At 46.5% G+C, this 71,058-nt stretch overlaps 6 protein-coding genes and 1 long non-coding RNA gene across 7 annotated transcripts; 6 read left to right on the top strand and 1 right to left on the bottom strand.

Annotated features, from left to right (window-relative positions):
- The first annotated feature begins 1,148 nt into the window (after nucleotides 1–1,148).
- LOC307093286 lies at nucleotides 1,149–3,291 on the top strand. The gene is made up of 2 exons (XR_013812950.1): nucleotides 1,149–1,310; nucleotides 2,673–3,291. It is a non-coding gene; the product is annotated as an uncharacterized lncRNA (long non-coding RNA).
- A 17,749-nt stretch (nucleotides 3,292–21,040) lies between these two features.
- SPRR4 (small proline rich protein 4) lies at nucleotides 21,041–21,292 on the top strand (the record flags this gene model as incomplete). The annotated part of the gene is made up of 1 exon (XM_079761261.1): nucleotides 21,041–21,292. One exon carries the CDS (start codon nucleotides 21,041–21,043, stop codon nucleotides 21,290–21,292), a length of 252 nt encoding a protein of 83 aa, XP_079617387.1.
- An 8,806-nt stretch (nucleotides 21,293–30,098) lies between these two features.
- LOC307093283 (uncharacterized protein) lies at nucleotides 30,099–30,461 on the top strand (the record flags this gene model as incomplete). The annotated part of the gene is made up of 1 exon (XM_079761259.1): nucleotides 30,099–30,461. The coding sequence occupies one exon, from the start codon at nucleotides 30,099–30,101 to the stop codon at nucleotides 30,459–30,461; it is 363 nt and encodes a 120-aa protein (XP_079617385.1).
- A 4,789-nt stretch (nucleotides 30,462–35,250) lies between these two features.
- LOC307093281 (uncharacterized protein) lies at nucleotides 35,251–35,760 on the top strand (the record flags this gene model as incomplete). Its single annotated transcript, XM_079761257.1, has 1 exon — nucleotides 35,251–35,760. The coding sequence occupies one exon, from the start codon at nucleotides 35,251–35,253 to the stop codon at nucleotides 35,758–35,760; it is 510 nt and encodes a 169-aa protein (XP_079617383.1).
- An 8,696-nt stretch (nucleotides 35,761–44,456) lies between these two features.
- LOC307093282 (uncharacterized protein) lies at nucleotides 44,457–44,867 on the top strand (the record flags this gene model as incomplete). The annotated part of the gene is made up of 1 exon (XM_079761258.1): nucleotides 44,457–44,867. One exon carries the CDS (start codon nucleotides 44,457–44,459, stop codon nucleotides 44,865–44,867), a length of 411 nt encoding a protein of 136 aa, XP_079617384.1.
- Nucleotides 44,868–48,689: 3,822 nt separating this feature from the next.
- On the bottom strand, nucleotides 48,690–49,013 carry LOC307093742 (uncharacterized protein; the record flags this gene model as incomplete). Its single annotated transcript, XM_079762033.1, has 2 exons — nucleotides 48,690–48,860; nucleotides 48,966–49,013. 2 exons carry the CDS (start codon nucleotides 49,011–49,013, stop codon nucleotides 48,690–48,692), a joined length of 219 nt encoding a protein of 72 aa, XP_079618159.1.
- A 21,108-nt stretch (nucleotides 49,014–70,121) lies between these two features.
- LELP1 (late cornified envelope like proline rich 1) lies at nucleotides 70,122–70,460 on the top strand (the record flags this gene model as incomplete). The annotated part of the gene is made up of 1 exon (XM_079761260.1): nucleotides 70,122–70,460. The coding sequence occupies one exon, from the start codon at nucleotides 70,122–70,124 to the stop codon at nucleotides 70,458–70,460; it is 339 nt and encodes a 112-aa protein (XP_079617386.1).
- Between the last annotated feature and the right edge of the window lie 598 nt (nucleotides 70,461–71,058).

Here is a 71,058-nt window from a genome sequence, read left to right as displayed (position 1 = left end):
CACACTCCAGGCAAAGCAACCCCTGCCTTATAAAGCTTATTTTCCAATGGGAGAGAGAGGAAATGGACAAGTGACCAAATGCAAACAAAGGCCCTCAATTGTTCTTGCTGATACGAAGTGAACCAGAAGATTACCCTGTAGATGGGATAGTCTGTGCCTTCCTGCTGATGCTGAGGCACAAAGAGCCAGGGGCACGGGAGTGGCAAGCCCCAAGGTGGGGAGCACTGGGCTTCTCCTGGGAACTGAGGGCCCTCGGCGAGGGTCTCTAACACCACAGCAATGAGTTTGGACTATATTTCGATATGCTGAGTCACCACCAATATCAGGGAGGGGCACACTGCAGTACCTAAACTGTAACATGACTTAAGCTCTTTTTAGAGAACGGTGTGGAGAAAGTAATAGATGATTTCATTTTAGCTTCATACCTTTATGCATTTCCACAAAAATTCTAGAAAGTGGTTGATTTAGCATCATAAAAAGCAGTCTTCATTTGATATATTGTCTATTGAATGCCTGTTTTCTTGCCTAGAGTGGCTCATCTTCTGGAATTTCTATGAGTTTTTACTCTTGGGAGGTTTTGAATCTACAGTCTTGGACGTGGGGTCTAGAAAGCCATGGCATGTAGCAGGAGACTCCTAGAAGCTTTCTGTTTGTCCCTGTTTGGCCTAAAGCCCTCTCCTCTGAAGACAGGGTTTATTTCCTGACAGCATAGAGCTATAGATAGGCCCTGAGAGTAGATGGGCTGTGGGCTAATTGCCAAGAGAATCACAAGGAAACCCATCTCTTCAAGAGAAGTGATTGTTCCCACCTTTACACCACATACCCTGTGTGGATGTTCCAGAGAGAAACATAACTTTCCATTTCTTGTCCTTAGAAATGAACCTCAGTCTAATATGAGGATAAACCCAGTCAGCAGGTAGAGAAATTGAGATTCAGAGATGCTTGGCTGGGGTCACAAAACAATAGGAAAAGGGGGCCTGGTTCCTGAGCTGCCTCCCTCACCTCCCTGTGCCCAGGTCATGAGTGAGGCAGTGGTGCCTGAGCCCCCAGAGCCCTCTGGCCAGGCAGGAGCTATGTTTGTCTGTGAATAGGGTCCCTGGATGTTTGTGTGTGTTTTTTTTTTAACTTCAAGTGCCTGTGATAAATCAGGGAGGGGCTGGAGGACTTTGACCAACTTCAGTGGTGGAATGAGTTTATCATCTTGAACCTATGAAGTCAGCAATTCTGGGACCAGTATAAAGGGTGCCCTGGCCCCTGCTCAGCTCAACATTCCACTAGAAGGCCGGCCAGCCATCCTTCCTGTGGGCCTGGTAAGTGTGAGCCAATGGAACCAGGGTTGGAACCAGGGGCCTCTAGCAGGCAGAGCATCATGGGGGGAATGCCAGGGTGGGTGCAGGTATCCACATGGAAAGGATTCAGCTGCAGTGCCTGTGCTTCTAGAAGGGCTCCAGTCACTGTGCTGAGGGATAGGTGTCATGGGGTGGAGAAAGAACAGACAACAATCCCCTCCCATTCTCTCTTCGCTTGGGACCATATTTTGGAATGTGTGTGTGTGTGTGTGTGTGTGTGTGTGTGTGTGTGTGTGAGAGAGAGAGAGAGAGAGAGAGAGAGAGAGAGAGAGAGAGAGAAAGGGAGACAGAGGGAGGGGGCAGTGAGATGGGGATGCAGCATGAATATGGCCAAATTGTTTCCTAAAATTGTTTGATTTAGATTGACTGTGACTTTGCCTCTCTTGTGTGGGCAGAGGCTTCAGGGAAATGCTTGTAACTCTTGGCAAAGGAAGTGGGGGCTGTGCCTGGGAGATGAGGACCTGTGGCAAGGAAGTTCACATTCCATCTCATCTATCAGCTATACTGAGAACTGACCTTATGTCCCCATAAACACTTGGGGCTGTTGGAGTGTGTGTGTGTGTGTGTGTGTGTGTGTGTGTGTGTGTGTGTGTGTGTGTAAGATAGACAGAGGGTTGTGGAAAGAGGAAGACAGAGTGTATGTTCACGAAAGCCAAGGAATAATACCGTGCCAATGGCCAGATGAGCATTTGGTTTCATTGGTGGCTTCTATGTTGCCTATTCCTCTTCTGCCCTCTGGTTGTAGAAGCGATGCTTTCTTGAGGTAGCTGAATGCATTGCTTCTCCACAAAAAGTCTGTTCTGTAAGGTCGGAGCTCATGCCTAGAAGGATTGATGGCTTTAACACAAAACTCATGAGTTTGCTGATGGCCACACTATGCAGGCATCACTCCAGTGTCCTTCGGGTTTAATTTCTCCAGCTAATCCCAGTCAGACAATCTTCCTTCTCTTCCCTCCCTCCCTCCCTCCCTCCCTCCCTCCCTCCCTCCCTCCCTCCCTCCCTTCCTTCCTTCCTTCCTTCCTTCCTTCCTTCCTTCCTTCCTTCCTTCCTTCCTTCCTTCCTTTTTTCCTTCCTTTCTCCCTTCCTTCTTTCCTTCCTTCTATTCTTTACTTGTCTCAGAAAGAGCTGAAATACTTTACATTTAGCTACAAATTATATTCACACACACACACACACACACACACACACACACACACACACCCCTCAAATTAGGAAGGTGATCAGGGGGCAAAGGAAAAGCAGAGCAGGACATGAACTTAGCAGGAGGTTTACCTGGGCCCGGAGGCTTTTAGGGTTCCTCATTTTTTGTCTTTCTTCTTCTAGGTGCACGTGCAGCTCAGAATGTCTCAGCAGAATCAGTGCTGCCCCCCACCCCAGCAGTGCTACCCCGCACCCATGCAGTGCTGCCCCGCACCCATGCAGTGCTGCCCCCCACCCCAGCAGTGCTACCCCGCACCCATGCAGTGCTGCCTCCCACCCATGCAGTGCTACCTTGCACCCCAGCAGTGCTATCCTGCACCCCTGCAGTGCTGCCCCCCACCCCAGCAGTGCTACCCTGCACCCCTGCAGTGCTACACCTCACCCCAGAAAAACTAAGGCTGCACATGTGACCAGAGGCCAAGCGCCCAGGAAAAGCAGAGAGCAAGAAATCAAGCACCTCCCTCCAACAGCCAGATGTCAGCTGCACTCACCTGCAGCCAAGCTCCAAAAAAGGCAGCACCAGGATGACAGCTTCCTCGATCTCTACCACTTATTAATTGGCAGCGGCAATTTCCATCCCAGACAAGGATCTGGTCCTAACCCGTGGAATCGTCTTTGCTGACATGTACCTACATCGTCCTGTCGGCTTTTGGAAACCTGGCTAGCCTGCCTGGATACCTTACCCTCTCACTGTTCCCTTCTGCTCCTGTTTTCCAAACAATTAAATGTAATTCCTCTGGCACTAATGTCTGATTATTTTGGTGTTTGACAATTTTACATTCCTGCAGATGTTGTATTTTGCTCCTCAAACCTGAATCTCCAGCCAAGGGCTATATAGTGGAGGAGAAAGACTGAAGCAAATCAATTGTAATTAGAGAACACACTCCATGGGATTATGGGCCAAAAGGAATTGAGGATAGGGGCTTACACATTCACCCACAAGTAAAAGACCAAAGTTTCTTCAAGTTAACCAAATGTATACTTAGAAGACAGTCTATGCAACATTGCTTAATCAACACCCACATATATACCAGCAATAATTGACCAAAATCACAGTTCAGTTGGGAATTCTCCTGGCCTATTCCCTCACACCCACCAGCCTTTAATTTCATTTCCCTACATTTATGAGGGACTGAAGTAGCTAGATAATCCATACCCACAAGTAATCCAAACTGCTTGTTTCTTATGGCTTCAACAACCCCCCAACTCACCTCCACCCGTCTCCACCAAACCTTTCTCTTAAAAAATAGTCTACAAATTAGGGCATCTGAACCTCCTTTCCTACTTCTGTTTCCCCTTTCATGCCTTGGCTCTAGGGGAGCCACTGAGAATCAGCAGAAGAACCCAAAATGAGTCAGCAGGGAAAATAACATAAACGAAATGACTGGTTTATCTCCAACATGTATTACAGGCCCTGGAGAATATAGCATTAGCTAAAAACCAAAGCTTTTAGCATTACTTCCCTGGATGAAATTTCTTCTTCCTCCACCAGACCTTCTTCAACACCTTTGAGTTAGGCTCCATCCATCCATCCATTAATTAGTCAATCTATTCAATCCATCAACACATCAGTGCACCCTTAGTAAGCACCTTCCCCTCCCATTTGCTCAGAATATGATGGGTGCTATCAATGGAACCAGAGGGTAATATGCCAAGTGAAATGTTAGAGGAAACAAATACTGTATGATTTTACTTACATGTGGAATCTACAGAAGAAAACAAATGAACAAAGAAAACAAAACAGACTCCTAGAGAACAAACCAATGGGTGCTAGACCTGAGGAGTTGGAAGGATGGGTGAAAAGGGGGAAAGGGATTAAGAAGCCCAGGAACACAGCATTGACGCCTAACTGCTCCCCTGCTGGCCCAATTGCCCCTAACTGCCCTCCCCTGCTGGCCTGGTCACCCCCAATGCCCTCTCCTGCAGGTCTAGTCCCCCCCCACCTGCTCTCCCCCGAAGGCCTGGTCCCCCCCAACTGCCTTCCCCTGCAGATCTGGCCCCCCCTAACTGTCCTCCCCTGCAGTCCTGGTCCCCCCCAATTTTCCTCCCCTACAGGTCTGGGTTCCCCCTAACTGTCCTCCCCTATAGGCCTGGTCACCCCCAACTGCCCTCCCCTGCCGGCCATCTTGTGGTGGCCATCTTGTGTTCACATGGGGGCAGCCATCTTTGACCACATGGGGGTGGCCATCTTGTGTGTTGGAGTGATAGTCAATTTGCGTATTGCTCTTTTATTAGATAGGATCTTCTTTAATAAGAACAAAACAATCACAGTAACAGAGTATGATTAATATTTCTTCAATTATACTTGGTCCCCAATATTCAATTTCTGCCCCCTCACACATAATTTTTGCACAGCACAGGGATACACCCTCATACATGTTCACACACTGATAAAAATCACACATATAGCGTTGATAGTCAAAGTAAAGTCTACAGCTTTGGAGATTGGCATTGGGCATGAGAGCAGAAGCTGGAACAGCATCCTAGAGGCCCCTGCTGTAACAGGCACCACCCCCAGTTTCCTGAGGGCATTGGAGAATGAACTGGGCATCCAGGGTGGTGGCAGGGCCACTGGAGGGCAGGGGAGTGGGTGTGGTGGCTATTTGCCATCTGTTGCTGAGGCAAATCAATTGTAATTCAGAAGTAGTTTTCATGGTTGAAGCATAGATTCAGCAACACCAGTGCATACCTTTGCGTACCTGCTGAATGTCAGCCCTGTGCACACTCACTCTTGCACACCCATGCATGCATCCACACTCACATTCATATTCCCACATAGATACATTCACGAACTCTCACATGAGGTCACAACTCACCACACACTACACATAATCACATACACTCAATCATACTCAAACACATGTTCACACACACTCAGACACCTGAACACATAAACACAGACACTATCTTTGTCGCTGAAGTGCATGGCCCCTGAGCAGAGTCCAGCCTCTGTTCTCAAGTCCAGTGGCCTGTCCTGTCACCTTTACCCAGCTGCCAGATTACAGTGTGGATATCTAATCATCGACCTTGAGTGCATTTCCACAGGACAGAGTTCCAAAGATGAAGGGTGTGGTGCCAAGGGCTTGGAAGGAGGGTGCCTTCCTCCAAGAATAGAGTTATAGGACATATGTCATGCTTTCAACAATAAAGAAATGTTTATAAAAAGAATAGAGCTATATATTCCAAGTAAAGAAAGACCGTGGAAGGGTGTGTGTGTGTAGGAAAAGAATACCCAACTGTCTTGGAGCCTAAGAGACCTGGGTTCAATCCCCTCTTCCTTACCTTAATTGAGTAACCTTGGCCAACTTAATTAACTTTTCTAAGCTATAAAATGTGAATAATAAAGCTTCACAATCAGAATTAGAAGCTCAAACAGACAGACAGTGGGAGTCTGCCCATCCTCGTCCCCTCCTTCACAAGTCCCCTGGGAAAGTGAAGGCACCTCTGTCACTGGGTAGGGGCACTCACCCTGTTCTGCCTCAGGGGTTCCCCAGTTGGTGATGGCTTGCACAGAGAGGCTCCAGCTCTAGCCACCAGGAATCCGATGAATGGGGCTTGAATGGGGCTTGGGCTGTGGGTGTTAATGAATAATTGTCTAGCTCATAGGATACTCTTCTGAGGGGTGCCTATACAGCAATCTCTTCAGTTTTATACTATTAGTTCCATGTCCCCAGATGGGCTTTCTTTGCTCTACTAAATAAGACCCTGCTTTCCAACATTACCCATCAGCCAGCCAGCTAACCTGGTGTGGCCCAGTTCGCTTGGCTATGCCTTCTCCTGCTTGTTTTTAAATGTGGCCTGGATGCCTGATGTTCCTGGGGGGATCATGGACAGATGCCTGGCACTGAAACAGCCACCTTGGCCTGTGCCCATGTCTTCTCCCGACTCACGATGGTGCCACCTGTGTCCCTGTGTGCATTCCAGGGCTGCTATTGTTGGGGGTTCTCTCCAGGGCAGAGAACAGTCATTATTGACAGCGACTTCTGGCTCCTTGGAATTGATCTTAGGCCCCTGTCTTCTGGAATGATCACCCCAGCCAGCAGGTATTAGACTGTGGCTGCTTCCATCTCACTCTTCAATGAAAGCAAAAGGAAACCATTCTCTCTGTCCTCAGCTCTCCAGGCAGCCCTTTGGCTGGAGACTCCTTGGGCCCCAAGGGCTGAGGAACAAGGTCACCTTCAATGGGTTAGAAGGCATCATATCTCCGAATAAAGTGCACTAGACAGAGAGGTTCTGCCTCCCACGTGATCCAGGAGACAACATGGCGCTTGCTGGTTCTTTATCAGCTCCCTTCATCTCCTGACTCAGTCTGAGGTGACTCACTGTGATCTTTATTTAATCTCTTCTTCAAACTGGTCACAGTCACGCAAAAACCCTTAAAGAGATAAGGATGCAATGGGGACAACCTGGTCCCAGACATTTTGTATGGATTCTTTGAAAAGACCAGAGGAAGCCTAGCTAAAATCAATGTCTGTATTTTAATATTCTTCAATCTTAGCACTAACGTGTTTCCCTACACAGAACCCAAATACACACATAGTCTACATCTAGGGTTATTTATAAACAACAAACAAACAAACAAACAAATATTTACATACATATACCAGGTGTACCGGTTAATAATGCACATTTTTTTCAATAGATGGAGTTACACATATGTTGATATATATGCGATTTGATATATATGCTATTTTGTTGTATTGACAACAAGCTTCAAAACTTCATATGTCAAATTTTTGTAAGGTGTTAACATCATAGATATTTTTATACTTAAAAATGTCAAATTTCGTGCCAAAGAAAGAGCATTTGCAGGAAGTCTTAATTCATTACTTTATTTTGAAGAAAAGTGCTGCTGAATACTTTGGGAAGCTTATGGTGAACCTGCTCCATCTCAAGATATTTGTGAATGCTGGTTTAAATGCTTTAAAAGTGATGATTTCGATGTGAAAGACAAAGAACGTCCAGGTCAACCGAAAAAGTTTGAAGACCAACAATTACAAGCATTAATGGATGAAGATGCCGGTCAAACTCATAAACAACTTGCAGAAAGATTACACGTTGCTCAGCAAACAATTTCCGATCGTTTACAAGCAATGGGGAAAATTTTAAAGGAAGGAAAATGGGTGCCACATCAACTGAACAAAAGACAGATGGAAAACCGAAAAGTAATCAGTAAAATGTTGCTTCAATGGCACAAAAGAAAGTATTTTTGCATCGAATTGTGACTGCCAATGAAAAGTGGATTTATTTTGAGAATCCCAAATGCACAAAATCATGGGTTGATCCAGGTCAACCATCAACATCGACTGCAAGGCCAAATCGCTTCAGAAAGAAGACAATGCTCTGGGTTTGGTGGGATCAGGAAGGTGTGGTGTGTTATGAGCTCCTAAAACCAGGTGAAACCATTAATACTGATCGCTACCTACAACAAATAATTGATTTGAACCAAACTTTGATCATAAAACGACCAGAATGGGCCAGAAGACACAGCAAAGTAATTTTGCTTCATGATGACGCACCATCACACACGTCAAAACCAATTAAAGACACATTAAAAGATCTTGCCTGGGAAGTATGAAGCCACCCACTATATTCACCAGACCTTGCTCCTTCAGATTACCACTTGTTCCAATCCATGGCACATGCACTTTCTGAGCAGCACTTCAAAACATACGAAGAAGTGAAAAAAATTGGGTCTCTGAATGGTCTGCCTCAAAACAAGAAAAGTTCTATTGGGGTGGTATCCACAAATTACCTGAAAGATGGGGGAAATGTGTAGCTAGCAATAGACATTACTTTGAATAAAGCACTTTTGATGTTTCTCTGGAAATTACTGTGTTTTCTTTGATTACAAAATCTGCATTATTATCTAACCAGTTAATAATGCAGATTAACTATTAACTGGTTAATAATGCAGATTAACTATCAACCGGTTGATAATGCAGATTAACTATCAACCGGTAGATAATGCAGATTAATTATCAGCTGTTTAAAAGTGGGGATTTTGTAATCAAAGAAAACACGGCAATTTCAAGAGAAACATCAAAAGTTCTTTCTTCAAACTAATGTCCATTGCTAGCAACCCAGGCATGTGCTCTGACCAGGAATTGAACAATGACCTCCTGGTTCTTAGGTCAATGCTCAACCACTGAGCCACACCAGCCGGGCTAGAGTAGTGATTCTTCAAGGGAAGAGATGGCAGGGGCCTAGCTTCGGGGGTCCAGAAGCTTTTTGTGAACCCCCAGGGGAGATTTCAATGTCCTGTGGCTTCCTTAGTGGCTACACTCAGCTGGCCCGGACATGACCACCTGGTCACTTGTTTTATGCCCCACTCACTGCCAGTTTGTTTAGCAGACACAGGACCTGGCCCAGGTGGGTCCTCCATAGCTGTATTGCAGAAGGACCTGCATGTGCGGACTCCTCTGGGGCTCTGAGGAAGTGGTTTCACACTCACTTGGTGGGGTCAGTCTCCAGCAGAGGCCTGCTCCCTGAAGACCATTTGTCTGCTCAGCAACCCCTCATCTTGCAGTCTGCTGACTTGCTGAAAGAACCGCGTTCTGTTGCCCTTATGTCTGAGCCCTGCCTGTGCACATGCCCTGTGCTGGCAGGATGCAGTGGAGAGCACAGAGAGCATGCAGTTTGTGTAGAGGCCGCCAGAGGCAGCACAGAGTTCTGTCTTAGAACCCAGCTGATGTGGGCTTGAATTCTGGCCCAACCACTTACCAACTACAGAACTTTGGCCAAGGCACTTAACCTCTCTGGGTTTCAGTTTCCTCATTTGCTAAATGGAGGTGGTGCTCCCCCTTCTGGAGGAATGGAGGCCACAATACAGAGATTTACATTTTATGTCTGAGCTGTTCAGTAAATGGAAGCCATGCAGCGAGAGCTTCTATTGCTCCGAGTCCAGGTCGGCTCTCCTGAATGCCACTGTGTCCTTTCCCACGGCCCACCCTCTGTATGACTGACTCAAACCACTGTATCTACATGGAACCCCATTGCCATCTACTACTGTCAAGGGGACCTTGGGAAGGCATTGGCTCCAATAGAGAAGCTGCTGCTCCCTCCCTCCAGGTTAGGTCCCGTCCAGCTTGAGATGGCGTTGGAATGAGAAGAGTACCGGCGGAGGCCCTTAAATCCTCTGCCTGTGAGGTGAGGTGAGGGATCACTGGGTTCTCCTGGGGCCAGCGGGTTGGTACCAACCTCTGAGGGAGGGACTCTCCTGCAATTGAAAACTGCTGCACTGGCTTGGCAGGCCCAGCAGGTGGCACTCTGCCCCAACTACTCAGGGGCTGTTGTGGGTTGTGGTTTGGCTCAAGGTCCAGTGGCCAGAGTGAGAAAAGAGATGGTTTATTTAGCTTCCCAACCACAGACAGAAAGTCATTTGTAGGAAAATATCGGTTGCCTGCAAACAGATGGTCCTTGCTGGGTGCTGTGCAGACCCACATTGCCTTCTCCATTTCCCTTCCCCTCCTCCTACATCCCACCTCTGGGTACAGGCACACACACACCCGCACAAGCCCATACACAGGGGCACGTACACACACCTGAGTCACTCTCTGGGCTACCAGTTAGTAGACAAGGGATTTAAGCAGTTCTTTCCGCTTTGGCCAGAATCAAGCAGAACTGAGAGTGGCATCTCCTTGGGAGAAGGAAGTCAGGGGGGGCTAAGTCATGCCTCAGTAACCAATAAGTCCCACATCTCAGTGACATAAAACAATAAAGGCTTGTTTCCTGCTTCCCTTACCTGCACCAAGGGTCAGCTGCAGTCCTGCCGCGCGTTAATTTAAATTCAGGACGCTGGGTGTCAGTGCAGGCCGACCTGGAACAGGGCCCGTCTCATGGCAGAGAGGAAAAAGAGCGCGCTGGACCAGGGCTCTTCACATTCACATTTTATGGGCAAAGCAAGTCATGGGCCAGAGCTGCCGTCATCAACAGGGCAGGGAAGGGTACTCCCTGGAGGAGAGGGTCACAGGCAGCAAAGGCTTTAGGAACGTAGCACCATCTGCCTCACCCACCTAAGAGAGTCTTGGAAAGCTACCCCCCGGAATTATTAATCCAAGCGTTGTCTTCTTTTGGACTGTGAGTCTCATCCCAGAAAACCCAACCAACCTTTATCAAGTTCTATATGCAAAGGACTGCTAAGGCCCGTAGGAGGAGGAACAACCACAGGAAGAAAAGCACGGGATGCAAACAAAGCACACAGAGGCCCTCTTTGACCGAGGCCAACAGAGAGCGAGGAAACCCACCAGGAAGGGGGAGCCCAGTGCTGTGGAGGCACCCGGGCTCAGCTTCAGCAGAGGATGTGGGTGCCCCTGACGGCCACACATTGGGAGATGCCCTGCACTGGCCATATGCTTGGTCTGTCTGCACTCGCACTCATTGCATATCTGCGATGGACAAGGTACAATAAATACTACTACATACAGGCATCAAAGAAAGGCAGGGGATGCCCTGCCCTCAAGGAGCTCCCAGTTAACAGAGGGACAGACGGTGGATATCTAGCCCACATCAGCAGATTCAGTCCTAGGACAGGGGTTTCCCAGGCAGGCATGAACACTGAATGCTGCCTCGTGACACCAAATGAGGGCTGTTCAGAAAAGAAATGAGCTAGTTCCCGAAGTTCTAAGACTCATCAGGCACAGCTGAGGGGCAGGTCACTTCTCAGAGGGAGTAGCTTGTTGGCAGGAGGAGAATGATAAAAACAGCACATTATTTAAAAAAACAAAAACACCTGTGACTAGTCATCATGGCTTATGGTTGGAGCAGTACAGGATGGTGGGATTACTGGGAAGAGACTAGAAGTTTTCTCAAAAGAGAGCCTGAGTGTGGAGGGCCTTTTAAACCCTGTCAGCAATCTTGGACTTGATCCCGAGGCCTGTGGAGAATCACAGAAGGGTTTGGGCATGGAGTGGCTTGGTTACTATGGATACAAGGCATCCTCTGGCCCCTTTACTTCTCATCAAGCTGAGGCAATGGCTGTGGCAGGGTGATGTATTTGTATATCAGTCTGTTGAGAGTAGATAGAGGCCAATCACAGCACTGAGCCCTAGGAGCCCTGGCCCAACCTGGGGGTCTCAGTCTTCACCTGCATAGTCTGAGGCTGGGTCTCACAGCCCTTGCCTGCTGCCTCTGCAGCCACTTCCCCAAGGAAGATCTTTGTGGTCAGAGAACAGAGCATTGACTGGACAAACTGGCCCAACTTGTGGTATCTGCTAATTTTTCTGTTTGCTTTAGTTCCCTATCTCAGCCACCATCACAGAGGCCCCTTTCTCTGACCTGAGGGACAGCTATGAGTCCCAGCTCACCACCCCCAGGGCCCAAGGCTCAGGGATCGACCACCTCCCCGGTGGGTAGTGACATAAATGAAAATGTTCTCTTTCCCCAACCATCTTCTTCTAGGAAGAGAGCTACTGTTTCATCGTGCCTATCTCTGGCTGGTCTTTGCTTGAGGTTACATCTACTGAGCTCAGTTGACCAGGAATGGTGATCACAGAGGACTCCTAGAAGAAGAAAGAAAGTTAGTAAATACTTGTCCAGCTCATAAGATACTCTTCTTAGGGGTGCTTACACAGAGCAATCTCTGTTTCATACCATTAGTCCCATGTCCCCAATTGGGCTTCCTTTGCTCTACTAAACCAGACCCTGCTTCCCAAAATTACCCATCAGCCAGCCAGCTAACCAGTCAGTCAGTCAGTTGGTCAACCACTAAACCAGTCAGTCAGTCGTTTAGAAAACTAACCAATCAGTCAGCTTGTTTGTCAGCTCATTTCTTATTTACACATTCACTTACTCCTTCCTTCTTTCACTCACTCTCTGACTCACTCACTCAGCAACATCCTTTAGTAATTGGACCACCCACTCACTGATTAGCTAGTCTATCAGCTGGCCAAACACCAATTTTTACCAGGGTGTAAGTTCTGTCCTGAACATCCTTCCTGCCCTTAGGAATCTAGCAGTTTGGGTACAAAGACACACACACACACACACACACACACACACACACACACACACCGGTACCAAGGCCTCCTCTATGGGTAATGGTTGATTTCAACACAGGTCTTCAAGTTTGAGAAATATAAAGACTGTGGGTGTGGTTGGGATAAACTGGAAGAGCTAATTGGAGAGGGCAAGCATCAACCTGAACTTGAAAAGATGGATTAGCTCAGAAAAAAATCTTTGTACTTCATTGGTTCTGATTGTAAAGCCAAAATGTCTAACAGTAGGTTTACCATTCAATTCAACTCATTCATTTATAAATCATTCACCATTTGCTTTTGTTTGTTTGTTTGTTTTCACATTTTTTGTTGTTTAAAGTATTACATATGTCTCCTTTTTTTTTAATTTAAAAAATCAGATCATGTGTTTTATTAGGTAAAATTTTCTTGAAAAAAGTCTGTTTTAAAAAAATGTATGTCTTTAGCCATTTCTGCTGGTGATATGTCTCCTTTTTCCCTGAATAACCTCCACACCCCCCCCACCACCACTCTCAACCCCCGGGACAAGCCCCCACTGCCCCAGAGTCTGTGTCCATTGTTTATGCTAATATGCATGCATACAAGTCCTTTGGTTGATCTCTAACCACCCCCCTCACCTCCCCTGCCTCTCTCTGAGGTTGGATGGTCTGTTCAGTGTTACCTGGTCTCTGGATCTATTTTTGTTCATCAGTTTATGTTGTTCATTATATCCCACATATGAGTGAGATCATGTGATATTTATCTTTATCTGACTGGCTTATTTTGCTTAGCATAATGCTCTCCAGTTCCATCCACACTGTTGCAAATGGTAAAGGTTCCTTCTTTTTTATAGCAGCATAATATTCCATTGTATAGATGTACCACAGTTTTTAATCCACTCATCTGCTGATGGGCACTTAGGCTGTTTCCAAATCTTAGCTATTGTAAATTGTGCTGCTTTGAACATAGGGGTGCATATATCCTTTCTGATTGGTGTTTCTAGTTTCTTGGAATATATTCCTAGAAGTGGGATTACTGGGTCAAATGGGAGTTCCATTTTTAACTTTTTGAGGAAACTCATACTGTTCTCCACAGTGGCTGCACCAGTCTGCATTCCCACCAACAGTGCAAGAGGGTTCCTTTTTCTCCGCATCTTCGCCAGCACTTGTCATTTGTTGATTTGTTGATGATAGCCTTTCTGACAGGTGTGAGATGGTACCTCATTGTTGTTTTGATTTGCATCTCTCGGATGATTAGTGACTTTGAGCATGTTTTCATATGTCTCTCAGCCTTCTGTATGTCCTCTTTCAAAAAGTGTCTACTTAGGTCCTTTGCCCATTTTTTTATTGGATTGTTTATCTTCCTTTTGTTAAGTTGTATGAGTTCCCTGTAGATTTTGGAGATTAAATCCTTATCTGAGTTAGCATTGGCAAATATTCTTCCATGCAGTGGGCTTTCTTGTTGTTTTGTTGATGGTTTCTTTTGCTGTGCAGAGATTTTTATTTTGATGTAGTCCCATTTGTTTATTTTCTCCTTAGTTTCCATTGTTCTAGGAGCTGTATCAGTAAAGATATTGCTACAAAATATTTTGTGCCTATGGAGTCTTCTAAGATTTTTATGGTTTCCCATCTTACATTTAAGTCCTTTAACCATTTTGAGTTTATTTTTGTGTATGGTGTAAGTTGGTGATCTAGTTTCATTTTTTTTTTTTTGCATGTATCTGACCAATTTTCCCAGCACCATTTATTGAAGAGACTATCACGACTCCATTGTATGCTCTTGCCCCCTTTGTCAAATATTAATTGAACATAAGGGGTTGGGTCTATTTCTGGGTTCTCTGTTCTATTCCATTGGTCTATATGTCTGTTCTTGTGCCAGTACCAGGCAGTTTTGAGAACCGTGGCTTTGCAATATAGCTTGATATCTGGTATTGTGATCCCTCCAACTTTGTTTCACCCATTTGTTTTTGCATTCATTTGTTCATATTGATTGAATGGATACAATATATCTTTGGCTAGTATAGCTGGATAAATGATAAGCACATGAATATATATGATGAAGGTTTAAAAGCTCCTACCATCATGAAACTTACATTTAATGCTAAAATAAATAAATAAATAGATATTTTATCATTTATATGTATATCAAGTTAAAAGTTATATGAACAGTTATTCAAATAGGTGTAAATAAAAACTGTGGGTGTTCTGCAGAAGAGAAAAGTCTATTGAGAAAGACCAACAAAAGAGATCATGGAGAAAGTAACATTTAAAATGATTCCTCAAGATTGCTTTGAGCCTTGGTTGGTGTTGTTCAGTGGGTAGAGGGTAGGCCTTTGCACTGAAGAGTTGTGGGTTCCATTCCTGGTCACGGGCAAGTACCTGGATTACAGGTTCAATTCCCAGTCCTGGTCACGGAATCGAACACACACAACACTTGTTGTGGAGGCAAATATTTGATGTGCTTCTCTTCTCTTCTCTTCTCTTCTCTTCTCTTCTCTTCTCTTCTCTTCTCTTCTCTTCTCTTCTCTTCTCTTCTCTTCTCTTCTCTTCTCCTCTCCTCTCCTCTCCTCTCCTCTCCTCTCCTCTCCTCTCCTCTCCTCTCCTCTCCTCTTCTCTCTCTCTCTCTCTCCCTTCCACTCTTTCTTAAAAAAGTCAATGGAAAAAATATCCTCGAATGAGGATCAATGACAACAAAAAATATTACCTTGAATTTCACTGGGAAATTTGGGAATAGAGGACCATCATTGATGGAATGATTTGAGGAAAGAAAACATGAGGTGAGTTTTGGGAACAGTTCATACCCTCTCTTCTTCTTCAAGTGCTTCATCATTATTCTCACAGGAAACCTCAGCACATCACTCCCTGCTTTAGGCTAAACCAGGGAAGGCGACTACCTACACACCTTTGGCCACTCAGCTCTCCCATAGTAGATGTCTCTAATCAATTATAGTGCTCTCTCTGGTTGAGCTTGAACTCAACCTCAGTGCTTTCAGCTCACTGTGACTACCACTCAAACAAAACTCAACAGCCTTCCCAGATCTAATCATACATTTACAGAATGTTAGCACTTAATGGGAGCTTACAGAAAATTTTAGCCAATTTCCTCATATCAGAGAAGAGGAAAATTGAGGCCCAGAAAAGTTAAGGGTTATGCTCAAGTTCTGACAGCCAGTGAGGGCCGAGTATCAGGCGAGCTTTTTGCCCCTGGCTCCTTCCCTATGTCTCTAACTGAACTTGCCATGTAGAGGAAAGGGTGACTATACTTCAGTGCCACTTGGCTTCCAAAAGGATGACCTTGGCTATCTTCCCGGAGAGGGATGCTTTGCCCACTCACCCCCTCTTCTTCCATAGTCAGTTTTCAACTTCCACTGGTGACAATCTATGGATGTCCTGTTGGAGTTAGCCTCTCACCAGGTGCAGGACTTTATTTCCCCCTTTATAAAACTCCCAGGACTGTTGAGGGTCTTCTAGAAACATATCATAGAGGGTCGAGGGGTGAAGAAGGAGATACATTAATCACATATTTCTGGAGACTCATCATCTCACTCCTCTCGCCATGGGTCTGCTTTTAATGCCATTATACAAAATACCTAACATTAGCATCTGAGCATCTTGTTTACAAACAGCTAAATTACAGGGTGAAGTGATTCACGTTGCAAATGGATTTCCCAAACTAAGAAAAGGTCATAAGTCCTCTTTAATGTAGCGTCCTCTGAAGGGTTTGCTGATAGAATAAGTAATTGGTGAAGGAAGAAACCTGAAACTAAAATGTACTAAGCCATGTCTGCTGGTTATGCTCAACCAGAAATGAAGCAAATCTGACATGATTGTGATTTTTAAAACAAGATGTAATTTGCCCAGATTTAAATTTTTTATTTTACTGGGTAAGCAGCTCAAATACAGGAATTTTGGCAGCCCCAACCCTCCCTAGTTCTCTTTGCCACGGACCATCCTAAAAGCCTCTCACGAGTAACTCAGAGCTCTCCTTTTTGTCTTTTCTTGTATCATTCTTAAAAATAGCATAATAAACATATTTCATGTGTCTCCAGATGGAGCCATCAACAACCCTTTTCCCCTGCCCCCAATGCCCAGAGAAAAGGTGCTCTGGTGGGGATGTGACTAGATGGGGAGATAGGTGATTCTTCCCATTGTCTCTGGCAGGGTCCCCTCCCAATGTCAGGTCTCTGTTACCCAGTCACCCCATTGTTACTATGTAGGGTGGGGCTGGGGTTTCTCAAGCTTTGATTCACCCTCAGAAATGAGTCTTGCCTGTTCCCTCCCTTCCCTGATGGAGTCACAGGAACACACCTGCTCTCAGGTGTCTGCTTCCTAGGGAGGGGACGATGCAGAGCCTGGCCTTCTGGTTTTAATACACCATGGCCCTCTGAGGATGAGAGAGCAGATGCAAGACTCAAGATGGCCAGGTGACAGTCCTGAGGCTAGGCTGGGCGGTGGGGGTGGGAGCAGGGACTAGAGTCACCATTCCATACCTGCAGGAGTTGTTTACATGTGGTGATTGACTCCAGGAGTGCCAGGAAGTCTCCCTGCCCCCCTTCACCCTTCTTTTAAAGAACAGTCCACTCTGTCTGGAAATCAGTCATTACAGATTTAAGAGACTTGGATCTATGGAAGAAACAATTAGCTTTCTTCATAGAGTATTGTGAAAACTGTATATGGAGGTGTTTTATGAGGTTTAATGACTAATAAAAATGCACCTGTGCCTGACAGTGTGAGGACCAGGGATCCGTTCGGGTCTCTTAGAGCAGGGAGGGAAGACAAGCTTGGTAGGAAAGAGAGTACCTGAGTGCCAGGGAGGAGGGAAGGAGGGAGACTTGTACAAGAGATGGGAACCACTAGAACCAACTCCTTAATTTTGTCATTAACTTAACCTCTGTTAAGAAGCAGTCCAGTGGTTCAGTCACTTCAGCTAACTGAAAATAGCTGTGAAGTCAGGAGACCAATGAGCCAACCCTGGCTTTGACATTAGCCTCTCTGTGACCTTGAGCAGAGCATATCTCCATTCCAACTCTCAGTTTCCCCCTCTATAAAATGGGGATAATGTGGCCAACAGGAAAGCTGAGTGCCAGCTTTGGAAAGTTGAATGTGTTGGATGCAGACCAACTTGATGTTGTCTTAGATATTTATGACCTACAGGACACTGCCCCTTCAAGGCCAGCCATGTTTAGGTCTCTATCCCAGCCACCCCTGGAGTATCCTCTGAGATGATAGTTGTGTTATAAGCCAAGTTGTATCACTAGCTAGAATTCTTAAAATTAAACAGGGGTTGTTTACTGATCAAGTAAGAGGCCAATGAGCAGATTGGGAAGAATAAAGACTCGAGTGTATTCCAGAGAAGCTATGAGATGACTGAAATATGAGGGGACGGCACCATCTATTCACTCATACCCAGCACACCTACACTCATGCATTCTAGAGGCCAGGCACGTGAAAATGCCTTGATTTATGTCCACACCAGATCTGTCTTGCTGCATATTTTCTTTTTGGAGATTCTGCATGAGGATGAACATAATGGTGTGGGAGCATGGAAGTGAGGGGCACAGGCAGAGAGGGTGTTCATCTCCAAGATGGAATGGAGAGCCTGGAATCTGGAACCATTCTTAAAGGTGATAGGCCTGGGAGGAGGTATAAGAGGAGGCATGGCCTGGAAGGGGAATTAAGGCTTAACTTCAAAGGTTTAACTGACCCTGAAAAATGAGCAATATCCGGTCTATATATGACAGAAAGCTCAGGCAAGATCATCAGTCATCGTCCCCACCCAGTGACAGTCTCTTGTCCACCAAGGAGATGCTAGCCACTGTGATACTGTGGAAACAATCTTTGAGCAAAGGTTCCCCACCCAACTCTGCCCCATTGGTTACAAGTTGTTGAGCAGTCAACTTTAACTTTCCTGGGTCTACTTTTTTAAACTGCAAAATCTAATTTAAGCTACCTAACAGAACTGCCATGAAAATTAAATAAGGGATTTGGAAATGGTTTAAAAGTTACTTTTAGGTATTTCTATCATTTCTCAGGCAGGCTTTCACTTTGCTCGACAATGATGGAAAAGAGCACATTGGTCTTTAGTCGAGCAGGATCCTGAGGTTCTGGGCAGTGGTCCAAAGGGGATCAGCCTCCTAGAGCGCAGGGACTAGGAGGCCAACTGGAGGATCAGAGCTCTTTCCTCCCATCTGAATACGGTTGCCAGATTTAGCAGGTAAAAATACAATCTGCCCTGTTACAGTTGAATTTCAGATAAACAACAAGTGCTTTTGTCATATATTTCATGCAATATTTGGGACATACCTATACTAAAAAAAAAATGTTCTTTATCTAAAATTGAACTTGGGTATTCTGTATTTTATCTGGCAGCCCTAACCCAAAGGTCAAACTCTATCCCACCTTCTTTGACCACCACTAATACCCATCAGTCCCTGACTCCTGGTGGGCAGGTTGGGGACACAGCACCACGATGATTAAGCTTAGGGGCACCACTCCCATTCTTCTGCTTGTGCTCAATGAGAAGATGACTAGAAGCCTATGCAAAAGGTCCTTGCAGATTGGGAAACCCACAACATTGTGTAGAGGGGCAGGGCTGGGGGACTTCTCCCTCTATAATGTTTAAAACTATAGGTTCTTCCCATCTGAGTTCAAATCCCACCTCTGCTGCTTACTACTTAAGGGATCCTTCCCAGCCTCACTTTTCTCACCTGTAAAATGGGAACAATGTCATTTGCCTTATAGGGGCTATAAAGAGAAATTGAAGCAGCAGCCTGAGGAGTGATCTCAGCACTAGGCACCAGGGAGTGCTCAATGAATGGCAGCAAAGACGATGTTCATATTTTAGTCGAAAGTGCCCCAAGGCCATACTCCTCCTTTTTCTCCTTCTTCCTTAATGTTTCTTATAAATCCTCACATTTGTTCTATTTTCAAAAGATCTTGAGTCCTTGAGTTTGAGCAAAGGCCTTATGTGGATGACGTCAGCTCTGGTAGACGGGGACCCACAATGCTAAAATATCTGGTGGGTGTTTTCCGTCAAAACAGTCTAGTCTAGTAAAGCAAGTCCCTAGAGGAAGTGCAGGTGGGAGAAGTGGGTGAGGAATTGCCTGGGAGGTGGTGATCAGGGCCACGCCAAGTGCCTGGGGCAGGTTGGGGGCCTTTATAAGGTTGCCAGGAGTGGCTGGCCATGAACCTCACTCAGCCTCCTCTCCTAGGGTCCAGCTTGCGGCTCCGGTAAGTGGGAACGCATTTATCCTCCTGGGATCTTCGGGGTCCTTTCCTCCTTCTTGAACTATCTTGAGCCGTTAGGCCATTCTCCTCTTCTTTCTCAGGTAGTCAGAGAAGTGGCATAAGCCTTGTGACAGCTAAGGAAATGTCACTCTAATTATTGCTTAGGAAATTCAGTCTCCATTCTCCATTCTATTCCACTGCTAGGTGCGACTAATTTCCTGATTCTGGGTTTTAACTCCCTGGCAAGAGGATTTTTCTCATTGAGGGGATATATTTAGAGCTGTAGCATCTTGTGCCAATTCTGGTTCGTCTTCAAAGCTTTCTCCTGCTCTTTTGGCACTATGAAACTTTGCTTTTGGTTTTCAGAAATCATATTTTATATATCGTATTTTATACTATGCAGCTCCCTTGTCTCACTATCATGATTGCCCCCTGGGACCTATACTTCCCATTTCTCCCTGATCTCAAATTCAGAAGGTGAGGAATGCTGCCTACAGAGAAAACCAAAGATGCATGTCAGCACCGCGAAGGCCTCAGAGGCCTTTCTGGTCAGCATCCTCCAGAGAAAGGCATGGGGTCCAGGTTGCCCAGAGGTGTGCCTGGCCAGTGAGGAGCCAGTGCTCTTTCCTCCGAACCAGCTGCCTCTTGGTGAAACATCTTCCTTTTAAGTCTCTTATCTCCAGTGATCTATTTGGCCTTAAATAACCAAGTTCTCCATGTAGGGCTAGCACCACTATCCCACAGCCAAGTTAAGTGGGGAGGCAGGGATGAAGGTGCGATTAGAACTCAGTCCTCTGAGTACCTGGAACAGGGTTTGTCCAGCCCATCATTTACACACACTTCCCTCTGAGACCAAGACTGCCTTTTCTTTACGCCCCTCTGTCTTGCCCACATTCATTGCACTACCCAAGGCAACCAGCTGACCTTAACGACCCATCAGCTAAGAGTTCATGCCTTGATCTTACAAAATGTCTAGGCTACCTTTTAATCATCAGTTCAGCACCCCAACATATTTTCTGGTAAGACTTAGGAATATACTATGTATTCCGTTAAGTCAAGAACCCATGGGGAGATGAAGGAAGATAAGCTATCAGAACAACATAGAAGAGAAAGAAAAGGAAAGAGGAGGATGGCAACAATGGGTGCATGAGAATCAATCCATTAACCAATTTGAGGCCACTAATCACTTATCACATTCTTGGCTAGTGGAGAAAACACTCTTCTCGGTGTCAGAAGGGAGAAGAGATAGGGGGAGTGTTTCTCATGGCAGCCCCCGCCCGGGTTTCTTTCAGGCTCACCTGTTCCTGCAGCAATGTCTTCCCAGCAGCAGCAGCAGCAGCAGCAGCAGCAGCAGCAGCAGCACCTGCCCCAGAAGGCCCAGCAGCACCAGGTGAAACAGCCCTGTCAGCCACCGCCTGTCAAATGTCAAGAAACATGTGCTCCCCAAACCAAGGATCCATGTGCTCCACAGGCCAAGAAGCAATGCCCACCTAAGGGCACGGCCATCCCTGCCCAGCAGAAGTGCCCCATGGCCCAGCAAGTCCCCCAGAGTAAACAGAAGTAAGGATCAACTGGAATACCACCTGCTTGACATCTAGGCTACCAGACGGAGCCTTCTTTCTTCCTGCTCCTCCCCCGGGTTCCAGGATTTCCCCTTCTCTCCCACTTCCTCCTACCCTGGGTCAAATGAAGCATTGTTGGAAGTTCTTCCCACTGAGACCTTTACACACCTCACCGTTGCCTCCAAGTCTTCTACCTTCCACCCTGATACTCTCTCAGGTGGATATGAGAAGGCCTCATTCTCTCCAACCTCCGGCTTGACCACAGCAATGGTGAATCCATGGGCCAAAGCAAAGAGTGTATCTGGGCTTCTTCCAGGATTCCAACCTGATTAGTGGGGATACCAGGGGCCAATGCACAGCTTTGGCCTCCTTTTCCTTCCCAGCTCCCCTTCCCTTAGCTTCTTTCTTATTTCCTCCCCTAATAAAACTGTGCTTCATGTCATTGTCTGTTTCCTGGCTCTAGTCTGTGATCTTTCATTTATTCAGAGGGGATATTTGGGGGAAGTGAGTGTGTGAGCACACACGTGCCTGGGAATGCATCCTCATGGGCAGAGTTGCTCTCCAATGACTAATGACAGGAAGGTGAGATCTTGATGCAGCTCAAGTATAGAGAGAAAGCCCAGAGACTAGCTGACAAGAGTCTGGGACACTTGCCCTGGCTGGGTAGCTTAGTTGGTTAGAGCATCATCCTGATATGACACATATAAGTGAGATCATGTGATATTTGTCTTTCTCTGACTGGCTTATTTTTCTTAGCATAATAATGTGATAAGGGGGTAATTTCAAAAAAATATAAAGAATTCATACAACTCAACAAAAAGAAGACAAACAATTCAATAAAAAATGGGCAAAGGACCTGAATAGACACTTCTCCAAAGAGGACATACAAGTGGCCAATAGACATGAAAAAATGCTCAATGTCACTAATCATCAGAGAGATGCAAATTAAAATCTCAGTGAGATATCACCTCACACCTACCAGAACGGCTATCATCAATAAATGAACAAACAAGTGCTGGTGAGGATGTGGAGATAAGGGAACCCTAGTATATTGCTGGTTGGAATGAAGACTGGTGCAGCCACTATGGAAAACAGTATAAAGTTTCCTCAAAAAATTAAAAATAGAACTGCTGTTTGATCCAGCAATCCCACTTCTGAGAATATATCCTAAGAATCCTGAAACACCAATCAGAAAGAATATATGTTCATAGCAGCATTATTTACAACTAGAAGCCTGGTGCACGAATTCGTGCATGGGTGGAGTCCCTCTGGGTGGCCTGCAGGGATCGGGCTGAAACCGCAGTCCAACGCTGCCTGCAGCTCATACCTGCTGCTCCTGCTCATCCCGGCCCCACTGTGCCTGCCGAAGGCTCGTGCCCAATCAGTCCCAATCAGGAGAGGCTCTCGCTGCTGCAGCAGCAGCCAGCCATGAGCCCCATGTCTGGCGCCCTCCCAAGGGGAGTAGACTGCAGGATGGGGCTGAAACCAGCCCTCAGACATCCCCTGAGGGGCCCCGGATTGTGAGAGGGCTCAGGCCAGGCTGAGGGACCCCACCGGTGCATGATCAGGCCGGGGAGGGACCACGGGAGGGCTCTAGGGCATGTCCAGCCCATCTCACTCAGTCCCGATGGGCCCGGACCCCAGGAGCAAGCTAACCTACCAGTTAGAGCATCTGCCCTCTGGTGGTCAGTGCATGTCAGAGCAACTGGTCGACCAGTTGACTGTCTGCCCCCTGGTGGTCAGTGTACAACATAGCAAGTGGTTGAGCAGCCTTAGCATATCATTAGCATATTATGCTTTGATTGGTTGTTCGGTTGTTCTGCTCTTCGGTCTATTTGCATATTGTCCTTTTATTATATGGGATAGCTAAGATCTACAAACAGCCCAAGTGCCCATCAGCAGGTAAGTGGATAAAAAAAAGCTGCGATACATTTATACAATGCAGCTGTAGTTTTAATCAGCATCTCAAATGATTCTTATGCTTAGGTCAGTCGGAGAAACACTCCTCACCAATGGATATTGGGTCTCAGAAACTCACCAATTGCTGCCTATTTCTCTGCCAGACTTCAAGCTTGACATTTGGTTGTCATTCAGCAACATGTGTTAGACAAATGACTGACTACTTCACAAACCAAGGAAATTGTGAAATGTTCTGAGTTACTGGAGGTGAGTTTCTAATAATTCATGCATTTCTGATCCTAAGGAGATGAAATGCACTGACATCTTGTATCCATGGAGTATGCTCTAGTCACTGTAGTAGTTATTTCGCATATGTAATCCCACTTAATGACGGTCTAGAAGCCAATATTATCATTTCTAATCTATGGGCAAGATAAACTGAGATTCATAAAGGCCTTGGAGTCATAGTACTGGATTTGCATCTTGTACGTGCCACCTATTTGCCACATAAACTTGAGCAGGTATCTTATTTGTGCTTCAACTTCCACATCTGTAGAATGGGTTTAATGATCTATTCCTAGCACTGCTCTTGTGCCAATTAGCATCAAGTGTTCAGAACAAAGTCTAACACCTTGTGGGTGCCAATCAAATGGGAGCTATTTTTATTAAGAAACTTTCCCAATATCATACACACACAGCTAGGAAGGACCTGGGGCAAAATTTGAACCCAGGACTTTATGTTTCCACACCTGTGACCTATAGAGGCCACTCTGTACTCTGGAGGTGCTGGCTCTCAGAGGTGGATCAGGGGAGCTGGAACAGCTGAACAAACAAAGGCGAGACCAGTACCTACAAAGAGTAGTCACCTCCAGTGGGGTTCTGAACTCTCTGTGGAAAATGCTTAGCTGTGTGCTTGTCACTGTGCCCTTCCAACAGCCCCAGAGGCAATGAGTGATTGGAGGGGGAGCACACCTATTATATAGCCTAAACCATCCCAAATTCCATTTCAAACTCAATATCCTCCACTAAAAAATAGTTGTCAACCTGTGTCTTTCAATCGTCCATACCCAGGGAAACTTTATGTCCAATTGATAATAGATAAGCAATTGATCACTTCAGCTGTGTGGGAACATCAGGACCCAGTCAGTGTCTCTTCTGAGAGTAGTCCCCTGGCTTATAGAATGGCCCATGCTTTACTAGTATTGAGAAGCAATGTGGCAGAGTTGCTAAGGGACTGAATCCTGGTTCATTCTATCTTTGTAACCTCTTGGGAGAGTTACTTAACATTTTTCTGCCTCAGTTTCTTTATCTAGAGCATGTTCAGGCCATTGTATAACCACCAGAAACTTTAGCCACTCTCTGTGTCTCCACTCATATAATGGACTTGGCAGTCATTGCCACTATCCAATAACTCACAGTAAAATCTGGCCAATATGTACTCCTGAAAGTTTAGTGGAAAAAGAGAAGGTAGTTAAAAAGCTCTCTCTCACACACACACAGCTGAAAAAGGAAAACACACAGATAATAGGAACAATAGGAAGAAGTTTCATCTGATTCAAGTGAAAGAAGAGGAAAAAATGAGACAAATTAGCAAGAATCATTCCGTACAACATTTTTAGCCCATTCATCCTAAAAATGTCTGAAGCATCATTTCATTTCACCTTTACAATCATCTTGTAGAGCAGGCGTCCTCAAACTACGGCCCGCGGGCCACATGCGGGTGTTTTTGCCGTTTTGTGTTTTTACTTCAAAATAAGATATGTGCAGTGTGCATAGGAATTTGTTCATAGCTTTTTTTAAACTATAGTCCAGCCCTCCAACGGTCTGAGGGACAGTGAACTGGCCCCCTGTGTAAAAAGTTTGAGGACCCCTGTTGTAGAGTATAGTTTGAAGTTCTCATTTTAAAGACAAGGACATTAAAGCGCAGAAAGGTTAGGCAACTTGCTCAAGGTCACCCAACTAACAAGGACAGAACAAGGCTTTGAAACAACTGGGCCAGACAGTAACCTAGATTCTTTCTTTTTTACCTGCCTCAAGCAAAGAAGATATTTAAATGTTTATCCATCCCTTAGGGATTGGAAAGATAAAAAAGGGAGATAGTGGCGTGGAGATAGTATCTAATTCTGCTGCTAAGCAAGCTGGGAAGCCTGGACCCAGTCCCTTCCCTACCCCACATGCCCCTTCCTCGCTGTAGGACAAGTTGTAGAGGCTCTCAGTGTTCTTCACCTCTGCATCCAGGCTTGCAACCTTCGCTTCCCCTGCCTGAGGGCCAAAGTGCTCTGGAGGCTTCCATGCCCCGGGGCCTGGTGTTGCTTCCTCCTTCCCCTCCTCCTGTTCAGATGGGGAGCCTGTGCCTTATAGAGACTTTTCTCTTTCATTATCATGACCTGCACCAAGCAGCCAGTACTCTGCTCCTCTTGGTGATCAGGGAGAGGATGAAAGTAAAAGTCTCTTAATACTGCTTGTTTCTCGAGGTTGCCATATTTCAAATATGGGCTACTACGGTGAAATGCCTGGAACTGAACGTCTGCGTGACATTCTCTGCCTGCTCTGAGCCTTGGGAAGTAAAGGAGGAGGGAGCAACCTAAGTCAGGAAGGGCCTGATCACTGGTCAGGCTCAGGGCCAGTCTGCCCTGCTCTGTAAGTGGGTGGTGAGCCAGAGGCAGCTCTGAGCTATGGAAGATCCCACAGCTGGTCCAAAGGGGAGCCAGGCTCGCACTTGGGAAGAGCAGCAGCCCCCTGTGAACTTAGTAGGGGCTTCTGCCACAGGCTGAGCAACCCTGGGAGACGGCCTTCCCATTAGAGGCCATTGCTTTCCCCATTTTTTTAATTTGGGGAGTTTGTAGGACTGGATTCACCAGCTAGGCCAACCCTGATAGCGAATCAAAGCTTATCTGAAGGGGAGAATGGACTTAACACCAGCCACTGAGTGAGCGTCAAGTAAACAAATGGGGGTCAAGGGCAAGTTCCAAAGTTGGAGCCGGAGCAGTGTGGGGTGGAGAGAAGGAAGCCCAGGTGGGGACAGGAGAGCCTGGATGGTGCGGGTACTGGGTGACGGGGAGACTCTTTTATCCAGAGCCAAGGCCAAAGAAGGGCACAGGGGACCCAGCTTCAGAGTGGGTTCAGATCCTCAGGGCTGAGACAGCTGGGTGGAGATTGTAGAGGAGCAGAAAGCAGCTTCCTTGGGGCTGAGAATTATGCCAGGCTTTTCCGCTGCTCCCTCTGTCAGGGGCTCCTGGGAGGGCATTGGGTGAAGAGAGGGACCTGGATCAAGCCCAGAGAGGAGCTAACGTGAGGGGAGAGGCTTGGAGCTCTGTGTGGCCATGGTGCTGGTGGAAGCCCAGAGAGAGGCGGGTCATTAAACCGATGGACAGTGAAGCAGATGTGTGGGGAAAGCAGTGGAAGGGCTGTCCTTGTCTGAGACCCCTTTACTCAGCTCATCCCTGAAGATGAGAGACTTTCCATCCATCTCTGGTTCTCTCTTTACAAATAATGCCATTCATTAATTTATTCATTCAATCATTCATTCAGTCAGTCAGTCATTCTGTAATCACAAGCTCACTGCGTGGCTACTGCCCACCAGGCACCATGTGTAAGGATGGACGTGGACCAATGGTTGTGGGGACACAGTGGGAGGCTGACCCACGACCGAAGTTAACAAGAGGTGACTCAGCTGGGGAGCCAGCAGGTGCTCCCCAAATATTTAAGTGTGACAGTGGAGAGGAATGAGGAGGAGGAACTGTCCACACACCTGGGTTATACGGTGATTTGGATTTTCCTAAGGCCACACCTAGTAATACATTGTGTTTTGAAGGCAGCTCTGAACTTCCGTTTTATTTTGTGTTGATCAAAGGAAATTGCTGGTGTAAGGTCTCAAGGAATCCCTGTTCTTATGGCCCCAGAAAAGAGACGATGGCAAAGAATCTTCCAGACCTTCCCCGAGTGGAGGGAAGGTGCACCTGGGCAGGTGCTCAGAGGCTGCTCACCTTCTGCCATCCTCAGTGTCACTGTGGTCAGGGTACCCGGCCCTGTCACTATGCCACCCTGGGACCTCCTACAGAGTGAAAGCAACTCTGGTTCAAAACAGGCATTTTAGCCTTTTCGTTCCTCTCAGACCCTGGCCCATGAGTGAGGAGGAACTTAATTAGTGCCTTATTTCCACCTCTGTTCATTAATGTCCCCTCCCATTTTTAGCAGAGCTAGAAATGCCTTCTGTTTATCCCCACAGCCACTTCAAACATTAAGCAGATTTATGACTACTTAACTGGATTCGTCCTGGCAACCATTAAGGGCTCACCCAAATTCTGGAAGCCTCCTTATGTCTTTTCACATTGCCACACACGCAAAGCTTTCCCAGGACTCTGAGTGGGCCCAGCTCCAAGCCGGGAAGCCTGGGCTCCCCCTGTCCACCTTTAATCATGTTCCTGCTTCATTTCCTCTGTAGGCACTAGGCGGGGTTAAGACAAAGGAGAACATAGGATTTCTGTGTAGAAGTCCTTTTCTCGTGGGGCTTGTTGTTTAACTTTGGGGGAGTTACTTCACTTCCTGTGGCCTCTAACTCCCCATCACCAGGTGAGGAGTGTGGCCTGAGCTCCCTGAAAGCCATCACACTAGAGGCTGTGTCTCTCGCCCCAGGGAGTTCCCGATCTGATGAGGAAAAGTGGTCTTCCTATAGCCAACTCCTAGAATGAGCCATGACTGGTGTATACTAAGGATTCTGAATGAATGAATATTTATTGAATTACCATCGTTTTGAGCAGACACAGCTCCAACACTCAGAAAGCCCCCAGGAGATACAGAGGCAGAGGTGGGTGAGGGAAGCATTGCAGCCAGCAAGAGCTCCAGGAGTTGAGGCTGGAGTTGGAAGTGAGCAAGAGTTGGGGGGAGGGTATTCATCACTGAGGGCTCCATGGTTGGGCTTGGGGTGCAGGCAGTTAGAAAGGGCTTCCAGGACTTCAGGTGGAGGGGTGATGTATAGTTGGGTAAGGAAGGAGGAAAGGGCCATGGCCAGAAGACTGGGTGGGGTAGAGGGGAAGTTATCCCAGAAGATGAATTAGCCCTTGAAAATCTCTTAAATAGGAAAGGGGTGAAGGTGTGGTTGGTGAAAGCTAAGCAGGTTTACCCAGGTTAGCAACCAGTCCGGGAGGGGTGGGGTTGGGGGAGCTAATAATTAAGTAATTCTGAATGGGTGTGGTTCAGTGGAGTTAGGAGAAAGATGGGAGAAAGGGATGTAATGGTCTTAAATCCCCCAGACAAGGAGTCTTCCCTTCAGTCAATTCCATGATATCTAGCATCCATCTACCTTTATAAGGCAGGCAACTGGTGCCCACTTCCGCTCCTCCGCTCCTCCGCTCCCCTTCCTTTTCCCACTTGTTCATGTGCCCAAATGTGTTCTATCCCACAGAACATGAGAAGCAACCATCTCAAGAAAAAAGAGAGCTGAAAGGTGGCAAGATCACAGAAGCACTCAGATGTCCTTCCAGGGTTAACTTATAAAATTCCTCAGGAAACCTATGGCTCACCCCACGCCAACACGAGTCCTATACTTGGGTACACGGGGGAGGGTGGCCTTGGGAATTAGGCCCAGGTGACATCGCTGGCAGGCAGCCAGTGCCAAAAATTACCAAGTGGGTGGTTTTCATCACAAAAGGTGAGCCAACTGGTAATTGAGGGGAGTGGGGTGAATCATCTTTAACAGGTAAGGAATGAAAACAGAGGGGCCTGGGATGATCCTATTTTCCAAAGGCAGGGCTCAGTCATCTTATAAAAAGCCAGCCGGCCATTGATTTTACACCAGATCAGAGGGACCAGGAAGCCTGTTCTTCACTGCGTACCAGGTGAGTCTCTGATTGGAACCAATGTGAAATTCTTGGTTATTTTTTCATTATTAGAAACTGGGCAGAGGCAAACGTGTAAGAGGGCTGGTATAGGGTATTGAATAGAGAATGAGACTATTGGGATATTTGTTATTTTAAATTAAAGCATAGTTTGGGTTTGAAGAGGACTTAATAGGTGGTTAAGTCAGCCATCTCAGGGGGCAGCTTTGAAACTGGGCTCAGGGTAGGGGACAGATCTGGGCAAGATTCCACCATAGTTAAAAGCAGGCTTACAACTAGAACTCAGGCCTAGAGACTCAGAAACACCACTGTCCTCTCTGTTCATGAAACTTATTATAACATTTTAATTCATATGATAGACCTCTACCGAGCCTTTATTATATTTAAGCACTTCGGGTAACACATACCCATAGGAAATTACTCAACAATCTCGCAATCTATCAGGGAAGATAATGCATGTACATACATACTAGTATACACTAGTAGAAGTAGATAGTGACTGGTATGAGGAGGGGACAGGGAAGGACTGTGGCAGTTGGGAAGCCCCACTCGTGAAGAACTCCAAGTGATGGCACATGATATGAGCTACAATGGAGGAGTATTTGGACAGCAAAGATGGGAAGGAAAGAATTTCAGAGGGGGCTGTGTAAGCAAAGGCCAAAGTCACGTTGCAGGAGCTTGAATTCATGTAGAGTCATCCTATGAGTCACAGTGCTGTGTAGTACTAGGAGTGGGTAGATTGCAGTCATTTCTAAGATATCATTTTCCAAAAGACCCACTCTGGGTACTTGTCAGTAAGGGTGTGACATGTCTGGGGAAGAAAGGGAGCTGGGAACGAATTCCACTGAAATGGAACCAACAGACTGCCTTTAAGCTCCTCCCCCTGAGAGGGCCCAGAAATTATCAAAACATATTTTACTCTCAAATTTAAGAGGGCAGCCAGGGGAGAGATGAGGCTCACTCTTGTAAAGGCTCTGAAATTAAGCCTACTTGGCACTGAACGTGGTTTCTTCCCTAGCTAATCCCTGTTTAAACCATCTGTTCTGTCTCTAGGTCCAGCCTCCTTTGAACCATGAGTTCCCACCAGAAGAAGCAGCCCTGCACCACCCCCCCACAGCTTCAGCAGCAGCAGGTGAAACAGCCCTGCCAGCCTCCACCCCAGGAGCCATGTGTCTCCAAAACCAAGGAGCCATGCCACCCTAAGGTTCCTGAGCCATGCCACACCAAGCTGCCAGAGCCATGCCACCCCAAGGTTCCTGAGCCATGCCACCCTAAGGTTCCTGAGCCATGCCACACCAAGCTGCCAGAGCCATGCCACACCAAGGTTCCTGAGCCATGCCACACCAAGGTTCCTGAGCCATGCCACACCAAGGTTCCTGAGCCATGCCACACCAAGGTCATTCCAGCACCAGTTCAGCAGACCAAGCAGAAGTAATGTGGTCCATGTCCTTGAAGAACCAACCACTGAATGCCGAATCCCCTCTCCCATTCTGCTTATTTGTCCCACTTGCCATTAGCATGCTGTCACCCTAAATCATAATCCCTCCCTCTTTGCACCCTCCAGAAAGATGTCCCTCACACTCAGTTTGGAGGGCTCCTGAGCCCAGGGCTCATCTGAAGAGTGATTTTTTGGAGGGAGGAGAAATCAAGTGACTCTTCCCTGCTCTGCCCCCATTAAATCATTTGTAACAATATAGCTGGCTACGTGTGTCATTGGCTGACTCAGCTTTTTGCACTGGTCTCTCAACATGAAGTCAGAACTGCACACATCAGGGCTGGTTAGAAGGGCTGCTGTCAGAAGGTGCCTGATGCAGGCACTGAGGACATGCAGATGTGTACGTGTGACTGTTGTATTCACCAGATGTTCCTGGGCTGCCAATGGGAGAGCGGTCAAGGCCACCCAGAGCCTGTTACTCTGGGCAGCCTCAGCCAGAGCAGGGCTTTCTTTTTGCCCCTGAGTGCATCATCTATAGATGGTCCCTGCTTCAAGCCCTCTCTGCCTCTGAGTCCTTGTTCCCAAATAGCCCTCATTCTGTCCAGTTTATTCTATTATTTATTATTATTATCATTATTATTATTCCAAAAAATAGTGCTTGTACATATTCCAACGTGATTATCTGTTCTTCACTCATCCTCCCTTCCTGACGCCACAACTCATGGAAGGCAAGCACTTAAACACTCACTCTCAGACACAAATACACACACACATACACACCTACCCCCACACTCATGACAGAGAAACACATACAGGTAGACTCACACACACACACACACACACACACACACACACACCACATCACACACTACACACCACACAAATCCCAAAAATCACACAACACACACACATGCGTGCTGATTATCTTTCACTGAATGCCCAATCTGAAGACCTCAATGCTGCAGGAGAGTAGACTCCACAGTGCCTGCCCTAGGAAAAGCTTAAGAGGGGTGATCTTTACCTCTTTTCCTATGTAAACTTACACTAACACAACTCTCATTGTCAATACCATAAATTGAAAATATTTTTATTGTTAACACTTGTTTTACATATTTTAAAAAATTAAAGCACTCCAAGATGTTGATGAGGTAGAGGAAACATTTATTCCAGAAACTTCATGAGTCCTGCAGCAATTTTCCAGGCCAGCAACCCCAAAGGGTGGGGAGAGGATCACAGTGAAGTCTTTAAAAAAATGATATCCCCTATAAACCCCATTACAATCCTAAATCTTTTTGTGAAAAATCCCCCAGAACACCACTCCCTCCACCCCACTCACAACCAAGGACTCCAGTCTTGCCCATTGCCTTTGAACCTGTGACCTCAAGGTTATCTAGCAGAGGTAGAGTTCTCCGACCGGTCTGAGCTCCTCCTCTTCCCTCAGCTCCTTTCTCTCCATTTGTAGAATGCCATTCACCCAGCCAACAGCAGAGGGTAGGATACTGTGTCTGTGTGAGGAATTTGAGGTACAAACTACACACAGGAGATAAACTGCATGTTTCTGGCTTGGATGCAGATGTCACCTGTGCGGATAAAGAAATGCTCCTTTGGTTCTCTGCATGGGTAGGTCTTGGTTTCCTCTGTCCCAGCAGCATCTTGAGTCTCCACGTGTGCGGAAGAAAACAGAAGACAGTATCTGGTTTAGATGAGAACTGTTCAGTTAGGGGGTTCCCACTGGGCTGCAGGCTGTTACCATGCTGGGACCTAGGCTCAAGAAAAGAAAGAGTCCAAGGAATTATGTGGGAACAGTCTATACAGTCATGACAAAAGAGGAAGGCCCAGAAACTTTTAAAGTTACCCAATATCGTCCACATTCGGGTCTCAAGCAAGGCCTAGGCCACTGACATGGGGAAAGAAGCAGCCTCCTAATGCCAGGAAAGGGGCCAGGGAAGGTCAAGGCCCCTCTGGAAGCAGGACTCTCTCTCAGAGTGATGTGACTCACGCTCTGCAATGGGGGTTAGTCTCCTTAGTGCATGCACACTGGTGAACAAACCAAGCTTCTCTGAAGGGCGCAAAGAGCCTTAACACCCAGACACTGAGTATGTTGTCCAAACAAAAAGGAACAACAGGATTGGGTAAAATTAGAAGTCCTAGAGGCTGATGCCAGAGAGGCTTTTATAAGAGTGAACAAGATATCAGGACAGGGCAGGAGAAAGCCCAAGCAGGAGAGAAAAATAGAAAATGAGAAAGGCATTTCTTCTAGAACCAAAATCCAGAATCAAGATAGGACACAAGAAAGACCCAGATTCGTACAGAGGAGTAGGTACTTCAGGACATAAGAATCCCAGGTGAAACAGCAGAGTCTGGTCAAAGCTCCTTCTGTCAGGGGTCCCTGAGAGATGGTTTCGGACCTGGACCCAACCCTAGAGGAGAGCTAATGTGATACCAGGAAGTAGAGTTTAGGTATCATGGTGGCACTGGAACCATCCCAGAGGTAGGTGACTAGTCCAACACTAGCAGAGAGAGAAGAAGATGGGTGGGGAAGGAAGCAGAGGAAGAGGGCGATGAGCCCTCACCCTCTTCTCAGATTATATCATGAGACCTGTCATAAGAAAGTGAGTCATTTTCAAGTAGTTGCTTTATGATTATCAAAGCAATTTATAGACATCTCTCTAAAACAATGATTTTTCTATCTCTCCTCCCTTCTTTCCTTCCTTCCTTCCGTCCTTCCTTCCATGAAACTACACATCCATCACGGGAAATGACAATTTTCCATTGACTGAGCATCTACCAGACTGGTGTGAGGATAAGTGCAAATAGACCTTTGGGTAACTGATGGAAGGACCTCATAGTATTGGCTCTGCCTGAAGGTTCAGGTTCATGGTAGGTAACACAGGAGTAAAGAAGTTGGAAGGGAGGAGCCATTCACATACTTGAGTTTTAAGGATGTTTGGATTTCTCCAGGGGCACACCTAGCAAAAGATTGCATGTTGAGGTCAACTCTGGGTTAGTGACCTCTGTTTCATCTTACCATGATCTGAGGACATTACTGGTGTATGATAAAAGAGAACCCATGAGAGGCAAGGTCTTCAGGGCTGTGCATCATGTTGAACAGACCCAGTCAATCCTGGCTCTCCATCTCCAATGACATCTACTGTCCTTGGTCAACATGGCGTCTTAAGTCTCTCACCAGAGTAAATACAGTTCATTTCTAAAGCAGGCATTTTAGCCTTTCCTTTCCTCACAAAGGGTATGCTAAGAAATGGAACAGCATATTGTTCATTTATTGTCACTTACTGAATAGTCACTTAAGTGAAGATCAGATGATTCACCTACTACTCTTCAGAGCCTCCCAGAAGAACCAGTAGTGCCTATTGTTCATCTCCACATCCACTTAGAAAATTAAGCAGAATTAATCTAAGCTAAAGACTAGGTTTCTGTCTAAGAAACACACTTGTTCCTGGTCCCAGAATCCAGAACTTCCCCCTGACATAACTCATCACCACCCAGGAATCCTGTTATCCATACCAACCTCATCACAAAGGGTAGACAGTGGGACCAAGCCCAGGGTGATATCTTTGTCCAAGAGTAAGTGCCAAAAAATGTTAAGCCAGAGATTTTCATTACAAAAGCTGGAATAAAGATAGAGCAGTCCAAAAAACACTTCCACTTCCTTAAGGCAAGGCTCGTACTCTGTATAAAATACTAGCTGGCCAGAGACTCCCCACCAGATCCGAGAGGCCAGACAGCTTAAACTTTTCTCTGTACCAGGTGAGTCTCTCTACTTGAAATTTCTTAATATGTGCCCAATTGTATTTTATTTGTTTGGAGTCCGTTGGTCATGCTAAAAATATATTTACTTCAAATGCAATGGTAATTTGTATTTAAGGTGACATTCAGGTCTGTGGACTTCCCACTCAGATTGTAACTATGAAACTTGGGATAAAAAAAGGGGGAATGGTTTCTGTAATGATGATTTGTTCAGTTACAGAATAGAGACTACACCATGTCCAGGTTACTTTTAGTGACTTTTAATACTTCTAATCATTACTGAGTATTTGAAATATTGTGACACTGATGATTTGGATGTTCAAAAGATAGGATTTCTTTACTCCATGAACTTACTATCCATCAAAGAATATAGAACATGGGCATAATTTACAAACATACTTCAAGAAAAGTGATTAACAGAGAGGACAAGGCAGGTATTATGCTGTGGCAAATGAGGAAGGTGACTTGGATTTGGCAAAGAGTGTCTGGGAGGATGGGTGAGCATGTGTGGAAATAGCATCAGGATGGAAAGCCTTCCATAAAGCATGCACAGAGGGGACGATGTGGACAGAGGGTCAGAGGTGGAATCATGTGGCTCAGGGCAGGTTGGTGTGCAGTTTTCTTAGGAGAGCTATGTGGTGCACTTGAGAGGGTAGATCTTAGACTTTTGACTTTATCATCTTCCCAAATTATTAAAATCCTGGGGACTCAATCAATCCTGGGAGCCAATGTTGTGTTATGCGTCCAATGTAGGTTTTCAGAATCATCAGGACGAAAGGAAGGATAGGCCAGGGGTCCACTCATATAGAGCAGAATAAAGCACCCTTAAGCTTCTCTCCTTGAAAGGGCACAGGGATCAACCAAGTTTCCATTGATTCAGGAGAGAGAGAAAGAGAAAAGAGGCTCTCACATCTGAAGGGACATACTAGCAGATATATTGAATGTTAAATTTGTCTTTTTCCTTGTTTCACCAAATCACTGGGTCAACTTTTCTGTCTCTAGGTCTAGCCTCCTTTGAACCATGAGTTCCTACCAGCAGAAGCAGCCCTCCATCCCACCTCCCCAGCTTCAGCAGCAGCAGGTGAAACAGCCCTGCCAGCCTCCACCTCAAGAAACATTTGTTCCTATAACCAAGGAGCCATGCCCCACCAAGGTTCCACAACCGGGCCCCACCAAGGTTCCACAACCGGGCCCCACCAAGGTTCCAGAGCCATACTACCCCCAGCATCCTCAACCTGGCCAAACCAACATTCCACAACCGGGCCCCACCAAGGTTCCACAACCTGGCCCCACCAAGGTTCCAGAGCCATACTACCCCCAGAATCCTCAACCAGGCCAAACCAAAGTTCCAGAGCCATACTACCCTCAGCATCCTCAACCAGGCAACCCTGAGTTTCCTGAGAAGGGTCACACCAAGCTTCCTGAGCCAGTTCACCCTAAAGTCCCTCAGCCTGGCCAGTCTAAGATCCCTGAGCCAGTTCCTACAAAGGTTATTCCTGGCCCAGCCCAGCAGAAGACCAAGCAGAAGTAATGTGGACCACAGCCATGCCCTTGAGGAGTTGATCACCAGATGCTGAATACCTTCTTCCCTTCTGCTTCTGTGTCTTGATTATCTGTAGACCTTGTAATCAGTATGTTCTCACCATCAGTCAGAATCTTTCTCTTATTTGCATCCTAAAAAAAATATTTGCTATGAGACTTTTCCTTGCACACTCTGAAGAGTCCTCTGAGCCTCTGAATTATGCGGAAGGCCTGAGTGGCTCTGCTGGTCCTAAGTCGCTCAGGGCTCATCTGAAGAGTCAGTCTGGATGAGAACAATGCCTGTTTCCTGCTCTGTCCCTATTAAAGCACTTTAATCCCACTCTTGGCTGCTTGTCTTAGTGAGTAAATCTGCCCCTTCCTGTTCTATCACGAGTAGGACCTGCAATTAGAGAGGAGTTGGTGTAGGCATCATCTACCTGTCCTGTTACTGTGTACTTCCATGAGTGTGTGTGTGCGTGTGTGTGTGTGTGTGTGTGTGTATGTGTGTGTGGGTGTGTGTGATTACATTTAAGGGGCATCTAAAGAATGACAATGGCTCTTGTGTAATGGAATCCAAAGCCTGTCACTTTGGGCATCCACACCTGGAGCAGGGCTCTCCTCTGGCACTGGACTGAGTCATGCCTCAGTCCCACGGTGCCTGCTCCAAGCCACCTCTGATCCTGAGGACTCTGCCCCCAAGTCTCCTGCTTATTGCCCAAAACATCAGTGCTACATACTTGAACCCAATTATTCTGGTTTTCTTCATTCATTTTACCTTCCAGACATCCAACACATACAGACACACACTCACAAAGAGGCACATTTATTCAAGTAGCCACACACACCTAATTATCCATACAGCTCAGTCCTCATTAGCTCAGACAATGTTATCTTTTGCTGGGCACCCATCATGTGCAGGGAGGCCTGATACTATCTATACCAGGAAGAAGGAGAGGAGGATACACAGTGTCTCCCCCTCAGAGAATTTGTAGGCTTCTCTGGGAGATACAATATTCAGGTCCTCATATAAACATATATACAACCACATGCACCCACTTCAGATAGTGTTTCTCCCAAAATAAACCACGGACAGCTATTTATCAAGAGATTAGAAAAAGGAGCTGAGTTTGAAGAGATTACAAGGAGGAGTATGTGATCCAAGTGAGGTGGATAACTAGCCATGAACTTGTGGAAAGCAGATCATTAAGCTATAAAATGTCAGGAGTGAAAGGAGAGTTAAATAGCACCTAGCACAGCCCCTGAATTTCCAGATAAGGAAACTGATATCCAGAAAGGAGAAGAAGATTGAGACCAACCAGAAATTGTTTCTGAATCACACCCAGAGCCCAGTTTTCTATATATCTAGACCCACACTTTCTCCTGCAGCCACTTTTGATCTCAAGAATGACCAATAGGTTTGCAGGTCTTTGTTGAGTGGATTATGGATTTTAGGGAGCTTTTTTCCAAAATCAGTAAAGCCAACATAAAATTTCAGAATAGCTGCAGTGGTCACTGGGAAGTGAAGCCCATTTCTTGACAAGGTTGATGGTCCATAACACCAAGCAGGTGTGAGGCGGGTGACAAATAGTATCTGAGTGACGTGATGCACAAGCACTCCAAACAGAGTTGGCAAGAACTCAGAAATCTTTGGAAACTATACGACAGAAACTGTCCAACAAGTTATTACAAGGTGATGAGTAGTTGTCACACTGGCAGAAGGGAATGACGTATCTTGGGTCTGCCTGGTATGCACATTTGAAGTGGCTTCATATTTCTGCTGATTGCAATAGTGGAAGAGTCTAGAGATAACTCCAGGTCATTCACAATTAAATAGGCTGATTCTTAATGGAGAAATGGACTCTGTAATATACAGATTTTATAAATACAGTTTAAATGTCATAAAGAAGAATTTGGCAGGAAAGAATCAAAAGGTTTAAAGATCTACCTGCCTCTTGAATGATCATTTTATTCCAGAATTTTATTTTTAGGAAATATTCATGCATGTACCCAAATATTTTATACATGAGGATATTTGTTTCAGCATTGTATCTAATGTAAAAAAAGTTGATAACACTTAAATGCATATCAATAGATAATGCAGCAGCGGATGAGATGTCTATGCTGGGATTATACTACAGGCATTAAAAAGATTGTTGTAGAAAAATGATTAGTCTTATTGGGAAAAGTTCAGATTATATTATTACAAAAGCAGATACTAAACAATATAAGCAAAAACATCTTTTTAATAATGGATGCTTGTGTCTGAGTTTACAGGAAAAAACCACATGCACCCACTTCAGATAGTAAAGCAAAAATATCCCAACACTGAATAAAGCAAAATGTAACTATCGCTATTTCTGGCTGCTTATATGTTAGTGCTCATTTTTTTAATGGTTCTGTTTTTCCACTTTATGCATTACACAGTGTTATTTGATTTTTGTAGAACTTTTAATCCTGATATTAGAAAATACAAAATCAGTGAAGATGTTGCTAGAATAATTGTATGTTCTGCCAATCAAGAACATTCCTGAGGCTCTGCAGCTGGTCCCAGGTCAGCAGCCCAAGGGTGAGATGCCACATCCTGGTTGGGGTAGCCCATATGTCTCATCTCTCCACACAGCTCCATCCCAATTTTGATCTGGAGGGTACACTGGAGTCAACAATCGACTCACACTCACAGCCCAAGGACCTCAAATCCTTCCCACTAACCAACAGCTGAAGCCACCGCGATTTATTATTTTTATTTTTTATTTTTAAATATATTTTATTGATTTTTTACAGAGAGGAAGGGAGAGAGATAGAGAGTCAGAAACATCGATGAGAGAGAAACATCGATCAGCTGCCTCCTGCATACCCCCCACTGGGGATGTGCCCGCAACCAAGGTACATGCCCTTGACAGGAATCGAACCTGGGACCTTCCAGTCCGCAGGCTGACGCTCTATCCACTGAGCCAAACCGGTTTCGGCAAGCCACCAAGATTTAAATGAGGTTCCTCAGCCTAGCCACACCAAGTGATTCACCCTAAGGTTCCAGGTTACTATGGGCCCATCCCAGCAGAAGATCAAGCAGAAGCCATGTGGTCCACAGCCACGCCCTTGAGGAGCTGACCACAGGATACTGAACACCTTCCCTTCTGTTTCGGTGTCTTAACTGTCTGTAGATCTTATAGTCAGTATGTTCTCACCCTGAGTCACCATATCTTCCTTACTTGCATCTAAAAATATGTGCTATGAAACCTTCCTTACACTCGCTTTAGAGGTCCCATGCACCTCTAAATTAAGCAGGGGTCTTAGTGGTTTTGTTGGTCTCAGCTGCTCAGGGTTCATCTGAGGAGGGAATCTGGGAAGAAATGCATGTTTCCTGATGTCCCTCCATTAAATCACTTCTGAGTCCTCTCCTGACTGTATGTGTTATTGGGTGACTCTGCCCCGTTTGCTGCCATTCCATCATGATAGAACCTGTCATCAGAGAGGAGTTGGTGTAGACATCATCCATCTGTCCTGGTACTGTGTGTGTTTCCATGTGTGTGTGATTACATTTAGAGGACATCTCAAGAATGGCAATGGCTATTGTGTAATGGAACCCAGAGCCTGTCACTTTGGGCAGCCACGCCTGGAGCAGGGCTCTCCTCTGGCACTGGATTGAGTCATGCCTCAGTTCCATGAGATGGTGCCTGCTCCAAGCCACCTCTGATCCCGAGGACCCTGTCCCCAAGTCTCCTGCTTATTCCTCAAAACATCACTGCTACATGCTTGAACCTAATCATTATGCTTTTCTTTACCAATTTAACTCACAGGAACAGATTTATCCAGTGACTTAAAACTGGAGGGGAGTTTTAGGCAGGGATTAGGGATACATGGTCCAGGTGAGGTGAACAATCAGCCACAGTGTTGGGAAAGAGCTGGTCATTAAGATTTAAAATGCCAGGAGTGAAAGAAGACTTAAGAGCATCTAGTACAGCCATTCCATTTTTCAAGTAAAAAAAAAAAATGATATCAAAACGTTAATTAGAGTATCCCAGAATTCATCTTTTTTTTTTTTTTTTTTTGCATCACACATGACACACTAAAGCCTGCTAAGAGAGCTTTCCTGTCTTCAAAAGCCTCTTATATGTGACTTTAATCCACCTTTTAGGTATCCCTTCCTGTGTAGAGTGGACATTTTCAAGAAAGCCCACGAAATGTAAGTGGCATTCGGGCGCCTGAAGAAGCGCTCCTTGATGCATCTTATTCTGAGCTGATGGTTGCTGCCGACTGAAGAGGCGCCCTGGAAGAAGAAAGATTCATCCTTGTCCTAATGACGGCTGACAGCAGAAAGTAAAAGCAGAGGATAAACTTACTTTCCTCGGCTCTTGCCTCTCTTCCACTTACTCTCTCCAGTCCAGCCACACAGCGTCCCTGGAACATGCCAAGCAAGCTCTGGCCTTGGAGCATTTACATCGGATATCCTCTTGACCTGGAACTGTTTCCACAGAGAGCCCAACAGCTAACTTTCATCTCCCTCAAATCTGTTCAAACATCACATCCTCAATGAGGCTGCTCACACACACACACACACACACACACACACACACACACACACACCACCTCTTTGGTGCTCTCAATTGCTTACATGGGTATTCCTTTTTTTTTCATAGTATTTAAATAATTTGCATATTCATCATGTTTCTTTATTGCTTCTTTTCACCCTCCCCTATAGTATGTGAACTCCACAAGGTCAGAGATCTTGTTATTGTTCATTGATACACCCCCAAGTGTCTAGAACTCTGCCTGACTTATTGTAGCCACTCAAGAATCAGGTGAATGAATGAATTAGAGGAGTTCCTTTGAGCTATAGTTGAGAATCCTCAAAATTGTCCATTGTCACCAGCATTTGTTGAAACTACAAGGTTAGACAGGCCTCCAGTGCTGAGCACATATTCCAGTGGGGAGATTCCAGGGTATGTCATCACCTGACACTCCCTGACTTGTCCTTTTAGGAGACTTGAGAAGTAACTAATCCTGCTCGGTCTTAGGAAGGCGGCAATCTCCCGTGTAGCTGAGCCTGAGTTCTTGAGATTTATGTCTATTTTGAAGCAATGAGATTGTGGTTTGCATTTGAAAAAAAATATTTTGTGTTTTTTCTCATGTGGTGAGATGTAGAACTCTTTGTTCTACATCTGGTGATGAAGGCAGAAGTATTTGTTCATAACCTCCTATCACTCCCATTCACAACCACTATTTGTCCAGTCTGATTCCATGTGCATTAACTTTCCCTGGATTATGCACTCAATCGTGCATTGTTCTATGGGTATCCTGCACTTTAGTATCATAGACGACTTAGATCAGGAAGGGACAGGAGGATCTTGCACAAATTTCATTCGAGCCTACATTGAAAGGGCCACATGGCAATGTGTGGATACAAAGTAGGGCAGAGAGAATTTGTAGAGATGCCCAAATGGTGTCTAGTACAGTTACTAGTAAGACTAAGAAAGATCAGGCTTTGGAATAAGAACATTAGCAGCATCCAGACAAAAGCATTCGTGTGAAAGTCAGAGGCATTTGGGGAGATGCTAGCTGCAATCAGAAGCCGTATGGCTTCCAGCATATTCATTGGCTAATTCAGCACTGCTGGTGAAGAAATTGAGCTTCCATGTATAGTATAAAAAGATGTGGTATCCAACTATTCACTGCACTTTAGACAAAAGGGCAGTAGGGTAAAGAGGAAAGTCAGATGCTAGAAAGGAAAAGGTGTTGTCTGGGGGAAAGGACACACAAGTCAGATAGGTGTATCAGGTCAAACCTAGAGAATATGAATGACAGTCCCTCCCGCCCCCCTTGGCAACCGAAGATGTGGGTCCAGGAAAGACATGCGAGGCAGGGCATGCTTGGAATTTCCTTTGCAGGGTCCTTAGATATAGGGTTTAGGGGAGGAGAGGCTTGTACGCAAGCCTAAAGCAGAGCTAAATTGATGCAAGAGGTCTTAATCTCAGGTCTGGTTGAGTGGTCGCAGTGGTCCAGCCCAAAGGGAAGTAGCTATTTAAACTCTAGAAGGGAAACAGATGGGTGGGGATGGTAGCAGAAACAGCTGCCTCTTGCTGAACCCTTACTACTATTCTCAGCTCATACCATGTGGCTTGTGACTTTTATAAGAAACTTCCTAGTGCCCTGGCTAGTGTGACTTAGTTGGTTGAGCATTGCCCCATGCACCAGAAGGTCTCTGGTTCAATTTCTCCTCAGAGCACATGCCCAGGTTGCAAGTTTCATCCCCAGTAGGGGGCGTGCAGGAAGCAGCCGATTGATATTTCTCTTCCTCTCCCTTCCTCTCTCGCTCTCAAATCAATAAAAATGTATTTTCTTAAAAAAAGAAAAGAAACTTTCTAGCTGTTCTCAAAGCAGCCTCTTGGTATCTCATAAAATTAATGACATGCATTCATCCATCTGTTCTATAATTGTCAATCTATCAAGCACCTTGTGGGGATGAAGAATAGAATAATCACTAGGAGGTGAGTGGGAAAAGCTCCTGGTGATGGCTGGCTGGTCCTGGGCTCCAGTTCAGGGGAGGTGACACAGCTGTGGAGCCAGCAGATACTCCACAAAATATAGGTGAGCAGAATTAAGGGAGGAGGGACCACACAAACACCTGGGTTTGAAGAATGATTTGGATTTTCCAAATACCCCAGCTTGTTACAGATTGAGTATTAAAGGCAGGCCTGGATTGGTGACCTCACTTTCATTTTATCTTAAGCAGAGTGGACTCTGATATAAAGGGTCAAGGAATCACAGGTCCCATGTTCCTGTGTTGCTCCCAGGAAGGGGTCCTCCTGGGAGGCAGCATCTTCAGGGTCCACTGGCACATTAGACAGAATAAGTGGATGGGTAAAAGGACCAGGTTTCTCTGGGGCTGCTGAACCTGACTGTCTTCTCCAGGTTTTCACTGATCAGCACCCCCATCACTGATCGGGGTCCCCATACTCCTGTCTATTATTGACTCTGAGGGTCTCTCTTGGAGTGAAGGAATTTTAGGGCCAAAAGAATCATTTGAGCCTTGCCTTACCCCTCCCAGACCTGGGTACACTTAGGGATGGGTGAAGAGAATGATTACTTTTTTCCACCTGGGGAAGTTCATGGGACCATGCCCTTGGCCTCCCAGGAGAACCAGGAACAACTGCTTATCTCCACATCCACTTCCAATACCAAGCAGTTCAATAAGCCTGGACTGTGCCAGGGGTTAGGGCCTCCAGGAAACAGGGCTGTTTCTGGATCCGGCAGCCCTAGAACTTCTCCCTCTTCTTGCCTTTCAGCCCACGCCACCCTCACCGTAAACATTCCACTTGGGTGGAAAGGACCCTCCATGGGGACAAGGCCCAAGTGACATCATTGCCAGACAGCAAGTGCCAAAAAAATGTCAAGTGGGTGGTTTCATCACAAAGACTGAACCAACAGGTAGATGAGGGGACTGGGGTGAATCATGTTTGACAGGCAAAGGATTAAGACATAGCAGTCCAAAAAAAAAAAAATCCCATTTCCTTGAGACAGGTTTCCATCTATAAAAAGCCAGTTGGCTGGGGACACTGCATCAGACCCGAGTGACCACGCAGCCTGCTCTTCTCTGCACACCAGGTGGCTCTCCTTCCTCCGAACGCTTACCATTCGCTCAAGGTATTTTCTTTTTATTGGGACCTCCTTGGCACTATGGAAGTTCTGTTATCAGAGTTATAGCCTCTAGGAATAGCTTTGTTGTAAATGCAATCATAGTTTGCGCTTGAAGTGACTTAAGATGTTATCAGTGCTGCCCCATCAGCTCTTGCTGTGACAGAGAGAAGAGGATTGGCTTGTGTGAGACCCTCCATTAGCAGGATAAACCCTGCTAACCTTAGGGTTGGTAGAACTTGTAGTGACATTATACCTCTTTCTTTATTCATAACCTTAATACGGGGAATTTTATTCTTTCACCAAAGCGTTTTATGAGAATTTGTTATGTTGGTACTTTGTCTGCTAAAAAAAAACAACAACACCAGTTTAGACAACAGAGAATTTATTCCATGAAAGTACAACTTATACAGGAAAATAAGACATGGGCAGTAGAAAGTCAATGTAGAAAGTCACCCGCATAAAGCAATAAGGACAAGCAAAGTGCTGTGCAGTTTAGGAGGGAGAAGGCTTGCTCTAGAAATGCCTCCCAAGGTATCAGATGATGATCATAGGGGCCATCTGTGACCCAGGATGTTCAGGTAGTACTTGAACGAGCAGACTGAAGAGTAGGGTGTGAGCGAGGCTAGAGGGGGATCAAGTGGGGTTCTGGAGAAGTCAGTAACTAGCTGATCGGTGATAAACCATTCTGTTTTCAGAAATGTGTAGGTAGGCTGAAGTTACTGGGTTGTTTTTTTTTCCCCCCCAAATCATATCACATTTCCATGTGATCCAATATTGTGCTGTCATATTTCTGCCAGGAGCCTGCGGCTGTGTTGCGTTGCTAATTGGGTTTTAAGTTGTGCCAGGAAGAAAGAGAGCACTGGGAGAGGCCCTGAGTGGAGCTGAACAAATTACCTTTCGGTTCTCCCTGTTCAAAGGTTCAGAAATCACCAGGGAGTTCTTAGTCATAAATGGAGGAAGGGGAACATTTGCTTCTTCGGAGACCTGAGCTGGCATTGAACGTGGCTCCTTCCCTAGCTAATCCCTGTTTAAACCATCTGTTCTGTCTCTAGGTCCAGCCTCCTTTGAACCATGAGTTCCCACCAGCAGAAGCAGCCCTGTACCACACCCCCCCAGCTTCAGCAGCAGCAGGTGAAACAGCCCTGCCAGCCTCCACCCCAGGAGCCATGTGTTCCTCAAACCAAGGAGCCGTGCCACATCAAGGTTCCTGAGCCATGCCACACCAAGGTTCCTGAGCCATGCCACACCAAGGTTCCTGAGCCCTGCCACCCCACGGTTCCTGAGCCATGCCACACCAAGGTTCCTGAGCCATGCCACACCAAGGTTCCTGAGCCGTGCCACACCAAGGTCCCTGAGCCATGCCACCCCAAGGCTCCTGAGCCATGCCACACCAAGGTTCCTGAGCCATGCCACACCAAGGTTCCTGAGCCATGTCCCTCAACGGTCATTCCGGCACCAATTCAGCAGACCAAGCAGAAGTAATGTGACCCATGCCCTTGAGGAACCAACCATCAAGTGCTGAATCCCCTCTCCCATTCTGCTTGAGTGCCATTTTCCTTGTAATTAGCATGCTGTCACCCTGAGTTACAGTCCTCCCTCAGTTGTCCCCTAAAAATATGTGCTATGAAGCCTTCCTTCCCAAGCACTCTGGCCCTCTGAGCTTCTGAATGAGGCTGAGGGTCTTGGTACCTTAGAACCTTAATTTCAGCTGCTCAGGATTCATCTCAAGAGGGACTTAAGGTTCAATCATGCGGATCAGCTCTGTTCTGCCCCCATTAAATGCACTTTCCATTTCACTCCTGACTGTGTGTGTCGTGATCTGACTCATTGTCTTTATTCCTTTCCCTTGTGAAATAGGACCTGTTCCCAGACAGGTTGGTGAGGAAGGGCATCTTTCAGAGTCTTTGGGTCCTGGTAGTAGGTGGGTGGTATGTTTCCCCACCCCCACCCCACTGCTGACTTTTCTTGGGCTGGCATTGGGAGGTTGTGTAATGCCACCCAGAGGCTGTTCCTTGGGCATCCAAGGCTGGAGCAGGGCTCGCCTCCTGCGACTCAGTGAGTCACACTGGAGTCTAGTTAGTGCCTGTCCGCGCTGACTCTGACTGTCTAACCCTGAGTGCCCTACTCCTACACCTGGCCTTCAGATTGCTCACTTATCTAGCCAATTTCTGTTTATTTCAAAGGATGCCGTTCCTACATATGTGAATCTGCTCCTCCTCGCTCATTTCTTTCTGACACCTGTGACTGTGTTTCTCAAACATACACAAGCACTCGCAGCCTCCACGTTGAACTCAATCAATCCTCTCCCATTCACTGAGTGCCTTATTATTTCTTCATGACCCATTGGTTATTGAGGAAGGTGTTGTCAAGCCATAGAACTCTGCCAGGAAGGGAATGAGGATCCTTAGGGCATTTCTAGTCATCTAGAGGGATGTACTTCACTCCCCACCCGACCCCTCACACAAACACACATACACACCCATGCAAGCTAGATTGGGGGTTTCCCAGAGTAACACACCAAAGCTGATCTACTGTATCCTCAGGATGCAAACTGTTTTCTTCACACACAGTGTAGCAGGAACCACAGGCAGTGAGGACTAGAAAGCCCACCACCCCATCTTCCTAGAATATAAAAATGTTTACAGAGAAATGAAGCATGGTAGAATTGTTAGCTATGCATTTATATATATGTGTGTACATATTCATATTCATATTATATCAAAATATGTTTCTTTTTATTTTCCTGGGAAACACAGCAAATTTTCCTGCAGAAATATAAAGAGATGTATTTTTCCTTAGGTTGTAAATGAAATAATGAAAAAACCATGAGCATTTAGTATAACACAAACAATTGTGATAGTTTTGATCATCATGTTTTAACCTGACCACATTCTTTAAAAACTATTTGTAAAATGTTCATCCTAAAAGTTTTATTAATCTGTCTTCTTGTTTTATCAATAGGTAAGGTCTACTATCATATCAGAGTAAACAGTGCCACCTAGCATCAAATAAAGTAGTCAAACAAACAAACAAAAAATGTGTCCTAATCATGTAATTTATTAGTCAGCATAGGCTAGCTGCTATAACAAACACCCCCAAAATGGTTGTGGCTCAGTCCAGTAGAAGTAATTTCTTACTTGTGTCCAAGTCTAGCGTGGGTTGGGAAGGCTTTTGCTCCACGCAGTCATAAAGGAATCCAGGCTCCTTTCCTCAAATGATCTCACCATCATTGAGTACCTTGTCTCCCTCTGAATTCTTTCAACCCTTTTTATTTCTATAAGATCAGTAATGATGTCTTCTCTTTGCTAATTTCAGTAATTCGAGTCTTTTCTCTTTTTGGTCAGTCTACCTATAAAATTGTCAGGTTTATTGATCTTTTCAAAGAACCAACTTTTAGTTTATTAATTCCTTCTTTTTTTCTACTTTTTATTCATTTATTTCTTTATTATTTCCATTTTTATCTTTACCTGAGATATAGTTTGTCTTCAAGTTCTATAAGGTTATTGATTTGAAATTTTTCTTCTTTTTTAATGTGGATGTTTCCAGACTTAAATTTTTCTGTATGCACTGTTTTTACCTGTATCTTGTGAGTTGAGTAGGCTCTGTTTGTTTGTTTTTTCTCCCAAAGAATTTCCTGATTTTCCTTATTATTTCTTCATGACCCATTGGTTATTGAGGAAGGTGTTGTCAAGTCATAGAACTCAGAAGCAGAGAGGATAATAAATGTTACTGGGCTGAGGGGTGGCAAATATGTGGGGATATTGGTCAAAGGGTAGAAACATTCAGTTACAACATGGATAAGCTCTGGGGGTGTAAAGTACAGTATGGTGACTATTCCTAATAATACTGCGTTGTGTACTTGAAATATGCTAAGATGATCATTATGTGTTCTTAACACATACACACAGATGGTAACTATGTGAGCCTATAAATATGTTAAAGTGATTATGATGATCATGTCACTAAGTAAATATGATTATCTTATTTACTTTAAAATATACAATTTTATTTGTCGATTATACATTGGTAAAGCTGGAGGTTGTGGGGAGATGGAAGAAAATAACCATCATTCAAAAGAATAGCAAAGTATAAGAATTTCTGTATTCATTCTCCTCTTTGCCTTTATTAGGTTTGCTACTATTCTCTGAGATAGAATCCTTTATCCATTGTTCTCCGAGGGTCTTGTATATACCTCATGAAATTATTCCTCTTAAGTGAGCTGCATTGCCCGCACATGAAATGGGTAGTGTGGAAAGTAAGAAAGGAGGGCCACAAAGTTGTTTGTATTCTTGAAATAGCAAAGTCATTTTAATCTAGGCTCACAGTTTACTTCATCAGTACCCTCAAGAACTGCACTGGCTGGGCCCTGGCTGGGTGGCTTGGTTGTTCAGAGCATCATCCTGTAGACCAAAAGGGGAGCGGGTTCCACTCCTGGTCAGAGCACATACCTAGGTTGAGGGTTCAATTCCCAGTTGGGCCATGTTCAGAAGGCAATCAATCAATGTTTCTCACATCCATGTTCTCTCTCTCTCTCTCTCTCTCTCTCTCTCTCTCTCTCTCTCTCCCCCCCCCCCACCCCCTTTCTCTCTCTCTAAAATTATAAAAACATGTCCCTGGGCGAGGATTAAAAAATATATTTAAAGACAAAAAGCTGCCCTATCTGGGTAGTTCAGTTGGTTGGAACATGGTTGCGGGTTTCATCTCCAGTCAGGGCTCATACAGGAAGCAGCCAGTGAATGCCTGAATAGGTGGAGCAGCGGAGCAACCTCTCTCTCTCTCTACTTCTCAGGGCATCTCTCAAAGTAGGTGTCAAAACGACATACTTTGATCTCTTTTCTGTGGTGTTATAGTAAACGGAAAGTGAATTTAAAGTTTAACAGAAGAAAGAAAATATAATCCCATCACAAACAAAAATGTGCTTTATTCAGGAAATGGAAGAATAGGTACAGTTGCTCAGGTGGTAGGAGCCCTCTGCCCAGATCACAAGATCACAGACACAGAAGCCATCGAGGGAACCCTCTGCTGCCCTCCCTCCCCCTCGGGAAGACAGCTGCTGCTCTTCCTTCTGAAGCTGGGGAACAGAACGCTGGTGCAGCGGAGGACTGCCCTTTTTTAGCTTCCTTTCCTTCTAGAATAGACTCAGAAGGAAATCATTCGCTGTCAGGAATCGTTACGGGCACATCAGGCTGAAGGGTGGAAGAGCTTCTTCTGCGTCCATGATGGGCTCTGAAGAGAAGATGAAGGAGGGGCTGGGGAACGAGGTGAGCCAGTTGTCCTTATTCTTCCCTGTCCCTGCGGAAGCTGTTAGTTGCTCTTGGGTGGGCACTTCTGTTGGCATGGTGCAGGAGGTTGCACAGGTGGGCATTGCTGCTGGCACAGCTGAGGTGGGCATGGCTCAGGGCACTTTGGTGGTGGGCATGGCTCAGGGCACTTTTGGGGTGGGCATGGCTCAGGGCACTTTGGAGGTGGGCATGGCTCAGGGCACTTTGGGGGTGGGCATGGCTCAGGGCACTTTGGGGGTGGGCATGGCTCAGGGCACTTTGGTGGTGGGCATGGCTCTGGGCACTTAGGTGGGCACACGGGAGGTGGCTGGCAGGGCTGCTTGCACTGCTGCTGCTGGTAAGACATCTTTCTGGAGTCTTAAAACCTGAAGGAAAGTACATGACAGTGATCACAAGAAGGCATTCCTGGAGATAGAGAACCCAACACTTAGGTAATACCTTGAGATTTATCTCTCCAGTCTCCAAGAATTATGTTTTTATCTCTTAAGTTCACTTTAAGACTCTCTGGCTGTTCCTTTCATCTTTATAAAATCATTTCATCGGCCCTGAGAAAGACTTGTCTTTCTGCTTACCATTTTTCCAAAGAAAAAATTGCTGAAAAAATAAAGTCATATGTTTTGTATGAAAATAACATCTTCATGAAAGTCCATTACAAGTTCTAATATTATGGGCAACCTCATGAGCAATTCCTATCATCATTATCTCTTGTGAGGTCCCAATAAGCTGACTTAGGCACACAACGAAGGGCTGTTCAGGAACAAGGCAAAGAGCCTTTGAATTCACACCACAATGGAAGGGACACCAAAATATACGTATTAAAAAACAACAACAACAACAAATACTTTTGTCTTTCCTCTCCTTCACACCTAAGCTTTTCTATTAATTTGTTTTTTTGTACAGGAAATCAAACTACCTAAAAACAAGTGAAAACAGTATATCAATGCACCCCAATTCTAAGGTTTCATCAAATAAGTAGCATCAAACCCATGATCATGATGTAGGACATGCTAAACTTGCTGTCTTTAGGTAAATTCAACAGTTGAAAGCACCAGAAAAAACAGTTGAACTCTAGAAATAGACTCACCGCGTTCTCAGCGTAGATCAGAACTCGCCGCTGGGAGGATGGCAGTGGTACCGCAGGCTGCCTCTTTATAGGGCCTGTGCGCGCTCCACCCAGGGGGAAGCGGAGCCCTAAACTGACCTGGTCCAATCATTTCCCACCCAAAATGCCAATCCATCCATACAGGCTTGACAGGGACGCTGAAAACAGAACGCATCCTCTCCAGGCTCTCCTCACTGAGCTCCGTGCTCATGACTCACCGAGGCCCTGGCTTAGCTCTGAGCCAGTGACTTAGGGCTATGGGAGAACTTGGGGGATTCTCTAACTGGTGCGCAAAGGCTCTCCTTCTTGATTGGGGGAGATGACCCTTTCCCATATTTCACCTTCCTTGAGTCATAAAACTTTCTGCCCTGTTCCACTTCAGCTGGTTGTCATTTTGTTGTACATGCTGAGTTGAAAAAATCCTTTCTCTTTACCCAGAATGTCCTTACATGCATTTGTCTTTGATCCTATGGCCTGCTGATCTAAGTCCTCTTTTCTTCTAAAACGGGCTGAGGTAAGGCTGCAGATCATCTCAGTAGATTCCCCATAATGATACTAGGGACATTCAGTAAAATGTGACCCCCGTGGTCCTATTTGCACTGTTTTGGTTCTGCAAATAGAGGACACAGAGCCAATTCCTTTGTTCTTGATAAATCTGTACCACTTTGGCCACATGGAATCTCCTGGGACCACACTTTAGCTATTGTTATTCAAATACTCTGGCAGACTTCAGAGTGGGAATCAGTCTCCTCAGCACTTTTCCTCCTCGCTGCCCTCACGGTTGTACATTTGAGCTCTTTTATTTTATTTTTTTAAAGGAACTCTTAATCACCATTTAATGAAATGCAGAGAAGCGAACAAAAATCACAAACATTCATTAAAGTCTATTTGCTGAACCACACCCATGTGGTTCCCTCAGATGTTGCCTACAGTAGAGAGCAAGATGCCGTCCTTCCTTGTTCACAGATTAATGGGCAACACAGACCAACACGCCAGCTATCAGGGTGCAGTGTTCCGGTGCCCACCCAGAGGCGGTAGTTGAATCTCCTAAGACATGTGCCCTCAGCTTTTCCCCTTCCATCAGGAAGTGCATGAGGTACCAGCCAGGGTCTTTTCAGGGTCACACACTCCCTATCCTGAGGTCTTCTGTGCCTCAAATGAGAGGTGACCACAGAAAGAGGCACTGAAGTTATTTATAAAAAGCCTTTTGGAAATGTTTCAACTGCCTACAGGGGAAGTTTTTCAGTCCCCAATTCCTAACAGCGTCTCCAAAAGCAGGAATACCGCTTGTGTTATGGGAGATGGCCTCAGATGGGAACAGAATAACTCAAACGTTGGCTGTATGTCCATGTTAACTCTGCATTAAATACATAATTTGAATATTTCATCTGCCATTTCATGGACATCATTTTCTATGACCAATAAAGTCAGAAACTCAAAAAGTTGGCATATAAAGTGATTTTAAATATAAAAAATATTAAGAAGGTTATATGAGACATGTGATGAGTAAATATACTGGGCCTTATGGGAATAACTAGAGTTTGGGAAACAATGTCCTGGTATGTTCTCCAATCTTGGATACAGGTTTGAATTCTGCTTTTTCAGAGTAAGCTCTCAAAAGTTCTTCCACAGTTTCTCTATTGGATCTTGGACCTGAACTAGCCTCTTTTCCTTACTGCCCCATCAGGTACTGAAACATTTAGTTTTGAACTATGGCTGATGAGAAGGCCCAATCTGAGATAGGAATCAACTTCCAGCACTGAATTTATGTTACTGTGTAATGTGGGAACACACTTGTTACAGGATCAGCATCTCCCCAACCCACCTGAGCCAACACAGCACTAGCCTGCTGGTACTGCAAGAAATTCTTGCCATTTCCTTATCAGAAAATAAAGCCTTTTTATTCCATAAATAAATATCAATTTTTAAATTGCAAGAAGGAAGTATAAATAAAAATAACATTTAACACTCACTCCAACACTATGTAATGATTGAGAGGACATAAGGAAGGGAGTTAGATCAGAACACTAAAAGTCTGAAATCGAAGTGAAACTATGAACTTAAGCTGATCATATATATTTGCTTTCTCTTACTCTACAAACAATTTTTAGGTCGTTAAAGACAGTCATTTCTGAAATATGTTTTCTGTTTGTTGTCCATCCTCCTTAAGACCTCCAAGACCCCTCCACCTGCCACATTATCTTCTCTTATCTGTCCAGTTGGTGTATATCAGTCACTGAAGACCTGATGGCATTGCAATTTGTGATTTCTCCTCCTTTCATATCTTTACAAAATCTACCTGCATCAGTAGGGCAGACTCACTCTTGTGTATTAACATTGTAAAGTGATGTTGCTGCAGCTTCCTTGTTTTAGCCAATACTCAGGAAGCTTTCCAAGAACTTGGTTTCATCATTTCAAAAGGAGGAAGAAGAGAAAGAAGAGGGCGAGAAAGAGGAAAAGGAGGCATAGGAAGCCAAGGGTCACTGAATCAACCCAGCAGCACACCCCCTCAGGTTCCCAGAACTGCTCTTGTTCTTGTCAGTCAGGAAGGGCTTTGGGCCAAGATTACCATTAACCATGACCATACAGGGACAGAGCCATCATTTCAGCACCTTAAGGCCAGGTGTCTACAGTGTCATCACCGAATGGTTCCTATAGACTGAACCACACTGATGTAGTTCCCTCAGATGTTTATTGTAGTATTTGCTTTATTGTGGTCTGGAACCAAACCCACAACATATCTGAGGTATGTCTATACATCCCCCGCCTTTTGTATCTACTCCTCAGACGTAAGATGGCCCTATTTGAACTTATTCGATCTAGTGAGATCATCGAAAATCTTTCCTAGAATGTAATTTTCCAAAGAGAGAAGAATGAAGCGAAGAAAGAACACCTATCTACCCATGCTCCCCAGGTAAGGCGAAGGCAAGGCAGAAACACTGAATTATCTAAGGTTCTAACTCAGGGGGCAGATTCCTAACACCTGCCAGGAAACAGGCAGTTTTATGTGAAATCAGCAATGGTCATGACTGCCAGGAATAGGCTGCCACCCTCAACAGGTTAAGAACAAGGTATCTGCAAATTGTGTCATCACCACTGAGTCCAAGGTAGTTGGGACACAGACTCGGGCACGCCAAGGGACTTCCCCTAACACAAAATGACTCCTTGCATCCTCATAACACACCCAAAACATGATTTCTTAAAGGAAGACTTGACTTCCATAACCCAGGATATGTGAATCGCTTGCCTAAATCTGATGTTGCAGTAACAGGGACATCGGTTTCCGAGGACACACCTCCTAAAAGGTAGCTGCTGTCCATGACAATGAAGACACTAATGTTTCTTTAGGTGTGGTGCCCCAGACCCCTCAAAGCAAAAAGCCGGCTGCATACTTGGTCCCTGGGGAGTCAGCCACAGGAGCAGCTCCTATCAAGTGAGGAGCCCTCAGATGGCTGCTTCAGCCACCCACTCAGTCTTGACCCCTGAGACCTACTCTTCACCAGCACCTCCTCCTTGGTTAACAGGGAGTCTTTGTGACCAGCTGATGGGGGAGGGAGATCCCATGCTTGATTCAGTAAATGGGTGAGAGCCAAAAATGAATTTTTCCATCCCAACAGCGCGACCTTAGGTTGGGCCTAAAATACAGAGGTGAGGGGAAACTCTCCTAGCAGAGAGGAAGAAACAAAGAGCAAGGAAATCTAGACACAGATAATTGTAAATAAAGGCAATATGTTAATAATAATGATATGCGAGGTTTAAAATTTATGTATATGACAACAGTAACACAAGAGCCGGGGATTAAGTTAGTGCAATTAAGGCACTGTGTGGTTCCTAGGGATTTCTGAGGAAGAATTTAAGTACTATTGTTTATCAGATTATAGGAAGTCAAATATGTTTATTGTGATATCTACAGTGTCCTCTAAAAAACCAACACATCACTTTTCGGCCTTTTGGCTAAGATCAAGTGTAGCATCTGTCCTTATCAGTTTAATATCTGGTACTTCCTCTATCTGAGGACCTTATAGGAAATGTATTTTTGGGATAGGGAGATGGAATAGGAGCTTGCTCCGTCCACTTCACACATCGACCCAGTATTGTAGTATCTCTGGGAACAGTGCAAAAACAAAGAAACAAACAAAAAACCCAGCAAATAAATATGTATCCCTAAAAAAACTAATGGGAAGGGATGAAAAATAAAAACATTTATTTATCAATCTAAAAAGAGGCAAGACAGGGTGGAAATGGCTGGGGGGGGTCAATTAGGGGGAAAAAAGGAGACATATGTAAAACTTTAGACAATCCTATATAATAAAAGGCTAATATGCAAATCAACTGAACTGCGGAATGACTGGTCGCTATGACACACACTGACCACCAGGGAGCAGATGCTCAACGCAGGAGCTTCCCCCTGGTTGTCAGTGCGCTCCCACAGGGGGAGCGCTGCTCAGCCAGAAGCTGGGCTCATGGCTGGCGAGGACAGCAGCGGTGGCGGAACCTCTCCCATCTCAGTGTCAGTCAGATATCCCACGAGGGCTTCCAGACTATGAGAGGGCGCAGGCTGGGCTGAGGGACCCCCGAGTGCATGAATTTCATGCACCGGGCCTCTAGTAAAAAAATAAAAAATAAAGTAAAAAGGGGCAAGAGAAGAGACATAAAGAAATACTAAAGCAATGGGGGAGGCGCTCCAGTTCCACTGAGGATGTAGAAAGCCAGAGAGAGCTGCACTCTCGCCTTAAAAAGAGTAAAAGTCACATAAACTATAAAAGCGTAACTTTTCTCAAGCCCATAAAAGCAGCAGTCTCAAAACAATCCAAGCCTTCAAACAGTCAGGAGGCGGAGCGTGAGCACTGGCTCGAAACCTCGGGAGAAAGAGATGCTAGGAGCCATACATCAACCGAGAAAAACTCAGCGAAGATGTCTAATACATTTCCAGCAACTAAGTATCAGCCAGCATGGCAGTAAGGAGCCCAGATGTCACCGAAACAGGGGACTTGGCACCCACTTGAAGGTTATCCTCCGTTTGGTACTTGTGAGAAATGCTGGGAATAGGGAGGGAGGCCCGAGGATGCCTCCCTCCTTGGTGCTGACACAGGGGAAGGGAGCAACCGTCACTGTAAGAAAGGCACAAAGCCCCACCAATAGCCTCTCCTCTTTGGGAAAAGCAAGTCTTAAGCTTCTGGGGAAGGGGCAGCAGATTCTATTGCCCCCCCACACACTTACCCCTTCCAATCCCCCGCCCGTGCACAGAGAAAGACCACTGTGGCTGGGGCAAGAGTGGAAGAAAAAGGCCTTCTACTCCTAAGGAAAATTGAGGAAGCGGGCTTGGGTCCCAAATCCCTGTACCAATATTATTAGAGGTCTCTTATACTAGGAGAGGGCAGAAATTCTCTCTCACGAGAGACCTACCAACAATACAAGAAAGAGTTCGGCTGCTGCAAGAAGGAGGCGCAAGACCCCTGAAGAGTTGCTACCTTGTTCTCCTAGGTGCTGACAGTCCCGCGCTGGGTGTGTTTTCACATGGCTCCATTGATGGCCTTGAACAGGACAGCATCATCCCTCCATTTTCTAGGCCAAAAGGGTCACCGGCTGAACCTGAAACTAATTTTTTAAAAAAATGTATGTCCATTGTAATTTAAAAATTTGAAAATGATTTAAATTTTTTTAAATGTCACAGGCTGGGGCCTTCCGGAAACTCTACATTTGCATATCTACACACTGACCTTTTCGTGATCCTCATGCCCATGAGTGGCTTGTGATCTACTAGAAACCCGAAGTCATCTTCTCTCATTTTCTTCAAATCTGATTCAGCGTCTGGGCTACATCCATTTAGAAGCTTTGCAACTCATGCTCTCAGAATATCATGGGCTACTTCCTCCTACAAAAGTTAATCTAATTGATCCCCTATGAGGCCATCTGTTTTGAAATGGCATTTACTATGATTTTGTTAGTACACCCAAGAAATGAAGCTTCAAAGCCATTAACTCTACTATTCAATTCCTGGATCCAGATTCAAAGAAACCAACTTAAAACAATGCCAGCAAATACAACCAAAGGTATAAAGGAATGATAACATTTAAAAGGTTCCAATGTACAAACACGAATATGATAACTGATATACATCATAGATCATCAAGAAATGGTGAAGTTTTTAGAAAAGTAATGTTAGAGGAGAGGATATTCATGCACTCTCAAAGAGCCACTCACCAAATGACTAATTGTAGAAAGAAAAAGATATGTCTTACAATAAACAGATCTGGTAGGCCCCTCCATTGAGCCAGACAAAGGACCTGTCCTCCGCAAACAAGGCAACATCACCAGGAAGCAAGACGGTAGTCAAGAACATTCAATGGGTATAAGAAATCATCTGAAAGTATTTCAGTGTAGATTTATGTCTCCACCAGTAGTACAGAGCCTGGCTACAAAGTGTAGAAATGTCCTGTCTTCTGTAATCAAGGCGGTTACAATACAAAGCTGAAGGGAGAAGGTACTTTTCTATTCATCCCTCAGGTTTTATGTCACATAACTTTCTCCAGGTGAATGCTCTTCCTTTGCATCCCCTTAAAACTATCCCCACACTTCATGAGATGGACCACAAAGATGATCGTTGGTGCACACATCCCACACTGTCCTCCAATTTAAATTTGGGCTGCTTTCCTCCTCACTTGTCCCCCTGCCCTGCCTTCCTCTTCTATTTCTTCTTCGTGGGGTACATCCTCACAGGGTGTCTCTCTGGCACCACCTCACTCCTCAATTGGCTGCTGGTGGGAGGCCGTTCCTTTGCTCTCATTGGTTGCTGAAGAAGAGGCACATTCAAGGATCTAGGGTCATTGTTAGGGTTGTCAAGGGTCTGGGGGAAGGGTCCAGTGTTAAGGGGTATGGTCAGAGGTCAGGGGCCATAGGTCAAAGGTAATGGGTGAAAGGTCAAATGTCACAGGTCCAAGGTCAAAGGGTGAAGATTGAGGGTCAGTGGTCAAGGGTGATAGGACAGGGTTAAAGGTCATGCAAGGGCCAAGTGTCAGGTGTGAAGGGTCATTATCCAAGGACCTAGGGTCTAAGTTCTAGGGTTCAGTGTCTGTTAGGTTTCAGGTTAGGGTCGTTAGGGTTGTCAAGGGTCAGAGTGAAGGGTTAAGCATCAAGGGGTAGGATCAGAGGTCAGGGTTCAAAGGTTATGGGTCAAGGGTGGTGTGAAGGGTCGTTGTTCAAGGATCTAGGGTCTAGAGTCCAGGGTCTAGTGTTAGGTTTCAGGTTAGGATTGTTAGGATTCTCAAGGGTTCGGATGAAGGAGCAAGCATCATGGGGCAAAGGTTAGTGGTGGAAGTTAAAGGTCAGGTCAGGGGTCAATGGTCATAGGTTGGCATTAAAATGCAAGGTCAGGGGTCAAAGATCAAGCATCAAGGGGTAGAAACAAAGGTTCAATGTCAGGGGTCAAAGGTCAAGGGTCACAGGTCAAGGGCCAAATGTGAAGGGTCACTATTCAAGTATGTAGGGTCTAGGTTCTATGGTCCAGGGTCTAGGGTTAGGTTTTGGGTTAAGGTTGTTGAGGGTGTTAGGGGTATTAGAGTTGTCAAGGATAAAGTGTCAAGGGTTAGATTAAAGGTCAAAGATCAGGAGTTAAAGGTCATGAAAAAAGTGTCAGGTGTGAAGGGTCAGTGTTCAAGGAACTAGGGTTAAGGTTTTAGGGTCCAGGGTCTAGGGTTAGATTTTGGGTTAGAGTTAGGTTGTTAGGCTTCTCAAGGGTTAAGTTAAAGGGTCAAGCATCAGGAGTAGGGTCAATGGTCAGAAGTAAGGGGTCAAACATCATAGGTCAAGAATCAGGACACCGATAAAAGGTCAAGGGTCTAAGGTCACGGAAAGGGATCAAGGGTCAAAAATCCATGACCCTGGAGTACCCTGGGTAGGTAAAAAAGTGGACATCACACATAAGCTGTAGAGACTGTCCTGGTTCCCAATCCAGCTGTGCCCCATCCCAGCTGAGGGAAGCGCCGAGGCCTGGTTCTGACCTGTGGAATGGGAATGATGTGCTGGGCCAGCTCCCAGCGGGCACGGGCTGGGTGGCAGGGTGACTCTTACTTTCTGCAGTAACAGGAACTGGCCAGCAGAGGGCGACCGCCTCTGCTGCCTCCCAAGGCAGGCAGCTGGGCTGGGCGGAAACCACACCTGGTTCCCCTTCAGAAGGGGTAAGGGGGAGGCAGAAGGACGGCTTTGGGGCCAGGTGGGCACCCAGCTGCCCTGGGAGGCCTGTTCTGCCTACCACCCTGTAGACGGGTCCCCTCTGGTGGCCGCACTGCGCAGGCTGAGCCCTCCAGGAGCTGGATGTCAGCAGACTCAGTGCTCTCAGCATTTCCTCCGGGGAGAGGCAGGGCGGAGGGGAGAAGGGGGGCAGAGGGGGAGAGGGAGGGTGGAGTGCCCACCTGGTGTCTGCACCCCTCTGCCTAAGGGGTCAACCCCCCGGCCCCTCACAGACTGGTTTGAGGACCTGGGGCTGCAGGCAGGACCTGGGGAACTGGTGACCCGCTGGGGCCCGGGCTCAGCGGGTCCCTGGAGCTGCAGGGGAGCGCGGAGGGTGCTGTGTGCTGAATGGGGGCCCAGGGGATGAGAGATGCTGCCATGGGGGTGGGGTGGCATCAGGGACTTGGACCAGGAGGCGCCGGGGCAGAGCCACGTCTCAGAGCGAATGCAGGAAGTCTGCTGGTTTGCAGACCCCGAATCAACTTCATTTTGAGGGAAAACAAAACCTGCCAGGAGAGGCAGGCGGCGTAAGCCAGACGGGAAAAATCATGGCACTCTGTAAGCAAAGCCACAGACGGCGAGGGGAGGCGGGACGTTCTCCAAGCAAGGCCCTCGCCCCAGGGCAGCGGGAGGGACCGAGGGACAGAGAGAGCAGCCGCCCGGAGGCACTGGTGCCATGACAGGACCCCTGTCTGATGGGGGTGGAGGAGGGGGTGAGGGGAAGGGTGAAGCCCATCAGAGCAAATGGCCACAGGGTGAAGGGCCGCTTACCCAGAGGTCACAGGTCACGGAGACAGAGGCTCTGGGCGCCGAGGGTTCCATTTTCAGCTCTGTCCTTCCACTGCTGTGTACCCCCGAAGGGAGAAGCCACTCGCCCTCTCTGTGCCCCAGTAGTTTCACCTGCACGATGGGCACGTGATCAGGGGGGCGGAGCCACGTGATCAGCCAGAAGTGCGCACGTGAACACAGTGTGGGGTTTTGTTAGGACGGAGGAGGGGCAACTGAAGATGGAGGAGAGGCCACGTGAAGACAGGGGAGAGTGAAGGGATGGGGCCAGGAGCACCAGGAGCCCCAGAAGCTGACCGGGCAGGAAGGACCCTGCCCCGGAGCCCTCTGACGGAGCACAGCCCTAGACGCCCTGATTTCAGATTCTGGCACCCAGATGGGAAGAGCACTGTTCCTGTTGGTTTAGGGCGGTCTATAGTCATCGGAGCAGCAGCCTCAGGAAATAGACCCTCCTTTTGGGGCTTTTATTTATTTTTTATTGATTTCAGAGAGGAAGGAAGAGGGAGAGATAGAAACATCAATGATGAGAGAGAACCATTGATTGGCTGCCTCCTGCAAGCCCCCCACTGGGGCTCGAGCGGGCAACCCGGGCATGTGCCCTTGACTGGAATCGAACCTGGGACCCTTTAGTCCGAAGGCCAACTTACTCTATCCATCAAGCCAAACCAGCTAGGGCTCCTTTTGGGACTTTTACCGGGTTCTGGGAACGGCTGAGCCCTGTGCGCTGCGGCAGGGGAGGACCCCTCCCACCCCCACAGACTTCTCACTGCGGGGCTCACAGGGCGATCCATCCCTGTGTCTGTGCCTCGGCCCTGTCTCCTGCTTCCTGGGGCCCCTCTGCAGTGACAGTGCAATGAGCACACCAGGCAGGCTGCTTGGTGGGAGGCTGCTTGGTGGGAAGCACAAGCCACGTGGCTCAGGGGCTCCCCACCGCCTTGCCCAGGCCCAGCTGCAGGATGAGGCAGGGCACTCCTTACCTCCCTCCCGGGCCTTCCCCTAGGAGTCCAGCCTGGGCCTGGGTTTCCTGGAGCACCTGGGTTGACCGGAGCCCACAACTGGGTTGCTGTGCCCATAGTCTAGATGCCAAGACTGAGGCTCAGAGGGGGAGCAGTGGTCCCTACCCCCAGCCTACCTCCCCCTCAACTCAGCCCAGCTCACAGGTGGCTTCCCCAGCTGCCTCCCGGTTGCCATGGTGTCAGAGAAGAAGGAAGAGGAGGAGGAGGAGGAGGAGGAGGAGGAAGAGGAGGAGGAGGAGGAGGAGGAGGAGGAGGAGGAAGGAAGAGGAGGAGGAGGAGAAGGAAGAGGAGGAGGAGGAGAAGGAAGAGGAGGAGAAGGAGGAGGGGCAGATTTCTGAGAAGCAATGCCAAAACACACACCAGCTGGCCCCTCCTTCCTCACTCCCTCTCTCCAATGTCAAAGCACCCATTTGTGCAGCTGGGCCGGGGCCTCTTCCTAGCTGGAAGCAAAGGAAGCCAAGAAGGCAGAGGGTCCAGGGAGTGGGTTCTGGGACCCCAACCTCACCCAGCAGATTCCCTGGACCCGGGCTCCATCGCCCTCCCACAGTTCCCAGGCCAGGCGGGCTCTTTCCTGCCTCCCTGCCTTCGTGCCTGCAGTTCCCTCCACCTGGAATGCCCTTCCTCAGCCTTCAGGTCCCAGCCGGCTTTAACTCCCCTGGAGAATCTTCCCCGAGTCCCTGGGGGCTGCCCCTGCATCCTGCACCCACAGAGGTCACAGGCTGGCTACTTGGTTGGAGGCTGCTTGGTGGGAAGCGCAGGCCTCGTGGCTCAGGGACTCCCCACCGCCCTGCCCAGCCCCCAGCTGCAGGATGATGCAGAGCACTCCCCAGCCCGGCCCTTACCTCCCAGGCCTTCCCCTAAGGAGTCCAGTCTGGGCCTGTGCATGGAGCAAATCCAGAAGGAAGGGAAGGAAGGACGGAGGGAGGGAAGGAAGCAAAGAAACACCTCTCATGGGACTGGAGGAGATCTGGACCGTGAGCACCTGGCACAGGGCTGGGCATGGAGCAAAGCCCACTCCCTTCCTGCCGTCTTCACTTGAGCCTGGGCTCCAGCACCCTCTACCTCATCTGATTTGGAGCTGGCTCAGGGGTCCTCTCTATACCTTCAGACCTGTGTCTGTTGCCCCTTTGGATGCAAGGTAATGACACCAGGGTGCAGATGTGCACTTGACTTCTTAAGGAGCTCTGTGTGTTTGGGAGAAAGGCCTCCTACTTGGAAGTCTGGGAATATGCAAACTTGCAAGGGCCTGAGGGCTGACCTTGAGCAGGGGTTTTCAAATGGTTTTCACAATGAATACTTTCTTCACACAAAGCCTTAGCTGAGGGCCATTATGTAAAACAGATGGAAACTAAGCTGCTTGGGGAGTAGTGGTGTGTGTGTTGAAGGCACTGGGAGAGGAGACCAGAGCCCCCTTCCCCCTGTAGCTCTGGGTCCCTGGGAGATGGGGGTTGGGGTTGGTCCTGGCGGTGGGATGGGGCAGCCAGGGGAGAGGGGGAGCCTGGGGAGAGTGCAGTGGCTGACATTTTCTAGCTGGTACAGAAGGGCTTCAGTATTTTCAGAACGGGGTGTTCATGCCCCCGTGTGGCTGGGCCAACGGACTCATCCTTCACAGCAAGAAGTCAGTCTATACACACAAAAAAGAAAATATGTCCTTGGAAAAAATCATAATGACTTCAACCTTTAATGTTCTCACAGTGTCTTCTTCTTCTTTTTTTTTAAATCTTGAAGGAATATGTTAGGGGATGTATCTCTTATCTATAGGAAATATTTATATGAATTCAGCAATTGCATCAACTTCTCTTTCTTTTGTGAAATTAAATTGTATCTTAAAAAAATGAAAGAAAAAGAAACAGAGTTCTCTGGCTCTTCCCATTTTATGAAAAAATATAAAGACTTTGGAAAGCTCAACTGTTCCGAAGTTGATAAGAACTATCTTAAGTCACCTGAAATCTCCCCCAGAATTCCAGAACTTCGCCATCTCACATTCAAGGAAGGAGATGGGTCCCAGTCTTTTGTTACGTGCACAGAGATTGTGCGTGCCCTGCAGAAGGCAGGCCCAGCACTCTGAGGGTTTTCCTCATCTCTACTCTCTCCTTAAGAACACCTGTCCCCCCCCCCCCCCCCCAAAAAAAAAGAACACCTGTCCCAGTGATACCCAGGCGGTCAGTGGGTTCTCTCTCGTGGGGAGCTGGGAAGGGGATAGAGGCGCAGGAGCACAGGAAACAGAAGTTGGCTGGAAAGCATTCAGAAGAGCCGAGGAGACTATGGGTCACAGCCGAGGGAGCTAGGGGCTTCACTCAAGGAAACCACCCACCTCCCCACTGCCTCCCAGCCCCCATGTCCAGCTGCCGCCCTTCCGAGTTCACCTGTTCCCATGTCCGCCCATTACTCCTGAAGAAGGCCTCCCCAGTCAGGGAATTTGTTTGTGTTGGAGGTTGGGGGGTGAGGGGGGAGAGGTTCATGGCAAGGGAGACACTACCTCCAGGGAAGGAGAGGTTGGGTATCAAGGCAGAGCCTGCTGTGTGTGCCCATCTCTCTGCGGAACCATGGACCAGATGGGGGCCATCTCCCGGACAAATCTAGATGGACTGGCATTTTCAGCCATAAGGCCCAAAGCTGCCTGACCCCGGGGGTCTTGGGGCTGATTCAGGTATATGGATGGTGGACATTGACTCTTGGAGATAGATCTCCTTGGTACCATCTCCATCTGCATGAAGTCGTTCCTCCCTCCTTTGGCAGGTAGTTAACATCCCTGCTAGATTTTGTCTCTTACATTCATTCATTTATTTCCCAAGCATTCACTGAGCATCTATTATATATCAAGTCCTGGGCCAGCACTAAAGACGCAAAGAAGAATCAGAAGGCCTTCCTCTGGAGCAGGGCACCGCATGTGCAGGGGCCAGAAATGTGCCCACCCACGAGCTCCCAGCAGAACAGCAGAGGTCATCGGCTGTGGGGAGTGCCTGAGGGTATTCAGAGATGGCATCTCGACTCCAGGAGGGCCCGGAGCCAGGGGGGTCTGCATGGAAGGCAGGTTTTCAAGATGAGTCTGGGAGGTGAAAATTAAATCAATATTAATCCGACAACAATGAGGAAGACGTTGCAGTTTGAGAGAAGAGCAACGGCAAAGCTACTGAAATAATACGATGGCAGCTGTTCACTGATGATAAGCATTCATTACTGAGTGACTAAGACATGCTGGGCCCTGCACGTGCTGGGGACTTAGGGTTACAGAGGCAGAAATAAGTGGTTCCTAAAATAAATGAACAAACCAAATAGAAACACATTCGTAGACACAGAGCAGACTGATGGTTGCCAGAGGGGAGAGGGGTTGGGGGACTGGGTGGAAACAGTGAAGGGATGAAGAAGTGCAAATTGGTAGTTACAGAAGAGTCACGAGGATGTAAAGTACAGCATAGAGAATAGTCAATAATATGTAATAACTATGTACAATGCCGGGTGGGTACTAGATTGACCAGGGTGATCACTTTGGATGTCATATAGATATCTAATTATTGGTTTGTATACCTGAAACTAACATAATATTGTATGTCAACTGTAATTGAAAAGTAAATTTAAAAATGGTTCCTGATCACTAGGCTAGCCCATCATGTGAGGATGAGAAATCTGGATATGCAAAACTACAAAATGCAGAGATAAAAATCTCAGAATGAGCCTGGCTTAGGCAACTAACAGCCTGAGAGGGAATCAGTCATGCCCAGGGCATAATTCCTACGAGTTCAAGGTGGGAGGAGGGAGGACTTGACCAGCAGAGAAAAAGCCCAGCACGTCTTAAGGAAAGGCAAGGGGTTCAGCCCAGTACCTATGGTAGAAGTAGAAGCCTGAGCTGAAAGCATCTTGTAGACTCAACTAACAGCTTTGGGCCTCATCTTAAATTTGATGGTAAAATTAGACTTTTGTTTTATAAAAATTCATGTGGCAGTGCTGTGGGGTGTGAATGAGAGCTGGGTACTTGGGGAGACAGGTGACAATGACAACCTCAATGAAGGCAGCAGCAGTGGCTGGGAGGGTGTTGGGACTGACTTGAGAGATGCTCGCTGGGGCCCCCAAATGCCAGCCTGGGTCAGGAGCCTGTGACTAGGAAACAGAACTAGCAGATCCTCGTGGCGCATTTGGCTGGGATGACCCTGGGTTTCTGACTTAGAGGTCTGGGTGAACTGGGACACTACCCACAGAGTCGGAGCACACAAGACGAGCTTGTTGGAAAAGATGTGGAAGGTGACATGTTCTGATGATTTTTATATCAGTTTGAGGTACCCAAGTACATTGGATGGACTTGGGACTTCGTTAACATTTGGACTTCGACATGGTAGTTACGAGAATAGTGGGGAATGAGATCGAAAGCCGGTGTGTAGAGTGAAAGGGGGCCAGGTGAGGTTGAAGGATTGAGCAGAAGGGGGAGAGGTCATGGAGGAGAGTACATGAGGCCAGAGAAATGGGACACCATCCAGGCAACAGAGGAAGCCAAGAGGAGAGGGGCAGAAAAGAGGACACAACAATGTCAAATACTGCAGCGAAGTCCAATGGGAAAAATACTGACCCATGGGCCTAAAGACGTCCTAGAACTTCCCTCACCTAATACATAACGAATGAGCAAAAACACATAAACCTCAGTAAGACCTCACCAGGAGTAACTGATGAACAATGAAAGGGGAAGGCTGTAAGCATTTCCCATGGACCAGATGTGGCCCACAGGAGAGGCAGAGCTGGTCCTCTGGGCTATGTCAAGTCCCATCCAAGAGGGCCACCTGGCGGTGAGGTAATCAGCAGTGAGATCTGCCAAATGCCTAGGAGCTGCAGGAGCTCCGGGCAGCCAGCCAGGGAGACGTTTGCTGATATTGAGGAACTGTGATCAAAACCTCAGCTAGGGGACGGGGGTCCCCTGAAGTACACCTTCAAGTTTCCCTCCTGCTGGGTATCAGGAGATCAGAAGGGCATAAGTTAGGTAAGACCCTTCCTGCCCCTTCTATCTCCTCCCTCTGCAGCCCCCATCCTGGAACCGGGGACACCTGGGTGAGTGAAGAAAGAGGAAGAGGAACACCAGAAAGAGAGGATGCTCTCTCTGTCCCTGGTGGGAAAGAGAAGGAAATCCAGCGTTCACGGAAACAGGCCTTCCGATTACTGAAATAAGACTGACTGTATAAACAGAAGGAACCAGAGAACTTGTTATTGCCCAAGCTTTATCCTAAACGTCAATGGCATCTGCCACAGACCTCATCCCAGGGGGAAGGGAGGAGCCAGCCCCACAGAGAGTGTGAAGAGGCATCCAGGGAAGGAATAGAGTTGTTTTCTGACTTTATCCTCTGAGTCTTGCCTACTCAACAAGAATGACACAGAGAGATAGAAAATGAGAGTAAAGAAGAACTTCATCTAAAAAACACAACAGAGTGGGGATCCAAGTGAAGTTAAAGTTGCTGACACCTGGACTTCCCTGGCCCAGTCCAATATACGGACATACGGGGCCTGCAAGGCCACCTGGAGGAACCTTAAGTGGGCGGCTGACTTTGTTGGCATTAGCAAATGTCTACTTACTATATTTTCTCAATAAAATTTGTATCAGCTCTCCTTACTCAAAACCAAAATCATTCATTAACAGGTAATATTGAAATTTCTAATCTTCCTATGAGCACCACAAGGAACTTTGGCTGGAAGGCAAGAAAAATAGTATGAAGAAGTGAGATTTCAGAGCCAAAATCAGAAAATAAGAGAGAGAGAGAGAGAGAGAGAGAGAGAGAGAGAGAGAGAGAGAGAGAGAGAGAGAAGCAAGTCAAGGGCTAACAAAGCCAGGAAAGCACTGACAAAAATAATAACTCATATGTATGGCAAACATTTATTGGGGGCTCTTAATATGTAGACTCTCCTTTGCTCTTCACAACAACCTATTACTATAGTGGACAGTATGATGAATGAGAGTGTAGGCTTTCCACTTGCAAATGTGCCAGGCATGTTATAAGCACTCAATATAAGTTACATATTAACATAGGTGCTATTAACATGGGTGCTAACATGGGTGCTATTATTTCACATTGTATAGGTGAGGGAATGGAGACTTAGAAAGGTTAAGTAAATTATTAGGCATCATTTGGTAAGTAAGGATGAAGGCATGATTTGAATCCAGGGATCTGACACTCTAAGAATGAGTGTTCTCGTTTTTAACCTGGGGGTTTTGACACCCACTCATTTCCCCTTCCAGGGTATCTCTTTCTGAGACCCAGTCGCCCAAGAAGCCCGTTCTGTGTTTCATCTAGGTAGTGCCTTGCTGCCAGCCAGCTGCCAACCAAACCCTAAGCCAAAGCTGAGGCTGATAGCTGGGATACTACATGTAACACTGCCAGGAGCCTTGCCCTTTAAAGGAGGGTTATAAGAGCTAAAAAGATGATGGACAAATGCCCCCATGTAAGTCCAATGAATGGTATAGTACTTTCATTTGGTGGGGATTTCTTGCCCAAGAAATGGGAGATGGAAATAAAGAGAGAAAGATGACAACAGCTAGTAGAAATGACCACATCGTTTGACACACTTTTCCGTATCCAGATTGCTAGCCTTGTTCCAGAGCTGAACAGCAGGTGGAGCTAGGTCTCCGGAGGTGGCTGTGGGAACTGCTTCTTAACAGCTTTGAAGAGATAGAGCTTAAAATTATGGAGGAAAGGAAATGGGCAGAGAGGAGTGGGCTACACCAAGACAATGGGTCTAACACCAATTAATTCTCATGGCAGGGGGTTAAATTTTTCCCCCTCCCCTTCAATCCTTACTTTGTGAATGCCAAATAAACCCTATATTAGGATTCACTATCCTCCCCAATATCATTTCTATCCTCCCCAATATCCTTTCTCTCCTCCAAGCCCCTCTTTAAACCAGCTCAACTTCATCCACTTAGTAAACATGTGTTGGACTGAAATGAATGCAAGGTCTCGGGTCTGCCCAGCGGTACGAGGGCCAGAGCCATATCTCCAACAACCATTCAAGATGCTTCACTGCAACCACACTGGACATTTTGAGACTCAAACCCATCTTCTAACACAGTGGTCAGCAAACTGCGGCTCGTGAGCCGCGGTTTGCCGCTCTGTTGACTAATGAGTTTGCCGACCACTGCTAGACTAAATGTTACCGTGTAGTTGGAAACTGTGAGGATTAGGCAATTGTGGCATATTGTGTGCAAAGAGGTAAAGGGTAGTATATGACAGTGGTCGGCAAACTCATTAGTCAACAGAGCCGCAGTTTGCCGACCACTGTTCTGACACAAACTCCGCTTCCATAAGCACCCAAAATACCTAGGAGTCATCTTCCTTAATTTTCATCTTAATTTTCCATTAACCAAATCCCATAAATTTACCTGATAATGTTCCTCTCATTGGCACCCTCTTTCTACCACCACCACTGCCTTCCTTCAGACTTGGAGATTTTAGTTCAACTTTTACTCCATCACTCCAACCCCCAATCCATCCCACACTTTGCTGTCAGAAATATCTCTCAACACCTTAGACATGATCATATCACAAATTTAACCAAAAGCCACCCAATTCAGCCGTGAATGACTGCCAAGATCAACTTCCTGCAGCCGAGTTCCAGGCTCCATGTGTCTGAGCCCCATTTGGCTTTCCCACACTCATCTCCTATTTCACCCCAGACACACCCTTATTCCAACCACAAAGACCCACTGGCCAAGCCTTTGGAAGGCAAGGGAGGAATTTTCTCAGAGGCAAACCGTTCTACTCTAATGATCTGGAGTTAACCCAGTAGGTCTGGACTGGTCAGGAGCATCAAACTCAACTTCTTTAGGTAGTGTTTATTTACCATGTATATCAAGGGATGTCCACTCCCTGATTGGGGAAAAAAAAAAATCGAAGTCCAATAAACAGTGCATTATAGCCAGAGACATTGAGAAAAAAGAGCTAAGCCCAGCCTGGCCAGTGTGGCTCATTGATTGAGCATTGACCCATAAACCAAGAGGTCACCAATTCTATTCCCAGTCAGGGCACATGCTGGGTTGCAAGCTCTGTCTCCAGTAGGGAGTGTGCAGGAGGCAACTAATAAATGATTCTCATCATTGATGTTTTTATCTCTCCCTCTCTCTCTAAAATCAATAAAAACATATTTTTTAAAATTGTTTTTTAAAGAGCTCATCCCAGGCCAGGTGGTTCAGTTGGTTGAAGCGTCATCAGTTGGTTGGAGCACCAAAGGTTGTGGGTTCAATCCTGGTCAGGGGGCGTCCAGGAGGCAACTCATCAATATTTCAATGTTTTCTCTCACATCAATGCTTCTCTCTCTCTCTCTCTCTCTCTCTCTCTCTCTCTCTCTCTCTCTCTCTCTCTTAAAAAATCAATTTTTAAAAACATATCCTTGGGTGAGAATTTAAGAGAGAGAGAGAGAATAATCCTTGGATTTAGGTCAGGCATATAGGGTAGCAAAAAGAGGCTTCAGAATCTCATATTTAAAAAATAGAGAGGAAAGGAGAGTTGAAATGACTGTGGTCAAGCCAGGGAGTCTGTCCCAGAAAGGGGGAGAAGAGGCAAGTACAAAGGAGTTAAAATTGGGGAGACTGGGGGAGCAAAAAGACACCACATGTAAATGGAGCTTTTCTGTTGCTAGCAACAATGAGCCTCCCTGTCCTTACCATACCCTGATTTCACCCGCACAAATTTTGAAGAACCTAGGGAAAGGACAGGACAACAAAGGGAGTGATTAATCACAGTCCATCCTCCTGTTCAAGGGCTTGAGGTGAGTTGGAGGCTCAGTAGTCACACAACAATCACTACTTGATGATGCAGTGCTGAGGTCACAAGTGGGACTCCCCTCCCCCCCTCCCCCGGCTTCCTCATTGCTGAGCAGAGGAACCAGAGGGAAAAGCCACCTTCCCAAGCACAGCCATACCATCTACCTCACTCGACTACTTGTCAAGTTCAGTACCAACACAAAGGGGTGAGTTGCATGTACAACTGGAAATGCCCCCCTCGTTTTTATCTCCTTTCCTGGGAGTGACCTACAGCATCCCAGGCAGTAAACAAGGTTGAGATAGTGGCCATACCCAGGTGCAAGTTTCCTCTCACTTTCAGTAGCAAGTACAGGAATACGCATCATCTGAAAGAGAGATTCTTAACAATTTTTTGGAGTTCAATTTCATGATCTTTGTCTCCAGAGAGCAATACTGATTTGAAGACTAAATTAGATAAAGTTGTACTTTTATATTGTTAAATCAAAGTGTGCCTATTAAATCCAACTTGAAAGTCTTCTCAGAAACTAAAAACCCCTGTTGTATCTAGAAGTCAACATGTCCATGGAGGAAGACCCAGCTCAAGGCAAAACTCAACAAAGGGAAAAGGAATTCCTCCTCACCGTTGTATTTTGTGGTCCTAACAGTTATGTTTTCGGAGAAATTAGAATTTTCCTGTTCATCACATCCTCTCTTGATTTCCTCTCTTACCCGAATCACTGTAGGAGGGGTTCCTAGAGTGGTCCAGCCATGGTAGGGATGCAACCATCTTCCCATGCCAGCACTTGAGTGAAAAAATCAATTCTCAAGGTTTGGAGGACTTAAGCTGGACACAGGATTGAAAGAAGTTCCTGGGTCCAGAAGCCCACTAACTAATATAACCTCTCATTCCACCTCCAGAGGGATGGGGAGTGGCTTTGCAGGAGCCTCTTAGCAGTCTGATCAAGCTTACAGACTCTTTGGGATGTTTTTAAATTAAATGATTTTAAATTAATGTTTTAAAATGCATGAGATTACAGGTGATACTGAGTATATTGATAAATACATGGTTAAACACGGTTCTTATGATTTGGGGGGGGGGGGGGGTTGGGTGGTTCCCAGGACCCTATGTTAAGAACTCCTACTAGGGGCTGTGAAATGGGGACAAAAGTGAAATGAAAGCAAAGAATGGAGAGATCAGGAAACGTGGTCACCAGTCCACCAAAACAACAAGAGGCCAGCCCTTACATGAGAGTTTGGTTTAGAGCAGGGGTCCTCAAACTTTTTAAACGGGGCCAGTTCACTGTCCCTCAGACCGCTGGAGGGCCGGACTATAGTTTAAAAAAAACTATGAACAAATTCCTATGCACACTGCACGTATCTTATTTTGAAGTAAAAAAACAAAATGGCAAAAACACCCGCATGTGGCCCGCGGGCCGTAGTTTGAGGACGCCTGGTCTAGAGCCTGAACACATCTGGGAAAGCTTTCTTAGGAACAGGACGGGCAGGAGGTATGGGTAGGCTGTACTGGTCCCCTCTCACTTTGCAGAGTGGTCTCCCACATACAGTCTGTCACATATTTCTTTGCAGGGCCCGGAAAATCAAGAAAGAATGTCGAGTGATGATAAAAATAAGCCGAGCGATCCCAAGAATGAGCCCAAGACCTGTGACCCAAAATGTGAACCAAAAATTGAGACCAAATGCCAGCCCAGCTGTTTAAAGAAGCTGCTGCAACGGTGCTCTGAAAAGTGCCCACGGGAAAAGTGCCCACCGCCGCCCAAGTGCCCCCCATGCCCCCCGCCATGTCCCCCGCCATGTCCCAAGCCATGCCCCCCGCCGTGTCCCAAGCCATGCCCATGCCCACCGCCATGCCCTCCCAAGCTGTGTTCCAAGCCCTGTCCTCCTAAATGCCCACCGCCTTGCCCACCCCAGTGCCCACCCCCGGAGTGAGGTACCAAGGGCGTCGCCCAGCCCCATACCACCATCATCTCCACGTGCTCACCACCTTGGGGCTGAGAACTGAAACCATGAACTGACAAGTAAACGTGTCCCTCTGCTGTGCAAGACTTGCTTCTCCTGGGGCGTTGGTTTTTTTGTGGGGTATTTCGGGCAGTTCCCGGTTTATCTGTTGTTTTCCAGCACTAACCCACCCAGAAGCTATCCCTGAGGAGTGAGGCCAAGACCCCGGCCCTCCACGATCCACCACCTTGGAAGACGGTGTCTCCTCTGGCCCCACCTGCTACATAGAGAGAGATGGCATCTTCTGAGGGTGCACCCAGGGTACACCTCCCTGTAAGAGCACAGCCTGAGGGCCATAAAGATGGCTGTTAAAGTGACTAACCCCAGGGACCAAGTGGGCAGGAGGGAGGAAGAAGGCATGAGGGTGAAAGAGGAGAGGGATCTTAGGAAAGGTCCCGAAAAGCTCAGGAAAAGAATCCTACCTGTTGCTTTGAGACCCACTGCCCGATGCTTGGACATAGCACTCCTAAACCAGGCTGCATGGATTTAAACCCCAGCTCTGTTCTCTAACTGCTCTGTGACTGTAAGC

The sequence above is a fragment of the Cnephaeus nilssonii genome (assembly GCF_951640355.1).
Source record: "Cnephaeus nilssonii genome assembly, chromosome: 21".
NCBI classification, from domain to species: Eukaryota; Metazoa; Chordata; class Mammalia; order Chiroptera; family Vespertilionidae; genus Cnephaeus; species Cnephaeus nilssonii.
This window is presented reverse-complemented; position numbering and strand designations above follow the sequence as displayed.